Source organism: Rhinichthys klamathensis, unplaced genomic scaffold, assembly GCF_029890125.1.
Source record: "Rhinichthys klamathensis goyatoka isolate OS25496 unplaced genomic scaffold, OSU_Roscu_1.1 h1tg000370l_1, whole genome shotgun sequence".
Taxonomy (NCBI): domain Eukaryota; kingdom Metazoa; phylum Chordata; class Actinopteri; order Cypriniformes; family Leuciscidae; genus Rhinichthys; species Rhinichthys klamathensis.
In genome coordinates this window covers 419,952-480,646 of record NW_026606878.1, presented here as the reverse complement: position 1 = coordinate 480,646, position 60,695 = coordinate 419,952, and the positions used below count along the sequence as shown (strand labels likewise).

The 60,695-nt window shown below is 38.6% G+C and overlaps 2 protein-coding genes across 2 annotated transcripts; both read right to left on the bottom strand.

Annotated features, from left to right (window-relative positions):
- Nucleotides 1-4,454: 4,454 nt before the first annotated feature.
- On the bottom strand, nt 4,455-39,673 carry ahcyl2b (adenosylhomocysteinase like 2b). The gene is made up of 17 exons (XM_056233516.1): nt 39,310-39,673; nt 15,657-15,765; nt 15,253-15,396; nt 14,755-14,855; nt 13,500-13,602; nt 13,316-13,410; nt 13,125-13,231; nt 12,294-12,410; nt 11,822-11,885; nt 11,184-11,272; nt 10,755-10,825; nt 10,102-10,196; nt 9,873-9,971; nt 9,281-9,349; nt 8,986-9,064; nt 5,566-5,686; nt 4,455-4,837 (listed from the first exon to the last, which is right to left on the bottom strand). Exons 1-17 carry the CDS (start codon nt 39,613-39,615, stop codon nt 4,831-4,833), a joined length of 1,776 nt encoding a protein of 591 aa, XP_056089491.1. The 5' UTR covers nt 39,616-39,673; the 3' UTR covers nt 4,455-4,830.
- Nucleotides 39,674-40,888: 1,215 nt separating this feature from the next.
- tmem209 (transmembrane protein 209) lies at nt 40,889-45,878 on the bottom strand. The gene is made up of 15 exons (XM_056233517.1): nt 45,796-45,878; nt 45,297-45,466; nt 45,148-45,206; nt 44,898-45,029; nt 44,147-44,367; nt 43,857-44,055; nt 43,597-43,772; nt 43,426-43,497; nt 42,862-42,958; nt 42,647-42,772; nt 42,412-42,509; nt 42,161-42,275; nt 41,440-41,537; nt 41,277-41,350; nt 40,889-41,182 (listed from the first exon to the last, which is right to left on the bottom strand). The coding sequence occupies exons 2-15, from the start codon at nt 45,431-45,433 to the stop codon at nt 41,128-41,130; spliced, it is 1,659 nt and encodes a 552-aa protein (XP_056089492.1). The 5' UTR covers nt 45,434-45,466; nt 45,796-45,878; the 3' UTR covers nt 40,889-41,127.
- Nucleotides 45,879-60,695: the final 14,817 nt, after the last annotated feature.

The following is a 60,695-nucleotide window of genomic DNA, read 5'->3' as shown; positions in this document are numbered from 1 at the left end:
AGCAGTCTCCTCTTCACAGAAATTAACGGATGGAGTCTAGCTTACATTGGGAAGGAATTCAGAGTGTGCAATAATCAAATAATCCATTTAAGCATATCAAAAAAAGTTTTTTCAATAATAACGTCAGGAATTAGATCAAAGACTATGTGCAAAAGTATTTCCTGAATGGGTCATTCTTTACTGCTTTCAGCATTTGTGTAACCTTTTTAAACACCCCCTTACAAAATAGGGACTTTGTGCTCTTTGTGAATCAGTTCTGGTATTAAAAAACATCCATGAACAATCAAGTCAAACATGGATATGACACCAATACACTGCATTAAAAAAAAGGATTTTCTTAATATTTTTGTCTTCCAGTATAAAAATATCTAAACATTTTAAATCAAGATAGCATTTAGACTTGAGAAGCAAAATGACTAAATAAAAAGTCTTATTTTCTGATTAATGGATATTAACCCTCTGGGCTTCTTCGGTCAAAAATGACCGAAACAGTATACGTTTTGAAATGTTTAATTTTTTTGCTTCATCGGAGGGGGATGAAACTTGGTGACTTTTGTTGTATTACCTATGTGAACACACAAAAAAATCAAGGAGATGATTCGGATATGTTAAAGGGTCTTAAAAAAAATAGTCACACTTAGCTTCCTTTCGGTCAAAAATGACCGACATAGGAAATTAATGGGAAATACGAAAAAATAGGAAAACTCAGAGAAACTTTTGGTGGTACAAACTACAGATCAGCCACTGTGCAGAAAAAAAGTGTACAGCAATGAAGGGGTGACACTCTAAAACATCAAGAGTGCAAATAAGACACCTCCCCCCCCCCACACACACACCCACACACCCACACACACAAACACACACACACACACAGAGAAATGAATAGGAAAGACTGTAACAGCAAATGTTGAGAAAATGCTAAATAAAATCAAAAATTAAAATAAAGTACAAAAGATAGGCTACTCTTTCTCGCTCAAATGCACACACACACACGTCATCATGTCTAAAACAACAATATGAATCAAAAAGCCTTTCTATGTATTTATATAGGAGGCCTGCTACAGGCGGTTACGGACATTACACACATTTATAATTTTTTACTTATCTAAAAAAAAAAAAAAAAAAAAAAAAAAAAAAAAGTAGTCTTTTAGCATATCTAAATATATATCTAAATAAAAAAAAACGAATAAGAGAGAGAAATCATGTCTAAAACAGCAATAGGAATCAAAAAGCATTTCTATGTATTTACATAGGAAGCTATGGGCAGCCTACAGGCGGTTACGGACATTACACACTTTAAAACATTTTTAAAGCCACTGGATGGCGGTATTCTCACTTGAATTTTTTTTTGCCTGCTGCCAGCATTATATTTTAATGTGTCACGTTGAGTTTTTTGAAAAAAAAATTTTTATATAATAAAAAAAAAAAAAAAAAAAAAATCTAATGGAAAAAATAGCTCGTAAAAATTATATAAATAATGCAAAGTATCATAAAAATCTTTAAAAATTCTAAATAATAATAAGAAAATATTATTGAACAAAAATATATTTGAATGGTTTTCCTGGGGGGGGGAAAAAGTTACATTTTAAGGCTTCGGTCTTTTTTGACCGAAAGGAAGCCAAGTGTAACCCCTAAACAAAGAAGCCCAGAGGGTTAAGCGAGTTTATGATTAACAAATTGCGAGTGGGGTAAGAAAAATACTCAATTCGGGAAAACAAGATTATATTTCTTACCCTATGGCAGATATTTTGATTATTTTGTTCAAAAACTCACTTGATTTTGATAATTATAAGACTGATTATTCATACTGTTAACCAAGACAAAAATACTGAGTAAGATTAGGATATTGCTTAGCAGTGTAACGTGAAACAAAAAATACCGCAGTCGGTAGCTACCTGCAAAAAAAGTTTACACTGGTGATTTTTATTTTTGTTCCTCAGGATTACAGATTATTGCTCATCTACCATCACTTGCCATATTTAAACATTGTTGACAACTCATCATTAAAGACTTTCTTGTTTGTAGTGAAGATTTACAACAATATATAGATGTTTGAACGTCTTTATGTCAACGCTCGTTCTCCATAAGAGGTGCTGGTGTTGATCCCATGCGCTCCACGTGATTTTAAAACCATCCCGAAAAATCCTCTGCAAAACCCAGGCCTGGAACCACCGTCTCCTGCCACACTGCAGCAAAGACCCCGGTTTGTGCTTTGTGCACACGAGCCTCTTAAACATTGTAATGCGCGCGCGCGCACACACACACACACACACACACGTAACCTCAAAAAAAAAAGAAGATTTAAGACAATGGGTTGAACACATTTTAACAAGACGTACACTAACTGATGTGCTTTAGTACAGAGATTGTGTGTTAAGCAGATAAAGAACGTGATAGGATGATTATTGAAAAGATGGGGTGTATTGAAACATTTACAGATTTAATACGACGCTCTGAACACAAACTACCGAAGAGCAGCACATAACAACATATCAACAATCATTTAACCCGTCTTGTGTTTGTAGAGAAAGCAGAAGTTTGTGAGAAAACGTAACACTGTAATATGCCTTTAGGGTTTTGTAAAGTGTCACTGCAAAAATGATCTTATTCAGTATGTTTGTCTTACCAGTAAAAATATCTAAACATTCTTAAATCAAAATACATTTTATTGAGAAGCAAACCTATTGGCCAACGCTGGGCATGTGTGTGATGCGTGTGATGTAGGCCTACAACCCAGAACTCACTCAAGGACCACAGAGAAGGAAATTAATAGTTGAATAAAGTCGTTATTTTTGTTAGGTTTTTTTTAGCACAAAAAGTATTCTTGTCACTTGATAAACTTAAGATTGAGCCACTGTAGTCACTTGGACTATTTTAACAATGTCTTTAATAACTTTTCTGGGCTGGCAAGTTTCAATCCCTTAGAAGCCTATGGAGGAGTGATCCACCTCTCAGATTTAATAAAAAATATCTTAATTTGTGTTCCGAAGATGAACGAAAGTTTTACGAGTTGGAACAACATGAGGGTGAATAATTACTAACAGAATTTTCATTTTGGGGTGAACTAACCCTTTAAAACAGCGCAAATGTTTCACTGCATGTCTTTAGTAAATCCTGACAGTGGTTTTTCAACGCCAAAAGAGGGTTTGCGCTGGCACAAGCTGTTAGTAAATCCAGCTCTTAATATCTTAAGTCACTTTGCTTCTCAAGTAAATATATCTTGATTTCAGAATGTTTCAATATTTGTTGAAAATCCCATTATCAAAAATCCTGAGTAAGAAAATCATTTTTTGCAGTATGATATAAGCAGCCTAATTTTTGAAATGCCCCAGGAACAGTAACGTGATGTTTTATCATATAACAAGGACCATAAGTCGGACAAACATTACCAGCTAATTGACACCTAAACATGTGACAGTCCTGAGTAAAGGAAAGTGACACCACATTAAATAGGAAACAGGTAAAAAGTCATTTCGATTCCCTTTATGACAAACACGGATGGCAAAAAAGAGATAAATATCTGCCATAAAGATTTTCAGAAGTATAGTAAAATATAGGTCCCAATTTTATTAGATTTGAATATCCCAGTCACAAAGGCAGCTTTTGCTCTACAGGCCTGCAAACAGCAAAGCTTTCCTTCAATCCTCTGAAATGAGTACACAGTTGGTCTTGGCTTCATTTAACACACACACATCTCTCTCTCCCATTGAGGACCTGGAAAGAAACTCAGTACCGGATTAACTGTACATTTGGTATCTCATTGATATAGGCTCTACTTCACAGTATATAAAACAAGGGTTTCATTAAATTTCATATTACACTAGAGTATCGTATAACATTTAATTGCTTATTTTTATAATGATAGACAGAGGATGAGTTCATAGGAACAAAAGATGATGGCAGAAGGAAAAGATTAAAAAAAAAGTATAAATATCCTAATATACACTCCTGTGATTACACAGCCTGATGAGTTTCAGCAATGACATGGATAGATTTGTGAATGCGCACAGTTTGAGCATTTCCATCTCAAACATCAATACTGACATTCTTAAAAACTGGAACGAGCATGTTGCTTTTGGGAGCGAAATTTGAAATGTTAATGCCTCAGCCAATGAGCTTCCAGTCTATATGAACGGTGGGGATAAGCCCCGCCCCCAAATCTTTCACAATCCAGTTCAATTTCAACAGATTTTATTTAGAACCAAGAGAGCGCAAAACGTTAAAATCTGCTGTAAAAATTACGGTAATACAAGTTTAAAAAAAGAATAAACAACAAAAAAAGAATAGTGTGATCAGCTAAAATAAACGATTTCAAACCCGGCGCCTGACTGTATTCTGTCCCACCCCCCATTTTATATAAAGAAAAAAATCATGTAGAAAACAAGAGAACAGGGCACATGCAATTTTAAGCATGTCCATGACTAAATCATCAGGTATGATTGAACATTTTTTTTTTTTTCTCTTTTTTTTTTTTTTCTCTTTACCGGAACTTATAGTTAAACAATAAAAGTTCTCTAAATGGATTACGTACAACTAACACATGAAGCTAAGAAAAGATGAAACGGTGAAATCTCCATGAAAACGTCGCTAGGTTGCACCACTGGCAGTAGCAGCTCATAAAAGGTTAGCCATGTTATTCTAGCGTAAAATAAATAAATACTGCCTAGCGCTAATTAGCCACGCCCCCTTCACCCTCAACCAATCAGATCAGGACTTCTCCCTCGCCTTCAAAGGCAGGCTGTGACACACAGCTCTGTCTCGCCTTCGTCAGTATGAATTTATGGAGTCTTGGTAATTTCTTTAGTCTTCGTTTCCCATCTGTAAATGGATCTAGTACCTAAAAATAAAACATTACAAATGGTTAATAACAGACAGGTTGAGGAGTTTTTAAAGTGCCCCTATTATGCCATTTTAAAGGTTCCTAATTTTGTTTTGGAGTCTACATGCATCCAAGGTCGAAACACACTCTCATAATATACATTACAGCTTCAGCTCTTTTCTCAGTGTTTGAAACCACTCGATAAAGGATTGGGTCTCTCTAAACCCCTCCTTTCCGAGACCCTACTCGGCTCTGATTGGTCAGATGGCCCAGTCTGTTTTGATTGGTCTACTGCTTACAGCACATCTTGGAAACGAATCTCCCATCCTATATCTTAATTTCAGCTCCAGATCTTCCTCAGTACTTGATACACAGCGATACGAACAGTAACGATGGTGTCAGTTTTACTGTATCAATCTCATCCTTTTAAAGTGCATGTAAAGTGGATTTGCTTTCGTAGACGTAGTGGACGTTGTTCACCGGCAGCCAATGAGGAATATGCGTAGCTATGTAACAGGAAGTGAGACTGGAAATGCTGACGACTCGTTTCAGGCAGTTCAGAATTGGTTCTTTCTTTTAGGAGACAATAACTTAATTTGTCATGCACTTTGATCTTTAAATCTTTCCAGACCTTTTACATTCACAAACAGCTATATTACACACTGCATGAAAGGTAATATTTGAAAAAGCATAATAGGGGCATAATACATTTTAAAATCAAACTATTTTAACAAGCAGCCGCTGACCTGTAGTAGTTTGGCTTAAAGGGTCCGTTCTTGTTCAGGCCAAGGTATTTGGCCTGTTCGTCAGACAGTTCAGTCAAGTGTGCATCAAACGTAGGGAGATGAAGGCTGGCCACATACTCATCTGCAAAAACAGCAGTTTAGTATTTAAAATTGTGCATCAAGACACATCAATATAACTTGCACTTTATGCTCACTATTATGTTATTCATAATTTTTTTTTTTTTTTTTAATCACATTCAGAAAACAAAATGCTATTTAAACAGTTTTTTACTTCCAATGCAAAGATTGAGGCTACATCTACATTAATCTGGCCATTTTAGTCTTTCTTATGCCGGGCGTACACCAAAAGACTTTGAAAAGATTTAGAAAAGACTTTATAAGATTATCAGCTCACATCTAAAGACTTTGGGTTCACAGTTTTTAGTCTCAGACTAAAGATTTTACAAACACTGAATCTTGTAGTGACACTATTTACAGGACTACAACTAGATTATTTTAGCTTTTTATTCCCACCAAATTCCTCCCATCATGCTCAGCAGTGATTTAACAAAAATGGAGGAGAAGCAGCTATAGTTAGCTACTGTATCACATTATGTTGTATGATCCAAAATATGTCTGAAGGTAGGCCTACAGTGGTGGTGGTATATAAGATAAGATAGACCTGACATTCCCACAATGGGGAATTTCTCAGTGTTGCAGCAGCACAGTCGATATACACCCCTAGACACATATAGTAAATATGTTCACTTTCAGCCTTTAAATCATTTTTCACAAAAAAAAAAGACAAGTTTTTTTAAAAAGACAAACCTCAAAAAAAATATATATATATAATAATAATAATGTAAACAATGTATACAATAAATAAACAGTGCAGTGATGGCTGCTCAGTGCAGTGATGGTGTTCTGCGGAGAGTGGGAGTCACTGTCCAAATTATGTGATTATCATCATTAAATAATAATAATAAATTATCATTATTATTAAATTATATAAAGGCAACCATACGGTCATGTGAAAAAAAAATAGGACACCATGAAAGCCTGTCTATTTTTCAACATACGGACATAATAACAATTTTAACAATACTGAAGGACCCAGTAATTTAACTAAACTATTTAAAAATAAGGAAGGTCTTTTTAAGACTCTCTGTGAAATGTAATTTTAAAAGAATGCAATTTTTGAGGAGGAATAAATTAGGACACCCCCCATATATTTCCCCCACACTGCTTATGAGTGTGGAAAAGGATTTAAAAAGATGCATATTTCAAAGGACTTTTACATCAGCCATTCCACCATTTTACCTCAATGAATTAATTTCAACAAAGGGGGGTATCACTAGTTATTAGGGGTCCTAATTTTTTCCTCCATTAAAATAGGCATTTCTATGCATATTTTTTGTTTGATGAGTAAAAAAATGTTAATTTATATTGTTTAATTACAATAAATCACTTTCTTTTCCAGGAATGAAAAAAAAAATGTAATTAGACGTTGTTATGTGAACATTTCTTAATAAAGAGTTGACTATTTAATGGGATGAGAAGCTCGACAAGGCGCTCCTCTTTATCCACGGTACATTTTCGCCTACTTGGCGCTCGTTGTGTTTCCACGTCCGTCAACATTTCTTTGTTGTGACTGATGGCTTCCTGTTTCCGGTTTTCTGAGAACGATTTTATTGGTTGTTGATTGTTTTACGTCAGTAGGACTACGCTAGGACTTGCGATAATATCAAACATGTTTGATATGAAAGACTAGAGAAAGACTGGCATAAATCGGGTCGCCGACTGCAGATTATCACCTCACATTTAACGATCGAGATGACGGGAGCGCGCCGAGATTCCAGTAAGATTCCTAAATACTGCCGGTCTTTAGTCTGGGACTGTGAAAATCCTTTGGTGTACGCCCGGCATTAGTCTTAGAAAACTAATCTTTTTGAAGACGTGGAAACATTTGATAATGCCATTTCCGCATTGTAGTGTGGACAGTGAAAACCGGTATTTCAAAATGATGACGCATTTTTAGTCATGTGACATACTGTATTGACAGACATCTATGTTTATACTGCTATGTGCTATTCACTTTCAGTGTTGCTAAAGATAAATGTTTCTTCGTACGATCTTCATATTACATTCCTGCAAAGATGACAGAAAATGTACTCGCAATTGCTGTCCTGCGGCAAAACATGAGGGCAGTTGTGTTTAGACAAAACAGAGTGGTGGTTGAGTGCGACATGGACGCATGTGAGAGATTTTGCTAATAAAATAGTTGTGCCAAAGCGTGAGAACTTTAATATGCTTGGTCTCTCGGTCAGTGCAAAGTTTATTGGTTGAAATAAACAGTTATGGACATGTAGAAATTAAAGTTGAAGCTCCAATCTCCTCCCGAAAATCCAAATAAAAGTCTGTTGGTGCCTTGGTGACTACTTCGTTTAGAGAAGCTGTCAATCATGACGTCACATTCCCTTTTTATAGCATCAAATAACAAACTAAGATCAAACTTATTTTAAAAAAACGAACATTTAAACTTAAATCAGCGTGATAAAAACTACCTAAAATGACAGAAAGCATCTTTGGAAAAAATGTATTTGAATTGTAATTTGATTGTTTATTTTCCATCGTGTCCATTAGGGGTTTATGACCTATACTGGGACCAACCATCGGGGGGCGATCGAGACGCTTTGGCTTCACTTTTCAGGACTTGTGCTGCACGCTTGGTGTGGACAAGTAGCGCTGGGAAAATGCTAGTGTGGACAGAGCGTTTTGAAAAGAAAAGTTTTCAAATGTATCCGGATTAATGTAGTCGTAGCCTCAGAGAATCTAGGAAATCTCAGAAAAGCGAATTTAACTGAATGTAATATCTTTCCACCTCCTCTTAACCCTCATGTTGTGTTCAGGTCATTTTTGACCGGGACCACAAGTGTTATAGGGTTTTGAACACAACACAAGGGTTAAAGAAGCAGTTTGGAATTCAATCTTATATATTTGCGTTTCTGTGAGGATCAGCTGCAGGTTTGAATGAAGAGCAATAGAAAGGATGGGAAATGACAGAAGAGTGCAGTCTGCAGTGCCAAGTAGCAGCCGTTTGTGACAGCATGACCTATTTTCAGCTCTCTCCTGCTCCTCGGGGTCTACGCAGGATCCTACAATCGCTTAACACCGTGTGCCGCAGAAAACACTGAATCTTTCAACAGGCTGAAAACATCCGTGCACGGCACAGACCAAACCAATTACAGCGATTACAAACCTAGACAGCCATAATATTAACACAACCCTTGAGGATTTCACTCAATTAGTGGGTTTACTGCATGCGACACTTGTCTTAATGGAAGATAAGCAGCGCAGAACTCTCAAATAGTTTGATTCAGGTACAACCATTTAAAAGGGTTTAGAAATGGCATTTTTTCCATGCACATGTCTATTTCATACCCATTTTCTTAGGCAGCAGGTAGACGTCCTGTTTGTAGCGGCCTTCAGGAGCATTGTACAGCTCTATCAGAGCCAGAGCCTGGGGAAAAAGGAGCAAGAAATCAGTCACCATGACAACAGCAAGGCTGTGACACACACACACACACATTTTAAGTGCCTGGGGTTCATACTCTCACACAGCACACATGAGAAACCCATTCTCTGATTGAAATATGAGTCAAATTCTCTTTTCAGGCACATTATGCATTTAATAAAGTCATTTGTGTAAATTTTCACTCTTTTTCTCTCTCCTCACCTGGGTAGTAGCCGTGATGGACAGCACAAAGGTAGGAACCGTGGAGCAGCTCAGGTTTAGGAGGCGACCCTGGAAATATACATATATATTTGGACCATTTAAGACTTTAAAATGCTAACAAACTTTGTTTTCAGAAACATTTTAATCTTTTCTTTTATCTTATTTATAATGCCTGTGTAACGCACTCTGAATTACCACTGATAAAATAAATAAACTTGCCTACACAGGCATACTTCCCAGATATTTACCAACACTAAATGCGTAGATGCATTTATATGTAGAGACATTTACTACAATGAAAGTAGTTGCGGTTTTAAGACATTATGAAGATGTACTTAAAGTGCTCCTATTATGTTAAAGGTTCCTAAAGTCTCCTATGTATACATCTCACAGTCTCATACAATACAATTACATGCATCCAAGTTCAAAAACAGCATCAGCTCTTTTCTCAGTGTCTGAAACGGTTTGGTAAAGTCTCTCTAAACCCCTCCTTTCCGAGATCCTACTCTGCTTTATAACACACTACATGAAAGGCAAAACCTGAAAAAGAATAATAGGGGGACTTTATATAAAAAAAAATCCAATCTCAAACCTCCGCCAGCAACACTATTCTCTTTCCATCTGGCCAGATCACATGGTCCACCTGCGATCTCACCCGCTCCCAGGTCAATTCAGGAGTCCGCAGACTGGCCTGAAAAGTTGAAGGAAATGTGTTAAAGAATAAGGTGCACAAAACAAAAACACTTACTCAGTAACCATGTGCACCATCAGACATTATCAAATAAACATGTGAAATCTCTGAGTTAGAGCAGTTTTCTCACCACGTCTATCTCGGTATTGGAGTGGCCCATGTTGCAGACGATACAGCCGTTCTTCATGCGGTCCATGTACTCTCTTACAACCACATTTTTATTGCCTATGGACATTACACACAATAAGAATGAGATGAGTGTAAATGAGAAACTTATTTAGTTGATGAAGGGAGCTTTGGGAATGATATTGATCTGAAATGACTCAAAGCGCCACATAATCCTGGGAGTCTCTCGTTCTTCACCTGTCTTTCCTCCATAGAACAACTAAATGGACCAAGAATCAAGTTGAACCAAGTCAAATGCAATTATTAAAAGTAATTTCATCCACAAGTGCAACACGCTGCCTACAGATTAAACTTTGATTCAGGTTTGACTCTTGAATTGTCCTGTTCATCCTACAGTACATCTTACTTGAGAGGCTTGAATCCGGTCTATAATGTAAAATTAAAAAAATCTATTTTGGAACATGAAAGGAGAATCTGTAAAGTATGTCCACTTTTACATGCAATTACAAAGAATGCAAGGATGCAATAAGTAGACCATACTTTTAATTTTTAGGTAGCTTTTCATAATTTGTTTCCTTAAATAATCAGTCAAACAGAATAATAATCACCATGTAAACATTTCAAGTTTACAACAATCAAAATCGGATCTAAAAATACCTGTGCAGGTGATGACGATGTCGACTTGTCGGATGACTTCGGTGAGTTTTACCAGCCTGAAGCCGTCCATGCTGTGTAATGACAAATATAAATTAGAGACTGTAGTCTTTCTAAAGAGTAAAACAATAAAGACTAACCATGAGACTGAATGCTGAATAAGAACTTTGCTGTCATTCAACAGAAAACTGACCGGTGTCGCAACAGTGATGTTACAATGTTTAGGAAAGTACTGTACTACGATAATATCAAACAGGTGAGCAATAATGCTAAACATACAGTGCTGGAGAGCCATTCACCGCTCAAATACTGGTTCACAAGCATTAACACATTAATGCTGTCACATTAAGTAATGTCATACTTAAGTGTAATTCAATGGCATCTAGTAAAGGACACCACTGCTGATTCAGTGAAAAGTGACTTCAGACTCACCAGGCCTGTAGAGCACAGATGGGGTCAATCTCAGTGACGTAGACGATGGAGCCCATTGCTTTGAGAGCAGCACAGCAGCCTTTTCCCACCTTACACACAAAGACCAACAAACTAATTATTCAGAACAAAAAGGTTCAAAGAAAATATTTATAAAGCACACATGGACTCAATGTGATTGACACAAACAGGACATGATCAACATCTTTTGTTGCACCTGGAAAAACATCTGAATTAAGCAATCAGGTTGACTTTCCTATTAGAACACATTTAGAGGTATTGTCCTCTAGTGGCCATATCTGGTATCTGTTTAATAATGCAGTAATGCAGCAGTGCAGTGGAGGCGTGGCCACCAAAAATGATTGACAGAAGGAACTGAATAAGCAGACAGAACTGCAGAATGGTTTTAAAATGGTTAGGGCTTAAATAATTGGGCAAATCGCGTTTTCAATACAAAATTTTAAAATAATTTGATCGATTTTGCAGGGCTGGACATGTCAGATACAAGTCATTGGAATAAACAGATTTAAATTATTTTACATATAATGCCAAGAAAATCCTGAACTTCTGAATGCATCTCTCCAGAGGTTCTCATAGGAAACGATTATTAGCTGGAAACAATTGCTGTCTATTTATCTCACCTCTCCATATCCACAAATCACCACCTGCTTCCCTCCGAACATCACATCTGTGGTCCTCTTTAGACTTGAACACAAAACACAAACATGCTCAGTAAAACCATACAGCACTATAAACCACATAATTCAGAACTGATTCCAACAGAACTGATACCCCGCCCCTTTATTTTGTGTATTATTTAAAAGAGGAATATTGTGACTTGTTTGTTCCTGGAAGAAAACTCAAGACTACAATGTAGAAGTTTCAGGGAGTTCAGCAACAGTGTGCACTGATATAGAGAAGAACTCCCTTTGGAGGGACTTTGTGCTTTGGAACTTTGCAGACCTTTTCAGGCTCAACATCACACACACTAAAGTTAAGTTAAAAATGCAAAAAAAAGCATAATAGGACCTCTTTACCCATATTGACTGGGAAAACTATTTTGAGTTAGACTTGGTAACTGTTCCTAACCCTAAGCCTTAACAAGAGACATACCCATCCAAGATAGACTCCCGGCAGCAGTACAGGTTGTCAAATTTCTGCTTGGTCACTGAATCATTAACATTCATCGCAGGAACACACAACTTGCCCGCTTTTGACAGCTGGTATAGCCTGGGAAAAACAAATTAATATGAGAACAGCTTAGCAAGAAAACACAAAGAAATTCTGAAGGATCCATGATGGTAATATATAATAATTATATAATCAATATATAACACTACCGGTCAAAAGTCTGGAATAAATTATGATTTGTAATATTTTCATATTTAATATTTTCAGTAATATTAAGAAATATTATTACAACGTAAAATAAGTTTTTTTTATTTTTTTTATCTTAAAATATTTAGGATCAAAGAATCATGAAAAAAGTATTACGTTTTCACCCAGATATAAAGCATTTACCACTGATAATAATACAAACTATTATTAATAATTGATCACTAATAATAATCACAGGAAAAAAATTACATTTTAAAATATTAAAATAGAAAACTATAGCAATACTACAGTTTCTTTATTAATCAAATACATGCAGCTTCAGTGTGCTTAAGAGTCTTTTGGAATAAAGATAGTTTTAAATGTTTTTGATATCTTGCCTTTCTAAAATACTATACTTCAATCAACATTACATCTGCCAGTTCCACTATTTGCCACTAGATGGAGACATCGCTATTTGATATGGGAAAAACAGTCGAGGTCCCCACATTGTTCATTATATATTACATTTTAAATCTGAAGTTTTGACCTAATCTACACCAAATGTCAAAAATGTAAGACTATTTTAATGTATTTAACAAATCAAAGTCTTTTCACAAATGTAATCACCTGTGAACTCCAGTCACGCTCTCCTCTACGATGCCTTTGATCTTTTTGAACATGTTGGGATATTTCTTATAAATCCAGTGGGTCAAATCCCCTCCATCATCTAAAATCTACAAGGCATAAGCTGTTGAGACACTGAACAGTCATAATGTTTCATAGTCCAGTTGTAGGTATATAGTCCAGTTACCACTTACCATGTTGGGCTGCCAACCCTCCACGTTAACACAGCGATCGATACACCACCAGAAGTCATCCTCTGATTCGCCCTTCCAGGCAAACACTGAGAAACCTGCCAGACACGACACACAGGAGTTGATCAGGACAGAAAAGTATATAACAGAATAGGTAGGAAATAAGAATTAGAAAGAAAAGATTTACCTCCCTCGGCCAGAGCGGCTGCTACCTCGTTTTGAGTGGAGTAGATGTTACAGGCGGCCCACCTGCACTGAGCACCCAGAGCAGAGAGGGTCTCCATCAGCACCTGCAAACACACACACACGACAACGCATTATTGAAATTACTAGAGCCTTAGGATTTCTGTGATGTGGAAAACGCGGACGGAATCCAGTCACAAATTCTTTTTTACAGTATAACGTGGAATGTCAGATAGTCAGTCACACAGAAATGCAAAAGTCTTCACTTTTTACGTCGCCATAATACAATTTTAGTTTAACTTAAAGTAGTCATGACATGGATTTTTTTATTTTTATTATTTTAATATGTTTCTTGAGGTTCACTTATAATGCTGATAAAGTTTTTTCCACAGAAAACAAACAAAACAAATACATTTGTGGAAAAACGATATTTGTAGTCCTCCTCATGACCCTTTGTATGAAAAGGCATGGCTCCTTTAAGGCTTGTCGGTAAACAGACACTGTTATGATTGGCTAATGTCATTGCATAGGAAACCATATCAATGCCCACTCACTATTGCATGCGAGTAAATGTTTTGAAAACATCCATATATCAGCACCATTTACAGACAAAGCATTATGAAATCATTTGTGCCTAGTTTACAAACCCAAAATGCTATAAAAAAATAAAATAAAATTCCGACGCAATCCGGGACGCCAATAAAATAAAACATCCACTTTTTTCCGACACTGGGATCCTTCTGAAGTCTGTACAGAGACGGTGGCAAATAAGGTGGCAAAATGATTTCTCATGTCATGAAAGAAATATATTACTAATATAATATAATATAATTTAATTATATTAAAACTAATATAATTACCACCATTTTTTGATAACAAATTTGTATTAAGTTAAATATCCAGAAAAGAAAAAAAGAAAAAAAAATTGGGGGAAATAAAACAATTTGAAAAAAAAAAAATATAAAACAGAATAGGAAAACTATGAAATACAAATGTCAGTTTGCTGTCCAAAAAATTACCATTATTTTTGAAAACATTATCACAAATACAGTAACACCTCTTTAAATGTAATCATATAGACAATAAAAAGGTTCCTAAATTGGGCAAATAATGTCCCAAAAGGTGGTAGAGTTAGGATTAGGGTGTTGGAATTATGGTGTAATTAAATTTAATTCGTTTAAATTAAGAACAAATTAAGTCAACATGAGGTCTTCAAGTATTTGGTGTATTATCGTGTGTGTGTGTGTACAGACACTCACAGCAGTCTGTGCAGTGATGTGGGTACAACCCACAATTTTTGCTCCAGCCAATGGCTTCTCTCCCTGAGCTCTCTTCCTCAAAGCCATGAGAGCAGGCATCTCTACAGTACAAAAATACCCACAAAAGTCATTAACACATGCCTATAATATTAAAATAAACATGCTAACATTCTTGATTATATAGAAAGAGTTTTAAACCTCGAAGACAGGCTGTGTGTGAGTGCACAATGGAGTATTTGGCCATGTGGTTACAGGGGCTGAAGGGGGCGCCCTGCTGTGAACATATGGCCTCTCACCATCACAGGAAGAACATCAAAACATGCTTCGCTTGATCTCACACAAACACACACTTTGACTTCACACATAAACAAATACCAACGGCTTAATATGTTGACAGGCCTGCGGACAACGGCATTGCACAAGCAGCCGTCATGCTCGTAAAAACAGTTATAGCTTGTCGGCACATGTAAATATTAATGCGCACAGGGCCCCTCTCACCTTGCTCTGCGATCTCGATCTCCCTGCGTCCGAAGTCGGCTTGTTTGATGTTCTTTATGCAGAAGTCTCCATTGCCCTTGGAGTTCTTCTGCTGCTTGTCGCGGGGAGATGTCTCGTCATCGGAGCTGTCCGTGTACGAGGCGGCTGAAGAAGGGAATATGTAAAGGAATGTAGATTTTACGTCCCCTCAATAAACTCTACTCTGCGTTATCAATGTAATCCTTCTAAAGAGCCCTGCCTGAGAAGCCACACAGGAATGCCTTTGTTCACATGACTCACTACATTCGACCCTGAACGTGTGGTAAAAAAACTCATTTTACGTACAGTAGCCCACCTGACTGAGGTTTACCAGGGCATGGCCATGTGAGTCTATAGTGCGTTTTGGTCCTTGTACAATGTCATACCTGAGCTGTAACTGTCTGTAGAAGACTGTGAGATGGAGCGAGACAAAGACCTGCGGCTGATCTTGGTGGGACGTTTGTTGAACTCCTGCTTCTGGTCTGCGAACTGGATCTGTCATAACAAAAAAGGGTGGAGGTCAGGATAAGAGAGAGAAACAAGTTCAGGGTGAGATATCTAAAAGCTACTGAATTGTAAAAAAAAAAAAAAAAAAAAAAAAAAAAAAAAAATTATATATATATATCCCCCCAAATGAAATGATTAAAAATAATAATATCTCTAAAAATAATTACATACATACGAAAATGTTATGTTGAATTTTCTTCATTATACATAATTGACTTTTTGAATTTTCTGTGAATTTTCAACATCATTACAGTCTTCAGCCTCACATGATCCTTCAGAAATCATTCTAATATGCTGATTTGCTGCTCAAGAAACATTTCTGATTATTATCAAATGTTGTCCAAAACAGTTGTGCTGCTTAATATTTTTGTCCTTACTGTCACTTTTGAACAATTTAATGCATGCTTGCAAAATAAAATATTAAAATGTACTTTAGTTAAAGTTGTTGTTTTTGTTGTTAGTGCATACATGCTGAGGTTGGATTTCACCCCCCGATTGATCTTTGAACTGTTTTCTGAGCTGTAATACTCTGGATAATGCTTAACAGTGTGCCTATTACCACAGGAAGTGTCAAATTATTATGTAAACAATGGCCAGTCTGAACACAATGCTACAATTCACATATTAAGCGGAATACAGGGAATTAGCCTTTCCTTGCAAAGTGAGAATTAAATCATTTAAATCAAGATCCAGTCCTAATCTTTAACACAATTTGACCTGCCAGGTAGGTACTTCCTTTTGCCCCCCAGTTAGGCAGTGATAATTTCATTAGCATAACCTCGACAACTTCACCAGCATCCTTCATCAGTGTAGTCTGCCACCACTAAGCTACTCTCAATGAAAGTCTGGAAAGGCAGCAGAAACCATTGAGAGCTCATCGTAGACGTGTAGATAAACTGCACTACTATTAATGGCCCGGCAGCTGTTGCCTGCAGAGAGGAGAGCGCTGCATGAACCGTGAGAGGATTACGGCGTGGTCCAGTCATCTCATGTTGACTTTATTATCTGACTCAACAGCAAGCCTCAAATCCCCCCGCTCCATCAAGAGATTTTTAAAAGCACGAATATTACATAACCCTGTGCCATATCGGTGTTCAATCAACCATGTACTGAGTGATCGCAGTGATTAATCTTCAGGCTTTAGGTTGAAGCTATAGGAAGTACTGTTTTCAGGATGGATGGATGGCTTTTAGACCATGATTAAAACACAGTTATGCAGACGAGTGTAAGGCTTTGACTCACAAACCTTGATTCACACAAACACATCGTTGTGCCCGAAAGCACTTTAACGCGATTGTCACTCGCAGGGGTCCTGCAACAATAGCCCTACAGAGAAACAAACACCCACAGACTCCGTGAAGTTCAATTTGGCACCCGTTTATCTCATCGCTTGGCACAAAGGGCCAAAGGACCAAACTGGAAGGACTCTCACAAATCACATACTCGTAGGAAAAACATGATGCTAATCTGATAAGAGAAAGCTAAGGATGCTCGGATTCAGTGAGAAATATGTGGCAAAACCACATTTCCAGGATACACGCATCCTAAACCACACCTCTGTTCCAAAGCTAGATGAGCATCAGATCTGACTTGGAACATTCTACAAAAGACAGCAATTCTGCAAAGAGACTCGACTCACAATTATTACAAATACAGTTTGATTTAGCTAAACTAACAGTGTGATATTCTAATAAGCAAAAAAAAAAAACATTGCACACACAAACATTGGGCAAAATAACACCATAAGCTCTGCTATTGAAGATACTGAGGCCATTTTCAGACATGTAGATTGTTTGCTCTGTTCCAAAACAAGGACTAAAATTGTTAGAATGTTGTATTTTCTTCTTGGTTCGGTCGCTTCAAAGCATACCTGAACGAAACAAATATAGCTTTCATTCCCACTCTAAATTATAAAATTCATGTAGCCTATATATTTTAGAATTAGAGTGGGAATGACTGCTTTGTCAGGGTAGCATTCTTGCAAATGCACTAGCTTCAAATACATTTTAAGATGAAAAGGTGCTCTACAGTAAGAGCTCACCCAGAGAATCACACACTGCTGCTTTTTACGCAACACATTTTCCATTATGAATTATGATACTGCTTTGTTCGTTGAGTCAGAATGTTTTCTCACCACAACTGAACCGCTCCGAGTTCCTTTTCAATTGGGCCAAGACCAGCTCGTTCAAGCGATCTCGGACCGATTATTTTGGTACAGATGGGAGCTTGATTGCAGTGTTCATATATGCCTAAACCAGGTCTCTAAACCTACACATGGAGGGCCATCTTCCACCAAAATGTAATTCTAGCCCCAACTAAACACACCCGAATCAGCTAATCAAGGTCTTCGGGATCATTAGAAACTTCCAGGCAGGTGTGTTGGAGCTAAATCAGCCGGGAAGTGGCCCTCCAGTAGCAGGATTGGACACCCCTGGCCTAAACAAACCCAACTAAGAGAGAAAATGCACCATGTTCTGCAACAAACGAGCCAGGTGTGAAAGCGGCTTGAACTTGCATTTGCACTGGAAATTCTAACAAGGTTCAACGATGCTGAGAAGAGATTGGTTTGGAGCCCCCGCCACTTTCAAAAGAAGGCAAACACTGCCCCCCTGCTAATCCATGCTGAGCACACAGATGGCTCGGGACTATTTTCATTCCAGAAGGTTAAGCTTACAGCTCCCAGGAAAGCATGAAGACCTCCCCTCTTACCTTTCTAACTGAGGGCTCAAAGATCTCACCATCCTTCTTTTTCTTCAGCATGACAGCGAGGGAAGCGAAGAGCAACAAGAAGAAACTGAGTGCTAAAAGGGAAGGGACTGGCACAGAGGAAGTGGACTTTTATACCAGCTTTACGCGTGGCCAGTCTAAACTGATTCCATGGCCTGTGCAGCACAATGCGAGACTGTTTCCCTTCGGGGGGTTTTGTGCATCTCTCTTTTAATTGTTATTTGTTTAGAGGCTGGAACGATTCTGGTCAGAGTTGGCAAAATGTGCATGTGTGTGTGTTTGTGGAGACTTTTAGGGGTGGTGGTTTAGGAGGTGATTAATGCGTCTAATGCTCAAGATAATGAAACATGCCAAGGACACATACACTCACACACCACCACCACTGGCCTTGACAAAGGGCTCTTTGTGTTTTCCTGGTCACAAAATATATGACCAGGAGGAAACTGTTCGGATGTATTAGAGGGACAATTACTCTGGCATGTTCTTGAGTTCTTTAACCTCAACTTTATGGCTAACATCAGCGTCATGGTCGAAAGTTTAACTCGTTGATTATCCACTCTCGGCCTCTAACAAGTAAAATATGCCAAGACTTTACACTTTAAAGCAGACAAATTGCTGATAGATGTTTTATGATGATCCATTCATGGAAACGGAGGCAAGAGAAGGCTTAGATGAGCTGAAGGTCGTTCTGTAATCTGGTGTGTTCGACCATACACTAAATACATTATTGCCCATCGCAGCAACGCCCAGACTGTCATTTTGCTTTTTTATAGAAATAAAAACCTTTTAGTTCAGTTGGACAACAAACGCTTAAATTATAAACTGAAACCATCTGCTCTGCATCTTTCAGTCACAAGAAAATGTCCTCACCATGACACTTGCCTCACTCTTCCTTTGTGAACTAAAGTATTAGAAGTGTGGTTTGAAAACATCTTCCCAGTATGACTTCATAACTTTCCCACAGACCTGGATCACACATTGCTTTATCTAGGGAGTTTAGAAAGTCAAATATTTGAGAACAATTATCAGTCTTTTGTGGGTTGGTGCACACTGGCAATGAAAAAAGTTGCACAACAGAATGGACTAAATACACTTAAAGCCTTAATCGAGCTTAAACAGTAGTGTTTGACACTACCAAGGTCATGGGTTCGATTCCCAGGGAAAGGAAGAGGTGATCAAATGTGTACCTTGAATGCAATTTAATAGTAGTACACAATGTAATTTATGGTGTTCAAATTAACAAAATACATCAGTCAATACATCATTAATCCTACTTCCAAAAACACATTTTTATCTTACCCTGATTTAATATGCTAAGCCTATTATAAGCGTTTATATTTTAGACCCAGTGGGATGGCTTTCGCAAGAAATTGCGCACATATGTCACTTGCACATGCATGTCTTGTCATTTATGTAAATAGAGAAAAGTTGCTCCGGCCAGTTTTACGCACGTATGGTGAGGGAGTGGCATAGGTTAGTTGTCACAATGAGCCAGAAACGTAGACATGGAGCCGCTAATTCTCAAACCTTTGGAGACTCACCCACTTTAAAAACAAAAACACTGTCTCATCGCGTACTGTTCCACAAAGCTGGCGAACGATCTCAGCTTCAGCGCGGATAAGGAGCTCCCTGGTCTCTGCTACATTCCAGTTTGCGGACATTTTTTCGTTCTTTCTTTGTTTACGACGAACACAAACTTTCTTCTAAGAGCAACATAGTCGCACGATAACAACGTCATTGCGATGGCACGTGCGTCATCACTACGACACACCCCTTACGGCATTGGTCCTGGCTTTTGTTCACACAGGGCACGTTCCGGGACTGATCCCGGCAATGTTACTAGGTCCCCATCCCAGCATCGATCCCGGCATCAATCCCGGGACGTGTTTGCGTTCACACAGAAGCAATTTCTTTTTATGGCAATTTCAACGCGCTGTGTGAAAGGGGCTATAGTGTATCTTTAAGTCGCTTTGGATGAAAGAGCATAACAAATGCATAAATGTAAATGTCCATACTGTACATTATTTTAAGTCCAGAAACATACTACAGGTAAGCAAATACAGATGCAAATGCATGGTCAATGTATTGAAAATGTGCGGTCCTGTTGTACAAACTTAAGTATTTGTGGCATTAAACCAAATGTTAAAAAATTCAAGCAGCTTGCTATAAACATGTCAATGTTAACTAACCTAAAAAGATTAGTAATGTAGTTGACCTGAAAGAAAAGGTATCCATAGAAGATGCTTTGGTTTATGTTTATGCTTGGTGCAGTGCCTCATGTCACAACTTGCATTGCATTATACTGCCGTCTTAGCAGACACAGTTCTGCTTAAGACGTTGCAAGTGTACAAATAAACGTACTGGGTGCAGAGAAGGATCTGTGCTTTTGCATTAGGCTTGTTCCTAATATGACACTGTCTGTGGTCTAAGTTCAGTGTAAGGGCAGCTAGATTATTTAGAGAACAAATGAAAAAAAATAAAAAGTCCTTGGGTAAGGCTTTCGTGAATATCTAAGAAAAAGCAAAAGCTAAATTTATGACATAGGAAAAGGTCGTTATCCCCCCCGAAAAAGAGACTAGGATAATCATATCCTGAAACAAAGCATTGTCCTCTTTTAAAATGATGCTGAATATTTTGCCCAAAAAAAAAGGTATTTTAATCTTTCAGAGGTAATATGAATGGGTTTATGTATTAAACAGGAGGCAAAAAGCTCCATTTCTGAGAATGACACAAAGGTTGTGTGTTACCGGAGGAGAGATTCAGGCCACATGAGCAGCACTTCCATGAAAAAAAGATCACTTACGTAAGAAAGAGAAAGAACTAGAGGAAAAAGAGAGACATTCGCATCACGTTAACGGTACATTTCAGTGACACTGCTGAGAGCTGATGATTAAAGATCAGAGTGGGGGGAAACGGTCATGTTTCCTGTGAATGGATGTCCAAGAGTTCACAGTCCAGCTCTAGCATGGTTGTTCACGGTGAGAGCTTCCGCAGTGAACGTAAACACAGCCGAGCCGTGCTGCAGGGTGCTGATGACTTCATCGCTCATTTATTGAAATGCTGAATTACTTGAAGATAATCATTAGGCTGTGGCTTTGTTCTAAACCCCAGTAAGTTGCCTGCCGAGATTACATTAAGCATCCATCAGAAGAAAATATAAACATTACTAAAAAGACTTTAGACTAAAGCCCATGAGGGAGACACATTCCCGTGTGTTTTAATCCATCTCCTTTTCCGACACTTCTGTCCTGATTTCTTTGAAGGGAAGGTCTACGGACGGGTAAATGTAAGCTTGCACAATTTACATATGAATGCGACCGGAGATGGCGGAAAAAACATAAGGAGAGCATCTTACCTGGCCGGTAAGACTTTTAAATGCTCTTTTATATTCACAAGGCTGCATTTATTTTGATAAAAAATATAGTATAAAAAACATTGTGAATTATTTCAACTTAAAAGAAATGTTTTCTTTTTTAATATAATTTTAAAATGTAACTGATTCCTGTGATGCAAAGCAGAATTTTCAGCATCATTACTCCAGTCTTCAGTGTCACACGGTCTTTCAGAAATCATTCTAATATTATGATTTGCTGCTCAAGAATAATTTCTTATCAATACTGACAGTTGTGCTGCTTAGTATTTTTGTGAAAACCATGAAAAAATATGTATTTGATGAATACAAATTCCAAAAGAACAGCATTTAATTGTAATGGAAATATTTTAAATAAATTACATTATAAATGACTACTGTTATGTTTGATCAATTTATTTAACGCACCCTTGATGAATAAAACTTATTAAATTCTTTCAAATAAATAAATAAATACATACATATATATACACTTACTGACCCCAAATCGACTGACTCTGTGGCACTATATAAATTAAAATGTACTATGCTTCACAAAGTAAAAAATCTACAGCATGTCGCAGATACCAAACACTAACGGTCTCCCCAACATCTGCTTTATCTTACTGCTCTATACATTATAGATGTGTGCTAATTTTAAAGCAAATAAAAACTGAATAAAGAATGCAAAGCGACATGCAGTCATGGCTTAAATGTTCGGTTCCAGTCCTTGAATAAGTGTGGACGCAGAAAAGGAGCCAAAATAGAAGCCGGCTCATCCATGACCCTGCAGTGACTCGTTTAGATTCCAGTCTCAATGATGAAAGTCATGGCTGGTGTGCCAGGGGAATTGTTTATTTAGACTGTTGTGGTACAAGTTGGTAATTGCACTGGCATAATGGTGGCACTTGGCACTGAAAAGAATAATTTCGCAATGCTTTCATTTACTTAGTAACATAGACGGTATTGTTACAGGCACAACTATTGAGAGGAGAATAAGACTTGAGTTTAGGCCTACATTAGTGTAGTAGATCTCCTAGACTTTGAACACAGAACTCTCTGCAGGGTAGAGGTTAAAAAAAACCTATAGCCAAGCTGAGTTCAGAGACAATAAACAAGGACACTTGTAATGGAAATTTCATGAGATATGATAGTCTAGAATTCACTCCAGGACAAAAGGTTGCACATGCACACACATTCTTACATAATCGCAGTACGGAACAAGGACGTTTATCACCAGGGATGTCAGAACCGATGGACTTGTTCTGTGCAGAATGCATTCCAACAGGAGAGAAGAAACCAGTATTGCTGCTGAGTGGAGGAGAATTTACAGGATAAGATAGGCTAAACATTTCCAAGACAACTGAGGAACCATGCAAAACCATAACACATGAACCATACAAAAACTGTAGTGCTCTCTGACTAGGCCAAACGGCAGAAAAATGTAACATACTTGTAGACAACCAGACATACTTTGCTCCTGAGCACACAATAATGGTGTCACTTGAGTGTCAAAAATCGAAAATTGATTGAAAGCTTTTCCTGCAGAAGAGAGCAATGAGTTATAGCTCTCTGGAGGGGGGAAAATCATTTTTTCTCACCCCCTGAGCTTTTCATTACAGGGCGACAGCAACGTCAGCCTGTGGTCCGGAACATCTCTGGAGAATCATTAAATTTGTTCTCTGTGGAAAGATGTGCGTACAGAAATTCACACGTAATTTTTGTCGAGTGCTGCAGCCTGAAGAATATAACTCATTACAACAAAAATAGAACATAATTTAACATGCATGAACTGAAAAATGTAAAAATGTACATTTTAAAACATAATAACATAACATAACATGCATGGACTGAAAGATGTGTACCTGAATGCATTTTAAATTGCTTTTCAAAAAAAGCGTCTGCCAAATGCATAAATGTAATAAAAAGTCTGTTGCTGAATTTTATATCAGCAACATTTATTTTGGCAACATTATATACTCCAGCATCTCTGATTTAGATGAGTAGCAAAAATTGCATTTCAGTTTGGTAAAAAACTTAAAAAATAAAATAAAAAAATTCAAAAAGTAATTTCTTCATTCATTTTAGTACAAACATATGCCGATAAATATGTGTTGTTAACTAACATTTGTTGGTGGCATGCCATGCACTACTGCATCAATAACTAAGATCTTACGAACTTAAGTCACGTGTTCTTTGCATATGCATCAATTGTTTAAAGCTTAATACCTTTGCTGTGGCAAACACGGATCTGCGACTGTGCTTTCTCACTTCATACAGTCCTCCTCCTCACATGTTCACTCCTAAGCCACAAACTTTACAAGCCATTTAAGTGACTCCCATAGCAACCACACTTTACAGTCATAACAGACAGGGTTTGGAGTATGAAGGATATCGTGGGTAATGTGATACAACACAGCAGGCCGCTCTGACTAATGACGCCACCAGAAATGAGAGAGCCTGATGCAACAGACACCAAGGATCATCTCAGGGCACTTAACCTGAGAAGAGCTTTTGCGATGACCATTCACATGACTCAAATAGTAAATCAGACAAATTAGCTCCAGGCAAAAGTCTAAATTGATAAGTACGGCCACTTGGGAAGGTTCTTCCAACTAAATGTTTTATTGTAAAGAGGACCTACCGTATTTTCCACACTATAAGGCGCACCGGATTATAAGGCAGATTATATTATAACCTTTAATGAATGACCTATTTTAGAACATTTTTCATATATAGGGCGCACCGGATTATAAGGCGCATAAGATACTGCAGTCAAACGTTTGACTGGGTTTGCGTTATGCATCCACTAGATGTGCTAAAGGGAATGTCAACAAAACAGTCAGATAAAGTCAAACTTTATTAAAGTCGGCATGAAACGGAGGTTGAGATTGTCATTTTTTCCTTGTTGTGACGTATATCCGAAACGGCTTCTGAAATTAGAAAAAATGTAGGGCGGGGCTTGATTTCGTCCTTCGGGAATTTATTGGATCGTTGGAGGTTGGGCGTTGCAAACAAAATGGAGGCAGATTTGAATGTATCTTCTCTGAGAGGCGGTGCACCGATAGCCGCACCCTCATCGGCTCTGGCCGCACCCTTTCGCCATTGCACGTGACCGAAAGAGAAGAGAGGTCGTTTCGAGGGGGGAGGGAAGGGTAATGTATTTGATTAAAGATTATAAGGGTACATGAATTTAAAAAAAATAATGAAGTGCACAGATAAATCATTTATAATAAACACTACAATATTACATATAAAAAGAAGATTTGTCAAATTTGATTTCATGCCGACTTTAAGCGTTCTGACAACTTCGTTCACTCCCATGGTAACGTTGTTCAAACGTTAAAGGAGAACTCCGGTCAATTTTAACATTGAGCTAATTTTTTTGTAGATTTGGAGTGCTGTCAGTACAGATAACAACGACAAAAACCGGTGTTGCCTACACCGTGTTATCCTCTTTTTAAAATTTGCACCCTGCATGTTGACTTAAACGGGGCAAGTTTTAAACCTGCTTTTAGCCTCTTAACAACCTTAATGTGTCATTACAAGTGCACAGCCATGTGAGTGAACACGGTGAATCTGACTCCAGTAAATGTGAAAGATATGAATAAAAATGATGTTTATTCAGCCAGCTCACATACCCGTATTTTCTTCCTCTTTTCGGTCGAAGTCCACAGTAGTCGATTGTCGAGTGCGCGCACACGATCATTGGTAACTAAGCAACAGTGGAGACTCAGACTGTCAGCTGTCAGCCGATGACAGTGCTGTGTGGCGTTCTGAGAATATCAGCTCAAATGGATAGTTCATCCGAATCAGATGTTGAACACACGGAGGAGTTTTGATCACGCGCGCGAACTCGATATTAATAAAATATTATGCATTGTTTACATGTTCAACTTTTTTTAGTGTGTAATGTTACTGTTTGAGCATGAAAAAGGTCTGTAAAATAACAAAGCACAAAGTCACTCCAACGAGAGTCAGTCCTTCCAGAAAAACACGGAGTTTTTTTGTGATTGTTGCGGGCAAACATCCTTGATTACGCGGCCCATTTTCTTTAAAAATGCGATAGAATATGCGGGATATTTATGCAATTTTTTTGCGATGAAATTGCGGGAACTTGCAGAACTTGCGGGAACTTGCAGAACTTGCGGGAACTTGCAAAACTTGCGGGAACTTGCAGGAACTTGCAGAACTTGCGGGAACTTGCGGGAACTTCCAGAACTTGCGGGAACTTGCAGGAACTTGCAGAACTTGCAGAACTTGCAGAACTTGCGGGAACTTGCAGAACTTGCGGGAACTTGCAGAACTTGCAGAACTTGCGGGAACTTGCAGAACTTGCGGGAACTTGCAGAACTTGCGGGAACTTGCAGAACTTGCAGAACTTGCGGGAACTTGCAGAACTTGCAGAACTTGCAGAACTTGCGGGAACTTGCAGAACTTGCGGGAACTTGCAGAAATTGCGGGAACTTGCAGAAATTGCGGGAACTTGCAGAAATTGCGGGAACTTGCAGAAATTGCGGGAACTTGCAGAAATTGCGGGAAACATTTTTCAACTTTCTGCTAAGATATATGTGACTTTTTTGCGACGAAAATGCGGGGATTATGAAATCATGCAAGCCCCGCATATTTTGCGCGGAAATCAGCAATTTATGCGGCGAAATTGCGGAGTATTTGAAAAAATGCGACCCCCGCATAAATATGCGGACTTTGGCTGATTTTGCATTGAATTCAGCGATCGCATAATCGCGTTTTTCTGGAGGGACTGGAGAGTTATTCTCTATATCAGTGCGCACTGTTTCTGAACTGCACTGTCCAGGAACAAAAATGTCACAATATTCTTTATTTAAATAATTCCCGCCCAAGACATATACACGTCTTGGGGCCTGGTTAAGTTAGGACCGGTTCACACAGAGCTCGTTTTTGCTGTTAAAAACTCGAGATGCAGGTCAGTGGAACGAAAAAAAGAGCAGGTCTAGAATTGTGTTTTTTAAAGTTGAACTTTTAAGTGCCATGTTTATAGAATGCCGTGTCATGCACTAGACTCTGAGGTGCAAGCCCAACGATTAAAGACGTCCATCTAGCGTGTGTTTAAATTGAAAAACAGTGGGAAAGTAGCGCTTTAGAATGGAAAAATGCGTTCTGTGTTAACGGCCCCATAGTTAGTAGTGTGTTGAAACTCAGTTATGGTAAGGGGCGGGACATTTCCCAAACACACTCTAAGGACTTGACCAATCACAACACACTGGTCCAGCTGACCAATCAGAGCACATTGTGCTTTTTTTTAGAAAGAGGGGCTTCATGGAGACAGGAACTAAACAGGGCAGCATTTCTCAAAATCATCGTGAGCCAAGTTGATTGTAGAGAACGTTGGTGCAGATGGTTCTACGATCTATTTAAGCTTAAGATGCTTTTGAGAAATGCAGCCTGGGACAGACTGGGAAGAGAGGTGCTGCAACAATGTAAAACGTGAAAAACAAGGTGTTTTTGGTTTGTTTTTACATTCGAGCATGAAGACCTATTCTAGTAGAAGGCACAATAGGTCCGCTTTAATTTAATGGCATTGGCTTAACAGAAGGTACACAGAGACTATCCATAATTCGAGAACACATTTCAAAGAGATGATCCAACACTAGCAATCGTGTGGCAAAGAAGACTGGAAGGTGTGACAGGTAATTTGCTTCCTGCTCGGATGACGAACCACATTGTGGGACATGTGCGCTCAAGTGTTCGGCATCCAACACGTAATGTACCTGAAAGATTTGATTACCATTTCTTGAAATTCAGCCCTTCCTTTTTTTCTTCGTATCCTTCAGCCACAAAATAATAGGATTGTATTCTTACAAGGGCAATATATCAATGGGCTTGGCAAGGAGTTTGACCTTTTCTTACAATGAAGTGTTGAAAAGCACTCAAGCAGTGTAAACCATCTAAACTTTATGTGGATTTTTAGCCTCTCAGAGGTCAGCCTTAGTGAGAGCGTCTGTTCGAACTTTGCCAGTATTGGTAAACAAAAGTCAATCTAAAGGATTGCAATGGAAATTCACAGAGTTACTTCTCTATAGGAATACCTCTTCATAAAGTTGTTTCTTGCACTCTACCTCCTGTAAAGTTAATGGCTAATACACAAACGCATGGTTTCATCACATCAAAACAATGAAGAGGGGTCTAATAAATGTCTCTATACTCTTGTTCTGTGAATGCATAAAAGCAATCCACCTACGCAAGGAGCTCAGCTGCAAAAGTTTAGGGGGTGGTCAGATACCCCATGGCCAAATTCAGATGCTTTCTGGAGGAGCCATTCGATACCACGTCCTGCTATTAACAAAGATTTCTGAGACAAGTGCCTCTGGATATGGAGATTCAACTGTACTAGAGGAGGAAAAATAGGAAGTGCAGAAATGTCAATACCAGCCTACATGTTGTTCTCATGCCCTCTACTATATAGCAGGTTCTTTTAAAGTCCCAGAGTGAAAGTTGTGGTTGTAATTGTGAACCCAAAAATGTGGCTGCAGTGAACACACCCTCACAGACATGCTAGGGTAATAAAAACCCTATAATGTGTGGACCAAAAACAGTCGTTTTTTTTTAACAGAACATTTTCTCAACTCCTTTAAAATATATATATTTTGGAACTGGAAAACAGATATTATATATATATATATATATATATATATATATATATATATATATATATATATATATATATATATATATATATATATATATATATATAAGTTTTTTGTTATAAGAGACAATAAAACCAACTTTGTGCATCAAAACCACTCCTTTCCTGGTAAAAAAAATTCCCTCGGATTTCCGACAGCTGAATGTAACATTTTTGACAAGCCAAACATGTATGTCTCTGATTAAATGTAATTTAAGCCCTGAAATAAACTTAATGAACTTCCAGAAAATACATATAATGAACTACAAAAAAGCATTTCGAAAGTCTCCAGCACATTTAAAAATCTAACATAGTTCACCCCTCACGCATGTTATTACTGTCGGTTGGAATATTAAAACTAAAACCATGGGCATAACACACTCATGGGCATCAATCACTTCACTGGATAAATAATTACCTTAGGATCCATCTGTTTTCAAATCCACATCATTTGAATATCACGACATCGATGTCTGTAAAAACATAATGTGCACAATACACGGTAGTATTTACGAAAAGCAGAGGTCCAGCAAATCACGCATTTCCTGGGAAACCCACACTACTGGATGTTTTGATAACGTCATCGCTTTCCAAGAAGAGGAAGAAAATGGAGGCCTGGACGGCTTCATTTATGTATATATATATATATATATATATATATATATATATATATATATATATATATATATATATATATATATATATATATATATATATAGATTTTATATAACAATTTATGAACATTCCCTAATGTATATGCTATGGTATTACAAACTGATGTGTAAATTAGACTGTCTACAGGAACACCAAAGTAGATCATGAAAGGAGATCATATCAAAAGCACAGGTTGTCCACTTGAAGGGCTCGTATTCAGGCACAGCCGACATAGATGATCCTTTGGACTTTAATTGAAGCAGTCGCTCTCTCTGAGTGTTCTCCCACCAGTATGAACCTGTTCCCGCAAGCCTACTCTAGAAATTTCCCTGTTTCGCGGGCAGTGATGAGCGGCAATGATTGTCTAGAGGTCCTTGGATAAAAGGCTTCTATTTATGTGCCAGATGGTGTTCTTCTGACTAGGCACAAACAGAGAGAGTGAGTGCGATGTTCTCTCCGTTCTTTTCGTATTTGGGTTAAACGCAGACTGTCAACATGTTCTTTCACAGTGTGCTTATTTTGAAAAGATGAGGCAAAAGAAGAAAATAGAAAATCATCCTGCATAATATTCTGAAATGACAAAAAACTAACAAAACAAAAAAGAAAATTCACTGCTGTGGGCTCAGAGGCAAGGAAAGGGGCAGATCTAAAATTAAGTTTTATTTACCAAGTAATTGTTGCATCGAATAAATCTAAACGTCTCTGAGCACCTGTTATTTACTGCAAGAAAATCATGTTACCTCCAAGGCTCTATAAGAGTCCTTCAAAACATCTGGAAACTGGATGTCTAGATTCAGCTGGTAATTTATAAAAAATAAAAATAAAAGTCTGTTACTCCGATGCAAATTCAACATTTGCATGTATTCTGATAAAATAGTTTAAAAGCAACATAATTCTCTATACTGTAGTATAAAAGTTTTCGAGAATGCTAACTTTCTCCAGCCATTGTAGACCTGCTTGCTACAAGCTGAGTAATGGGTTTGCAATGGTATATACATTATCTTTTATCACTGAATTTAATAATGTTGCAGCAGTGGTCTGATAATGTATAACATGATATTTAACCATACACACACACCGTTATCTTATTGTCATCTGTTATGCATTGATAAAGAGCAAGACAAAGAAACAAGCAATTTACTGATGAGATAACATCTGCCTGTCTTTACTGTTGTTCACCAACAACCATGAATTCAATAAATGAAGGTCCCCTAGCAAACAACACCACCCATCTGACTTCACTCTGACCAATAAACAGAAACAGTTTGAGTTTGGTGAACACGAACACAGATGCACAAAGCCATTCTGAGCTTGTTAGATATTCCACTTATCCTGTTAAACTTATCTTAAATCGAGTGCATCATTAACTACAGCAGTTGCAGGAAAAACAATGTTTCAAGACTTACTTGCCATGCATTATTAAGCAAATTATTATAAGGAATCTATTCCGTCAACACTGTGATATAAGATGCAAGAAACCCTTATATGTGATCCTGGATCACAAAACCAGTCACAAGTAGCACGGGTATATTTGTGGCAAAAGTATGGGTCAAAATTATCGATTTTTCTTTTATGCCAAAAATCATTAGGATATTTTTTGTAAACTTCCTACAGTAAATAATATATAAAACATTTGTTTTTGTGAGTGAATGCAGCACAAACGCGAACATAAATGGACAACTTTAAAGGCGATTTTCTTAATGTTTCGATTTGCACCCTCAGATTCCATATTTTCAAATGGTTGCATCTCGGCCAAATATTCTCCTATCCTAACAAACCATACATCAATGGAAATTTTATTTATTAAAGGAGCTGTATGTAAGATTGTGGCCAAAACTAGTACTGCAATCACTTTCAAATTACTGTAGAGTGGTGTATCCCCTCCCCCTCCTCCCTGACTCGAGGTTGCCAGATCGGCTGCAGGATCCAGCAGGAACGTGATGAGCTGCAGCTGTGGTAACTGAGCAGAGCTGGCAACCCGGATGCCGCAACACTACTGACTTCGTGATTGGTAGATAGGTGGAGGGTGGAGCATCAGACCAAAACACAAGATGACAACATCAACATCAGTTGAGGGCTGCAACTGCACTTTTTAAATGACAATATCCTGGCCGGACTACTGTTGTCAGTGATATAAGTATTTGAAATGAACATGATTTCTTAATGTCTAGTGACATTTCAGGGCCATTTTATGATTAATTGAAATACATTTCTTACATACAGCTCCTTTAAGCTTTCAGATGATGTATAGATCTCAAATAAATAAAAAATTACCCATGTGACTGGTTTTGTGGTCCAGGGTCACATATGGCAATTGCTTTTATCAAAAGAGAGACAATGTTATAGCTAGGGCCGAATTTCACAGAGAAACTTTTTCCATGAGGAAATGGAATAATAGGCATAACACATGATAATGGAGATAAAACTGTACAAGAAAAAAGGGAACGTACAAAGGCTAAACTTATGATCAGGAGGATACATTTTGGGTCCATTTTAAATCACATCCTCTAGTAATTTTGGGATGAAACAAGTAATAATTGTAGCTTAATGGTGACTAGTAGCCAATGCTACAGCCTCTAATATATTCAGCTAAAGCTCTCAGCGTATCAGGGCCTCCGCCTCGCTAATTTTGGCTTGAGAGCAGATGGTGGCGGCCTTTTTAGGATCATCAATGTGTCTGGAGCTTAATCATTCCTGCTGCTCCACGTTAGGAACAAACAGCAGTTCAGCATAGAGAGCGAGAAAAGAAACTGAGGAAATTACTCAAAACAGTTACCGATTCATAATTCATAAGACAGCAAGACAAGCCAAATATAGCAACACCAAAAGAAAACAAAAAAAAAACACTAAAAAGCACAGACATATGCAACAGGCGTGCTTAGATTCGGCATAATTTCATTCAGATATATCCACGGTATTATCTAATCTCATCCTCTAAGAAGAGGAAGAAAGCATCTAATCTGCAGTGATGCAGAAGAGGAAGAACCTCATACAGTTTTATGTTGGTCAATGGAGCTACTGGGGCCCAAGATGAGCGTGAAAGCGCAACAAGACCCTCGAGCAGAAAAACTCGGAAAGCGATGCCCTGCTGCACTGATTTATCAACTCTGGCACACGAGTAGTACATGCAACAATTATGGGTCTTGATTAACTGCAACTGCTAGCATTTAACATGCAGAACAAATGGGCCTGATGCAGTTATTGGCATGAGGAGAACCAAATGTCATGGTTTAGCATTAAGCTTGTTACCTGTATGCTGAGTCTGGAAATCTCATTGCAGTTTTTCCCCATGATGCACTGCACCTCTGACACATTTCCTAGGGAATAGGGAGGGGGCATGGGAAAGGATGACATTGTGTGCTTTGACGTTCATTGAAAGCAAATCAACAATGAACTACTCAATCGACCCACAAATTCAGCTCAGAGGTAATGTCAGCTCTGGGTCATTGGCTGATTGATGACACACACTCTTCTGGTAATGAAACTCTCTGCTCAAAACACTGTGCAATCAGACTGACCGCAACGTCCAGAACTTTCTGTTCAGAGATGTTTGGTAACAAATGTGCAACCTCCTTAAAGAGTAACAAGCCACAGCAACAAAGCATTTTCAACCCAGTACAAGATCAGAGGCATTAACTGGCCTTCACTGCTTTGATCTGGAGAGGTGGTTGTGGTCTGAAAGAAAAACGATGGACAATTTAGGAATACATACCCACTACAAAGAAAGTCTAGGGTATGCTGAAATTGTAGGATTGTGTGGACAGACTGCTGCAAATAGATACTTCACTCAACCAAACATGTAATTAAGAACACTACGCTTTTAGAATATTAAGAGAGGGAACCATTTGTCTGTGCTAAAGTTGTCAAAGACTTTGCAATCCATAACGTTTTCAGCTGCATATCAGCATTCAAATAAACTCTGACCTGCACAGCGAAAGACATTTGACCAACAGAGGATGCAAACGTCACTGATTGATCTCTTGGCCAATTTCAAGAATGCACAAAAATGTCAAACTTGCATGGGTCCAAAAAACTTTTGCATAATCTAGAGCAGGGGTTCTCAACTCTGGCCCTTGAAGTCCACTTTCCAGCACAGTTTCTAGTTCCTCCTCTTTCTAGTAATCCTGAAGACCTTGATTAGCTTGTTCGGGTGTGTTTGATTAGGGTTGGAGCTAAACTCTGCAGGAAAGTGGAACTTGAGGGCCAGAGTTGAGAACCCCTGCTCTAGTGAATGAATGGACAAAAAAAAAAAAACTGACGTCAGAACAGCACAGATGGTGATGGTTAACTTGACAGGTTATCTTCTGAAAAATGCAACACAATGATTTTAGGCAAGCCAGACCACTAAAATCAGGGTAACTTGTAAAAATCATGCCAAGCATTTCAACAGCTGTGGTCTGAGGTTTGTATAATTTTTTGAGCTGGTAGAAAGGAAAAGGAAGAGAGATGAGGGTGGCCTTTCTTACCCTTTTGTGAGAGTCTTTTGTGATGCAGCAGTTTTTGAACACAATGAAGGTTCTTTGTGGGGGGCTGGTGCAGGGGTCTAGGGTGCATTCCTTAGCCGTGGATCCTGCATGTGTGTCCATTCCATGGTCAACTAATTGAAAAACCTGAGGCCCTTTGCAAAGCAGGCCAATATGGGCACCATCAGAAATCATCTACTTAACTTCCAGCAGTATAAATCAATCGAATCGTCTCGTCACTTGTGAACTGAAAGCCAATTTGGTCAATGGAGAAGCTTTTGTTCATTCATTCACATTCCTGGCTAACCCCTGACTGGTGGCTTAATGTTTCACTTGCACAATTGATGCAAATTCACTCCTTAGTTCAACAACGTCGCAAATCTGAATTCATTCAGTGAGCAAATGTATAAACCAATGGGATTAAAATGTTCTTACAGGATTTTATTTCACAATCTCTCTAAAGTAAAGCTTACCGTATACTGTTGAGCAAATAGCAAGAATAAATAACCAACTGCTGTACGCAGCTTGGACCTGGTGTTCCTGCTTCATACACCCAGGCGTACAATCAGACAACAGCTGGCTGCCTCCAACAGATTTGCTTCCATGATGCCTATTTTGACTTTTCTAGCTCTGCTGTTCTAAAGCTTACTTGTGAAAAAGCATGACATCAAGTCACAGATTTGACTCCATCGGCTTATCAAGCCAGAAACTGTTTTCTCTTATGCAGGTTTGCTGGGAAATGAAAGCAACATATGGCAGCACATCTCCAAATGTACAATCTGAGAAAGTAAAACAAAATGTTTTTTACCCAGGGCGTGACAGTTTCACTTGCATTTGTGAATAAAAATATGTGTGTGCAAATTGTAAAATGTTTTTAGGAGCACGTGTGAATTTTAAAAAGTCCCTGCGGGTCCTGGAAATGTGCTTAATTTATGAAATGAAGGTCATTCAAAGTTTTAAATATCTTAAATGGTACAACAAATGTCTGAATTGTCATTTTAAGAGGTCTTAAATGTGGGGATGTAAAAACAGAAATCGTGAATCATGTCATTATTAAACTTCAAAAGGCAGGTATTTAATTAAATGTGAGCACTGCATGTTCCAAGTCAAAACACAACGCTGTTGCGCGTTCGAAAGACCCGGGGTTTCAGAGCAGTTCACAATCAATGAATACTGAGCATTTACGCCAATAAATTGCTTATTATCTACTGTTGATGAATTATGACAATGTTTAATTTATGCTGTTTATATTGTAACATTGTGACGTATGTGAAACGGCTTTTTGAACAAGAAATGTAGGACGGGACTTGTACATTGGGAATTGATTGGATGGTTGTGGTTTGCCAATGGTGGATCTCATGTGCGTGACAGGATGACCCGCCGTCACGCCAGTTAACGCGTCATCAGAGAAGAGAAGGTGCTGCAAGAGGGAAGTTATTTTAAATGAAAAATTACGAGGAACATGAATTAAAAAAAATAATAATGATGTGCATAGATTTTGAATAACACTTTTATAATAAATATGGCAATATTCTACAAAAAATAGGAACTGTCAATTTTGATTTCATGGTGACTATAGCACATTCAATATATGGATTTTACTAGTATTGACAAAATCTGTTTATGCACACACAGTTTAAAGTAGACTAGAACTGCACGATATATCGTTTTAGCATCAATGTCGTGATGTGCGCAAAACACTATTTTATCTATTTTCATTGTTATTTGTGTTTCAACTCTGGAACACATGTAAAGCCCTGATATGCACAAAAAAGAACAGGAGAGACAGAGAAGGTAAGAGCGGGAGAGAGAAGTCTGTCACACATCCTCCTGAAAGAAGCAGCAGTGAGCTGGCACAGTTGTGTTTGTTTGGCTGGCTCGCTCTCACCGTTGCCTCCGCAATACACAGCGTCATTAAGGCACTTGAGAAGACTCTGGGTGATTTCAGGTGAACGAATCCTGCTGCGGTGTGGTTAGGGCAGCCTGAGGGAAAAAACTCTCAGCTGTGCCCTTTAAAGTGTTAGCTGGTCCCGGTTGAAGTGCACCATTAGGGTTGCTGCCAAGGACACCAAGTCATGGATGAGTGTTTGAGAGCAAGAGAAGATGATTCAGTGAGTGCACTGTTATCAGTATTCAGCACAAAACATGCAGTTCAATGTATACATCCCTCGTTCAAAGCTTCAGCCTCCATGACCACCACGTAAACGCCACTTACCTGAGAGCACGTCTAGTTCTGTTTAATCACAAGTGTAGTGCTTTTTCTTAAGCTCTTAAAAGACAATAAGTAGCATAAACAGAATATGGTGACACAGGCCTTCCTGGAGGCCTGTTATCATTCCCACATGAATCCAAGTTACGGAGTGCAGATAAACAGAAGCAGGTTCAACGTGTAGGTCAGTCTCCCAGGTTCCATTCCACCATTAATCAGTCTCCAAACTTCACACCATAGTGAGAAATATTTTCCTGTCAACTGCTCATGTGAGCGATGATGAGGAACTTGGTACAGAGCAAACTGGAACGGAGACATGGACCAAATCACAGTATGCACAGCATGTCTCCTTGACCCTGATTTCAAAGCAAAATATTCCAAACCCTTCTGAAAGAAAAATGGAGGAGTAAACAAAGTTTGTTCGAGTGGTGTCTGCATGTCGATCTGACCTTCGATCTGATTTCACAAATATCAGCAAGATTAGATATCACCAATGTAGTTTTGGAGTCTCCAGCAATAGGTTTGCATGCATCCAAGGTCAAAAATCACTTTAATTTTGTCATAATATACACTGCACATCACCTCATTTCTCAAAAAGTCTGAAAATGATTTGTTTGAAGATTCAGTCTCTTTAACCCTTTCTTTCCACGAGCCCAGTCTGTTGTGAAACGAAACGCTATAGTGTACATGTTTTAAATTAATATTACTCAGAACTTAACTGTTACAAGGATACCTAAAAATAAAGAGTAACCCTTATATTTAGGGTTATTAGCTTTATTTCAATGAACAAAAACTATTTGAATAGTTTTGGTTAACAATAGCAATACTGCTTATAGCTGAAGAAAGTAGCAGCTGGCCTCCACAAGCCCCATCTTGACCGGTAGGCTATATATGATTTACACATGAGGCCTACTTTCTGTGAAAATCACAGGTCAATTGGGAAATAGCCTACATTTATATTGCTCTAAAAACAACTTTTCCTGATCTCATCAGTCTGAATCTTATCACAAACCTTATTTAAGCTACACCATTGCATATTATTAACTGTAACTAATCCTATTCTATAAATAAATCACCTATATATAACTTACTGGAACATTCCCCCAGTTTGTACCACACGTAAAAGTCACGTACAGGGCTTCCCCCATAAGCCTGTTAGGTCTAAGCATCCTGGGAACCATAGCTTAGTGACATAACGTCACAACAGTGCAAGGTATGCACAAAGCTCAAGCCTGATGCCAGAGTAACACCAGCTATTAGCACCCCGTTTCCCCTCAACACCCTCAAATCCAGTCGTGTGAATTTTCACTGAGATCACAACAATCCTGAGTCAAACTACAGGCCATTTGCACCTACATGATGTGGTGATAGACAGGCATGGATTAGAGAGACAAGTCACTGCCCTCCCCCTCCTCTCGCCACTTTACACAAGCCACAGCGGTGTGATGTGGCACATTTATGGGGGAACAGCAAGCATGCTTTATGGGTGGTTAAATTGACTAGATGTTTTTTTCTTAGAAACAGGGCAGATAAAGTCAGTGCATTGGCATCACGCCAGCACATTTAGGATAAATGAGAGGCATAAGAGTCTCTCTTCAGATTATCTAAACGCGCTATGGTTTATCATCTGTCACTGTCCACAGAAAAGGTCCAGAGTTATAGGCTACTTCTAATAACAGTTCAGCCAACAGTGTGCACTTTATATACACTGTCTGGGCAAAAACAAAAAGTCGCTGTTTGGATTTAAATAGACAAATATAAGAGTCTATAACTAGCCTACAACATTATTGCAGTGATTATTATGTTTCTTTTGGAGTGTGTAGCTTTTCATATCTTAAACAACCACGAAGGAAGACATATGGCCATATTCCAGGATGACAATGTTACGATTCATCAGGCTCAAACTGTGAAAGAATGGTTTTCACACAGGAATTGGCTCCTATGAGTCTACACCTTAAATTCATTGAAAGATTTTAGGATTTTTTTTTTTTTTTTTGAAAAAAATGGGATGAATGTATGAATATATAATGAATATATAAGACCACATCCCGATTTTGCCATTACTATGTCATGTTATGGCTATTTCTGAATCAAATCCTTGGCTAATAATTTCTTTATCAAAATCTTTATCCTTGAACTGTACACCATCTTCTGTTTGCCATTGCCAGCTAAGATGAGATAATAAAGATATTCTTTTATTGATAAGAAATTCATTAAGAGAACAGTCTGCTTTAAGTCCTTCCAAGGAACGGTCAAGGCAGATAAGAGTAAAATCTAAGAGAACCGGCAAATTCCCCTAATAACAATCTATCCCTGGCAACTCAAAGCTTCCGATAGAAAGAGGCGGCACAGTCTTGGCAGGGTGTCATTCCCACTGACACATAATAGAAGACTGACATTTCTGAAGTTATATCACACTTTAAAAAAAAATGCAATTACAGAGAACCAAAAGTAGCCCATGTTTGAAGAGAGAGAAAGTCTGACCTTGCTTTTGAACATGAAACAGAAATTGCATTTCTTTATTTCAGAAAGTCAAATGGCAGGGCATGATGACATGTCAATGAGGACACATGGACAAAGCAACCTAATCATAACAGAAAACTCAAACATCAACCATTTTAATGGCCTTGCTTCAGTATTCTTCAACAAAAGCCACAAAACTGACTTACATACACTCAAACAATACCTTTCTCTTCTTTGAAAGTGAAAAGCAAAACTAGATATTAATGTCTACATGCCAACCATCGACAGAGAAAGCACTGGCTAATGTAGCAAAAGAGAAAGAAAGTCTATCATTATAACCAACAGCAAAATCAATTCATAGCTAATCACAACCTACAAATACAAGATAAATCTGTAGGTTTCTCACAGTGTTTTTATCCAAAGAAAATGACCATGGCACAAATGGGACTACAGTATACTTTAATAAAGAAACTTGGGTAACACTTCAAAATCACTCATAACAATCATCATTTAATTAAACATGGCTTCAATCGTGTACAATCAAACAATACCTTTAAAGCGCAATGAAAAATTAAATGGCTACATGCATGTTGAGATGCACATCAACTACTTATCTAAAAAGCATTAGCCAATGTTTGCGAATGACCTAATTTTTAAAGTTATTATAAAAGTGTTGTACACCGTATGTTTGGGAACTGAATGTTTTGCCCCGGATAAAACGCATGCACTGCAGCGCCACGACACGCGCACTGCGGGTCTTTCAATCATTAGAAACAATCACTCACGCGCTCAAAATCAACGTGATCAGATCAAAAACCAAGGGAAAGTACTCAGTAGATCTGTCACCGATCATCCTCTGACAGCTGGGAGGTAAATTGATGTGAATTTACAGCTGTTACGGTGCTAGTATAGGTCTGATAGGCCAGAATTATCGCCGCACAATGACACACGGCAGCGGATGAACGGTACAAAACGAGCTCCATCACAGTTCACGTTAACTTACCTTTTTCATTCGCGGTGCCTCGGCCACGGTGCCATCGCAGTTGACAAACGCCTCGCCGCCGTTCTGTTGCTGGTCCGGCCGCTTCATCGCGGACGCCTGCGGCATCTTCACGGGGTTCGGAGCGGCGGTCACCGGGCTCGGATCCCCCGCCGCGGCCGCTGCTGCTGGTGACGAAGTTGAGTTATTTTCACTCTTCTTCTCCTCTGCCTTGGGTGTCAGTGGAGATATGGCGGGGAGAGAGTCTTTACCGGCCACGTCTTTTAATTCGACCTCGGCCATTTTCACTGCCACAGCCTGGACTGACATCGCTGCGAACCGCACGGTGCTTCTTTTTCCAATACAGAGAGAAGCGACACACGAACGGATACGCACGGTGGGATGACGCTCGGCGCTAAGCACCATGGGACATGCAGTTTACGTTACCATAGCGTCTACTACGCATAATGTTAAGCATGGTTAATAATAGTGAACGAACGACAGTGGTAGTAATAATAACGATTTTTTTCCAGGAGATAGACTTCTTAAAACTTCGTAACAGAAATCTTTCAAAAACGACATTATATAATCATCTTATAATAAAATAACAATATTATTATACTTTTAAGACTTATACCTTTTTACCATTAAAAAATATATTTTATTATAGGTTTTTATTATTATACTATCTATAAGATTTATAAGTTATCAAACTCTGGCAAACATTACTTTGCATTTACAAAAGTTGCCTACTGTAGTAGTAGTACTACATCATATGGTAATACCATGGTACTAAAATAATTACTATGTTAATGTACCATGGTATTTACATGGTAATTATTAAGTACCATGGGATTACCATATGATCTACTAATTCAAAGTATAGCATGGTTGTACCAGGTTTGGAACAGTTTGACCACTGTTGGGAGGCTCATTAAAATACTTTTTATATTCTCTCACACCTTATGCATGAACATTATAAAGCAATTTCATATTGGCATTCTAGGAAACTCCAGTTATAGAACTGGTGAAGCTGCAAATACTATAAAAATAGCACATACTTGTGTTCCTATCATTTATAATCACCCGTAGGAGTGCAGCACTACCATCCAGTGGTTAACCGAAGGAATAGAGTTCAAGGCTATGGAGTGATAAATATAAGAACATTGCTGGGCATTTATTAAATTGAAAACCAAAGACAAAAGTGGAAGCTCATTTCATTTCATGTTTCACTTCAGACACGATAGAAAAAACAAACACTTGTTTATGTAATTTGGCACTAAAGATCAGGATCACCTATCCACCAAGCTCTTCTGTACATTGTCAAAGTAATAGTGAGAAGAAATAAGAAAAGCCCTTCATTGAGAGCAAGTTAATGAACATCATTACACCAAAAGTAAATTTGTCTTGTTGTTGTTCATGGTTGTATGGTTGTAACAGGTGTTCATTCATACAGAAAAGAAAGGGTGAAGAAAAACCAATAACTACTTTTAAAAATCATATAACTCTTGCAGTGGCCAACCACTCTGACTAGCCTGGAAGAATTTACATTCATGTAGAACTACATTGTCTTTCTTGTATGATGAACAAAAAATACAAAAAAATATTTTTACAAAATTCAGTGGAACAAGGGTCTATTTTGACTCCAAATATCTCAGCGTCGAATTTTAAAACATTTTCTTCAGCTAAAACGACTTTCTGTGCTTAATCTGTATTTGCATCAAGTTTGCATGTACAATGCATCTCAAAAACATTCAACATCACAAGAATGTAAAGGTAAAAAAGTCTATCACATCTCAAGGCTTGTGCAGTGTTTTCCTCCAAGCGGCAAACATGACCATATCAGTCCCCAAAGATCCAGAGTACATTCACTCCTGAAAGACCGAGATTCACTCTCCTGTTGCAAAAAAAGTGTGGAAAAGGTTTCATCCATTTCGCACTTCAATGTAACAACAAGCAGATCAGACATAATATGATGGATCTAAACTCACCCCAGCATGCCAGACTCCTTGGTTTTGATAATGTAGAGGAACATGAGGATGGTATGGAACAAGTTATTTCTGCCCTGTGAGAGGGGGAGGGGGGAAGAAATTATAAGTCACAAGAACAGAAGAGTTCCTTCACTGTAAATATGGTTGGAGAGTATCAACTCACCTTGGGCAAGCTGTAGACGTGTCCCTGGTAGACGAGCTGAAAATGAGGAGGGTTTGTGCTACTTTGATGGATGCAGAACAGGTTCTCATTGGACACGTCTGTTAGAAATTCACACAAAAAACGTCATATTTGACATTGTTGCAGCACCTCTTCCCAGTCTGTCAGTACAGCTCTGGAGTGCGTTTCCCGAAAGCATCGTTATCCAACTATGATCGCAATTTCCATTGAACTCTATTGATAACGACGGAACTTGCGACCATAGTTGGCTTTGGGCACCCCTGTTTAGTTTCTGTCTCTGTGAAGCCCCTCCTTCTGAAAAGTGCAATGTGCTCAGATTGGTCGGTTGGACCAAAGTGTTGTGATCGAGTGTGTTTGGGAAATGTCCCACCTCTTACCATAACCGCGAGTTTACCTACTAACTTAACTCAACAAGGCCTCGCACCATATTTTGTGCATGCCTTGGGCAGGATTTATTTAATATATAATATAATATTTAATATATTGTGACTGTTTGTTCCTGGAAGAAAGGCGTTTCAGGGAGTTCAGTGCACACTGATATAGAGAAGAACCCCCTTTGGAGGGACATTGTGCTTTGGAACTTGCAGACCTTTTCATGTTCAAACAGCAACATTACACACTAAAGCAAGTTGAACAAGTACAATAAAACATTAACTCTTTAAAAATGCTGTATAAAACTCAATGCAACAATGTCTCAGCATACCTGGTTTATCTGGTGTCTGTATAAAATGCTGGGACGTAAAGGTTTTTCCGTCAGGATACTTAGGATGTGGCGGGAGCCGTGAGTCCAGGTATGTACACAGCACATGCATCAGGATCTGATGAGCACAGAAGTGTTTGTGTAAAGTGTAGAGCGAAAATAAATGCACTGCATCATTACAAATATTATTGATCTCCTCTAAACTGTAATACATTGGTAATGCAACAATGCTGCAAATGTTTGGAAGAACACACAGCAGAGTCTGTCGGAAGGTCCGTGTCCCATTTGCGGTTTTTCAGATCTCCTCCTCCGTTCCAGCGGAAAGAGCTCATGCAGCCACTGTGGGCTAGTTCTGCAAGACAAGAGCAGTGATACAAATGAACACACAGGGGCATCATCCTGGTTCATGATATTGGACTATGTCAAGTCGAAATATTTATAATGTTTAAGCGCAATTGATAATATCAGTGAATTGTGTATTCTGCTCACCCTTGATTCTCTCCACAAGATACTCCTGGTTTGGTGTGACGTCCAGATACTGTACGATGGCATTGAGGGTGGGAATTGCAGAGGCTTTGACCACGGCAGCTTGTTTGAGACTGCTGATGCTGGCCTCTTCGTGAAACAAGGAAAACAGAAGTGAGACATAATGAAGTAAGCTCAAACTTTTACAATTCAATATCTTTGGAAGAAAAGATGATTACCTCCGATCTGTAGCTCAGGGCAGCCTATCCTCCTGAGCTGACTGTTGACAGAGTCCATCTCTCTGACCAGATGAACTAGAATGGTGTCATTTATCCACTGCAATAAGTCGATAGAGAAAAAGAGTGACAATTTATGGTTGAAAATTTTGGACAATTGATGATGGACGGATGGATGGATGGAAATTTGGACAATTTATGATGGACGGATTGCTGGATTTATTTTGACAATTTAGGATGGATGGAAATTTTGGACAATTTATGACGGATGGATATCTTGGACAATTTAGGATGAACGGATGGATGGAAATTTGGACAATTTAGGATGGACTGATTGATGGAAATTTTGGACAATTTAGGATGGACGGATTGATGGAAATTTTGGCCAATTCAGAATGGACGGATGGAAATTTTAGACAATTTAGGATGGATGAATGGAAATTTTGGGACAATTTCGAATGGATGGACGACAATTTTTGGACAATTTAGGATGGATAGATGGCAATTTTGGACAATTTAGGATGGATGGATGAAAATTTTTGGACAATTTAGGATGGATGGACTCACATTTCTCAGCTTAGCAGTCCAGCTGTCAATATTTTCCGTCACCACACGACTTGTTGTGATTCTTGCCCAGACCTGTAATAAATCTCTTCATTTTAAAACACTAAAGAAATTGTTTTTGAAATGAATATAAACAAAGATGCTTTGAAATTTTGCTATTCCTTTCATTCTCACCTCTTCAGCAGCTTGTTTGGAGCCCAGCTCTGTGTCGTCTTTATTGGCAGATGGTGCCTGTGAACGGCAGGCCGGCTGGTATTGAAACTTCCTCAGGCTCTGTGCGTAATCCCCCACTGAACGACTGTAGTTCCAGAACGATGGACTGTGTCTTGGAGATGTTGACTCTGGACTTCCTAAATAAGAAAATATTGCAATGCCGAAGTCTTAGCACAGCCACAGTTTGATTCAACACCTTTATGTGCATGCAGGCCTCTTACCCAATTGACTGCGGTGGCTTTTCTCCTCCTCCGTACGCAAAAACTTCTCCAAAGTCTTTAGGTCATCGATGTAGTCCTCCTTACCTCCGGGTGAATTAAAGACGGATGGGGATGTGCGGTAACGAGCACGGAGACTGGTGCCTTCTGCCGGCCCGAGGTTGCTTGGGTACGGAGAAGAACTCGGACTATAGTTCAGCACCTACAGACATAAAAAGGGAAATGCAGTGGGTGCGTGAACAGAATAAAATATTGACAACACAGTTTTAATGAAGCATTTCAGAATACTCAACCTTGCCAAATGCCATGGAGGGCGAAAAGGGTCCTCCTGCTGAAGAAGGGCTGCTCAGAGGTGGACTGAACCCAGACACACAGCTGGGGGAAAACTTGGGGCTGGTGCTTGAGGGTCGAGCAGGACTAAAGCTGAGTACATTCTGTCCCTGCAGGGGCGATGACTGGACTGATACAGGAGCTTCTTTTTTCTCTTGTTTCTGAGGTGGAGAGGCTTGAATCCCTATTAAAATCATTTTTATTATGCATTTGAACATTGTATTTCTTATTTGAATGATACTGTTATAGACCTACTGTACTTGAAAAACTTAAAGGACTGTTATTGTCATTTGTATCTCATTATTTGTAATTTCCATGTGCTCTAATAGTCTGTAATCAAAATAACTTCCCCCTCCCTTATGCGGCGACATCTCTTCTTTGGTGACGTGTTTACTGGCGTGAGGGCGGGACAACCTGTCACTCACATGAGATCGACCAATAGCAAACCACAACCATCCAATCAATTACCGATGAACAAAATCAAGTCCCGTCCAACATTTATTCTTCTTCGAGAAGCCGTTTCACTCGGTCACGTGTCACGATAGGAAAGAAAAGACTATTGCAACTTCCGTTCCATCTCGACTTTAAATCAATTCATTATAAACGTATGCAAGAATTAACTATATCTGTTGTCTTTGCATTGATATGAGAAATAAGCATTATGCATGATTGTTTTTACCCAAAACACGTTCTTACAGATGCCAAATAACTCACCTGAGCCCCGGAGTCCAAGAAGTTGATGCTGTTCTGGACTAACGGCGATTGTGGTTGGGGCCATAGTGTACTTGAAATACTTCCAAAAGTCAAAAAGCGCATTGAGACTGAACAAGGAAGCCATGGCAAGTTCTGTCCAAGAAAACCATAGTTAGATTAAATGAAATATACTTAATGATGGTCCATCACATGAGGATGATCATATGGGTGTCTGTGACACCCTTTGAGATATTATTATATGCTTACTTACCAATATACCAGATGGGCCAGTAAGTTATGTTATAGTATCTGCTAAGAAGCTTTCCAGACCTAAAAGACAAGGTGACTTGGTTACATGTGGTTCAGAAGACTTATCAGATTAGGGGCTATAATTCTTAACATGTATGACTATGAACTCACATCTCTGTATAGATCATCCCAGCCAGAGACATATTTAGCACAGCCCATGCCAGGACAACCTGCCTTGCCTGTTCCTCCCTCCTAAGCTTTATGGTCTTGTCGATGAGGGAGATCATGCCTTCCTTTGATGGGGTCATATCTGCACTAGATCCTCCACTACACCATAAGTTCTTGTAATAAAACAGAAAACATAAACAGACTATAACAAAAGGCACATCATGAATATCAAGGCATCTGAACGACTGAAATAAGATTGGACTGTTTTGTGTCTGAAGGCAAATAAAACTATACAATTGTGAATGTAACACCATGATCCATGTAAACGAGCTGTAATGTTGAGTTACATTATGAGCCTTTTAGGCAATGTGCACTTGTAAAATACTTCCCTAGCAAACTCTACACTGGAGAACTCAGGCGACAATAAACAAAACACGAAAGAATATATAGGTTTCATGGGTAAACTGCATCTAAACTCTGTTTAAATGTGTCTGATACATACTTCCTCTCAATCAGTCCTGCATGAACGCGGTAAAGTAGAAAGAGTGAAAACAGCAGCAAATAAATTACTTTTGAATAACATTTCAAAATAAAAGTCTCTTAACGTGAGAAAATGGACTCGGGAGAAAATTGACTGGCTGTTGCAGCTCCAAACCTAGACAGTAAAAGAAACCAGTTTGTAAATTCCAGGATTTTATATGGACAGCAGATAAACCAGATATTCTCAGAACGGTTTGAATATATTATCTTTAATATATTATCTACATGAGGATTTTCTTAAATTTCGTGTTAATTGATATGCTGATTGAAAAACATTATATAATTATATAATTTATATAAATTATAAAAAAAATCATATGCTGTTCTAAATAATAAAAATGTATTCGTATCTATTTTAATTATTTACTATATGGTATAAATTCAGATGTTAAAGGCATAGTTCACCCAAAATGAAAATTTTGTCATAATTTTACTTACCCTCATGTTGTTCCCGTATAAGTTTCTTTCTTCTGTTGAACACAAAATAAGATATTTTAAATAATGTTAGTAACCAGACAATTGACTGAACCCACTGACTTCCATGGTATTTTTTTCCTACTATGGAAGTCAATGGGTGCCGTCAACTGTCTGGTTACCAACATTTAAAATATCTTCTTTTGTGTTCAACAGAAGAAAGAAACTCATACAAGTTTGGAACAATTTGAGGGTAAGTAATTAGCCTGCACATTTTTGGATGAATTACCCTTTAAAAGCAAATCTGCCTGATATGCAACAAACTCCCTGCAAATCCGGTTTTAAACACCAGAGGTCAGCAAGACACTGTGCAAACCATCATGCCCTTATGAAAATGGGTACAACTTTCAGTCTTGCTTCACAACACAGCTGTGATAAAGATGGAGACCATTAGGCTTTACCTGGAGTAAAGGAGAGCTGACATCTCTCATTTTATCATTTGTGCGTTTTTCTTAAAGCACATTTTAATAATCTAAATAACTTTTTCCATTCTAAAGAAACTTTTGTGCAAAGGAAAGGTTCTATGGATGTTAAAGCTCTTTCATGGAACCATAGATGCCAATAAAAAAACAATTTGTTACAGCACAGTTAGGAGTGTGTGTGTGTGTGTGTGTGAGAGAGAGAGAGAGAGAGAGAGAGAGAGAGAGAGAGAGAGAGAGAGAGAGAGAGAGAGAGAGAGAGAGAGAGCGCGATGACATCATACACGTCTGAGTTCTTGCCTCCGTAATTGGCCCGTTTCCTCCACCAGCGTGGAACACACAAGTGGAGCCAGACACATGCTCATAGGGATTTTCCAGAAAGACGAGGGGCCCAGTTTTAGGGATGCTGAGGAGCTAGGGCTGAAAACGACTGTAAATGTCACAAATGAATGAAGGGCCTCAACCCAAAATGCAATCTGATCCAGTGCGCCCCTGGGCAGAGCCGTTTGATCTGTTTCACATTCCACCTCCAACAACCAAGACAACAAACGTTACACCATCTCCATGTTCTGACATTATCAGAACTATTTTCACATTATGTTAAGAGCTGCTCTGTTTTGTTTGCATGTGTGTGTGTGTTTTGAAGGTCTTGCTGGCGCTTCCTGACATGATGAGCCAATTGATCAGCAGCCAAATGCTAATTTCTCAACAGAAGCTAATGCTTTTAAAATGGGCCTTTTTAAGTTCATATATAGTAGGCTACACCCTTAAAATATTTGGCATAATAATCTGAAGCCTTTCAAGGGACGTCTTTTGCAATCACTATAATGATTTCCCTGATGGATCACCGAGGTTTCAATGATCATTTGTCTTTATAGAGCTGTCACCAGTGTTATTTTAGTTTTTATTTTATTTCTGTTAGGTTAGGGTTAATAGAATAAGTTGACATGTAGTTGCTTAGTAGAATGTCTGTTGGGGAGCATCAGAATAAAGCAGTCTACTCTAATGACTGCTAGTTGTAGTTGCAAAGTTACTTAGAATAAGCTTTCTAACTATAATAACCATGGCTGGCTGCATCACTGCCTAATTGAAAGGCATCTGTGTGCTTTTTCCTCAAGATTAGTCTCGCATGCCATCACTGCGATGAATCCAGTCACCGGAGGTCTAACCATTGCTTCCATGACTTGTGCCAAAAGAGTCGTGTGTAACACAGAGCTGTTAATGTTTCACGTTGATTTGACTGCAGCACTGTCCTGAATCAATGTGCAATCGCAGCACACCACATTACCTCACTGTAGCAACATTTGCCAGTGTCTTTATCTGCATCTGTGGGTTTGTTCAGCAGATGGACACTGTATTGGCCAGTGATGTCATTCAGCTTACCATGGGAAAGAGCAGAATAAGCTTTGCAAATTTGCTCATAAATTCTAAACACTCTTGTTCTTTGCTACTAACTTGCCCTTTAACCATATCCCAGAATTCCATGCAGGGCATCCTGGCTGTGAAACTGATGATGTGGTGAATACAATTCCATTGTGGAATATGCAGTCAAAATTAGATTCTAATCTAAATGAGCATACCATTAACCCTTATCGTACGAAAAGTTGTCTGACTGACAAATTCTGAATGGGACTGAATGCTGACATGTCTAAAATATAATGCAAACATGCATATTGTGTTGTTAACCCAAATATCTGTGGCAGGGTTGTCAGCTAAATAATGAACGTGTTTATACATTAAACTTCTTGATCTGATTCACTCAGTTCTTTTTTTAATATGCTGAATCATCATTGCTCAAACTTAATTGATATAACGAGGCACATAGAACTTGCCAACCTATACGTGTAAATGATTTCTAATAAGCAAGTCAGATCTGCCTGTTAATAAGTGTTGGGAGTAACGAATTACAAGTAACGTGCAATATGTAATCAGATTACGTTTATTATTATCATGTAACGAGTGAAGTAACGCATTACTTTTAAATTTAAATTTACACGTTCCTTTTTTTAAAAAGTAATGCATGTATACTTTCAGTTTAATTTGTTTAAATATTTTTAAAACTACTGAAATAAAATGATATCTCTTCTTCATAACAAATATAATAAAACACATTACCCTCAACTTAAAAAAAAAAGGGGAAAAAAAGAGTTGTACAGGAAATTGTTTTAGTAAATACAGGACTTGGGATCCAAATGCAGTATAAAGTTTATATAAACAAAATAACAGAAGTAAATCCAAGCAAAGAAACAAGATAATCCAGACAACAGAAGCTAAGGGGCCGTTTACACGACTTCATTTTCAACTAAAAACTGAAAACCTTTTATGTGTTTAACCACTCATTTACATGCAAATGGCGTTTTGGGGGCCTGAAAATGCAAACTTTTGAAAACAGGTTTCAAAGAGCACGTTTAAAAAAAAACAACAACACTGTTATCATATCCGTGTCAACAAAAACGCAAATTTGTGAAAATGGTGACGTCATGCATATTAAGTGTTCAGCCTATAGGTGCGTTTCTTTACAAAGTGGCATCATCACTATAGAAAGTGATGAATATATCTGTTGAGGAAGCAATTATATATTTCCAGATATGGAACTTGTGTCCGGAACCGGCTGGAGAATTTTGATCCCAGGAGAGGTCACCACAGTCCTGGGAAGAGCCGTCTCAAGATCAGGGAAATCTCTCTTCTTTGCTATTCTTCCCTCTCTTCTTCTCATATACAGTATGAGTAGGTCAGTGCAGGCCAGTTTTCACAGACTTACAAGTAACAATTGAAGAACATCTCTGCTGCTCCTCGCAGAATCAGTCGCTGCTGGGAAGGGTCAAGAACCTCCTCTGACTTGACCCTGTGGAGAAGGTCAAAAGAGATTTTCCAAGGGGCATCAGTTATTATTAGACTATCTGTGAAGATAAACTCAAGCGATCTATGTGGGAATTAATTATTTGAGTCTTAGGAAACAGTCATTCTCATCAGTTCCCCATTTATGCTGATTTTCTTCAGCAATCAGAGAGTGGTGCTGTAATATGAATATGTTGTGGAGGAATAACACATGCAGAATAACTCATAGCTCTATGCCAAAACTGCAGTATTTTTTCACTGAATCATGGGAAAATCAGATCTGCCCATGCTGGAATGGGAATTCTATTCTTGGAGAGTAGGATGGGCACTGTGGAACCCAATTTGAACGTAACATTATTTTTCTGTTTTTATGAGTTTTTGAAGTGAGACTTTTGGATGTTTTTGCTGGTTATGGCACACACTCAGAGACCTTGTTCCAAACAGAGTTATTATAGTTAACTAAAAGACAAGATTTCTTGTTTTCATTTATTATGTTGGTTTGATACAAAGCCAAAATACTGATCTACTAATTAAGCTTCTTTTTCTTCTTCTGATGAGACAAAATTTAGTCAGTAGCCTATCAGTTTTAAATCTACATCCACCAAACTCGGGTCAGACCTTCAGAATGGTCTGACTCGAGTTAGCTTATACCTTTTCTAATGGACTTAAGGTTTTCGTTTAAACAAACGATCAAAATCACGAAGAATCCCATTGACTTTCATTGAGAGGGTCAACACTTTTGTCCTAAAACTTGCTAGAAGCATACAAAATCATGAGAGCAATGTGCTAATTCATGCTAGCAATGTGGTAAAACAGGCTAAATCATGCTAACAACATGTTAAAACATACAATGTGTTAAAACATGCTAGCAACATAACAATTGGTAAGACATGTTAGTAACATAATTCATGCTAGCAACACAATAAAAAATGCTTGTAACATGTTAATTCATGCTAGCAATGTAATAAAACATGCTACAAACATGTTAGCAAAAGGCAAAATAATGCTAAAACTTGTTAGCAACATGATAATATGCTAGGACGCTTATACAACATTCAGAAAAGGCTTTGTCAAGCCAACATAAAAGTTTCTCCCAACAAACTTACTTTCTAGTTTGTTTTAACTTGGAGGCTGGACTAGTGCACGTGTCCATTTTTTAATCTTCACCATGGAAAAACATGAATCCGCAGCCATTTACATATAAAGATCAATCCCCTGTGAAGATCACATGCAGGCTGAGGATATGGTCATCAGCTTCTCATCTTGATCTTGGTCTTGTAATGCCATTTCCTGCAGATAACGCTGGAATGTTTAAATAGAATGAGAGATTATGTAATCGTCATGACAAACCCAAATACAGAGATATGAATTGGAATGTGGGCAGGTAATATAAATAAACAAAAGGTGATTGCGAATGTTCTCAATCCATAAGAAAGACAAATCAAATTTCCCAATTTATCTGCAAAATAGAGCCCAAAAATATATTTTTTGTATATATATATACTGTATATAAATACTATTGTAAATATTTTAACTTTATTGAATATGTTTGAGTGGGGAAAGTTTTAATTGTTCTGTGTTTTGTGTTCTTTCTTTGTATAACAAAAATGAATACAAATAATTGTCCAAAGAGTTGATTTAAAGAAGCTTTTCCCACTATAGTGTATAAATAACCTTTTGTGTAATGGAAAGTTTCTATGGACTCTAAAGGTTCTTCATATAACCATCAATGCTAATAAAACGCCTTTATTTGTAAGAGTACAGTCAGTGTCAATGTGGAGATGTTCAAAAGTAACACTGTCTTCTTCCTTATTTGGATGAAACAGCACATAAGTCAGAATTCGCTCTGCTATGCCTTCATGTAAAATGCTCTTTTGAATCCGGGAGTGGTGACAGGCCTCTTGGTTTGGGGCGGCATGCCGTCAGCAAAGTCCAAGGATTCTGCAGTAGAATTCAATAAAGCAATAAGCCAATCAGGAGAATTAAAGCTAAAGCTCTAGCGGGCTCACAGAGGGCCCTTTATGTGGAGGAAGACTGGAGGACCTCCTCACCATCACACACAGCGCTGGGCTGAGAAACATGTACACTCTGTATCAAACTCTGCTGTTTTGCATTGACTAGCTTGATATCTGTGACTAATCAGAGGTTTGCTTTGATCTGAGCGCAGTTTAGAAAACAACTGGTGATTTTTGTCTTGCATGGTGTTTGAATGTCAGTCTCTTCCTGGTCATTTCCTTTTTGTCCTTCAGTCAAGTGCTGTTTATTGTGAGACTAAATTCCAAAGTGGTGTTTATAACCAATCAGCTTGCTCGCTACAATGGGACCACACCCACAAAGAAGTCTGTGACTAATCAAATCTTTCCAGCTGTACTGTATCCTTCATGTTAGACACGAGTGGGGCCTCTGCAGAAAGTGAACTTTACATGAGTGCAAACAGACACTCTTAGTTCGTTTTAAATTGGTTTGGTCTGGATGGAGATTGAATGCTTATTATGTTGTCTAAAAGACATAATGGCCCGGGTGCAAATGCAATGGCAAGGCTTATTAAGCCAGGATTAGGCCTTAGTTCAATTAGGACATTTAAGTAGCTTTTATAAATGTGCCTTATAAGAAAACATTACTGGTGTGCATCTTGAGACAAAACAAAAGCACTGACATATTTTAAGATATTTTAAGATATGTCAGTGCAAGTTATACTTTCAGTTAAGACAACTCAAACATGCATTTTAGTCTGGGACTATAGGCTTAAGCCAAACTGTTAAAATACACACACACAAGTGCGATCTAGTTCACATTGTAGAGTTTCCTCATAACACGTGTGAGTTTCTACTGATCTTCCTCAGTTTGGAGATTCAGGATGTGATCTCATTCTCCAGAAATCCAGCCTATGTGACTCTTTGCTTATGACTGAAGCCAGGCTTCCCTTTATACTGTATGGACACCCCACCCTGTTGTTCTCTCTCTCTCTCTCTCTCTCTCTCTCTCTCTCTCTCTCTCTCTCTCTCTCTCTCTCTCTCTCTCTCTCTCTCTCTCTCTCTCTCTCTCTCTCTCATAAAGGTGAAACCAATAGAGGCGTGTAATGTCCATACTCAAGATGGACTACCGTAAATATTGCTTTCATTGTTCACCTAAAACAAATGATTTTATTCATACACCATAGGTTACAATATTTTCTATCACATTTAGAATAAACGCCTATAAAATGTATTTATATTATGGTTATATTTTTATTTTGCAAATCAAAAATAAATAATGTTAAATAAAAGATACCCAGCAAACAAAAACATGTTCTAAGAATGTTTTGCAAACGTTCCCATTAAGTTATGAAAATGTTGTTTTGAAATGTTTTTTTTTTAATGTTTTGAAATGTTTTTTTCTTAGTTATATGAACGTTATAGGGGGAACATTCCATTTTATCATTCTGTAAAAATGATGGGACGAACGTCCAACTAAAACGTTTCCATGAACGATGTCTCGATTGTGCATTTGAAAGAATCGGTTAAATAAAATTAAAATAAAGAATACTTACAGTTGCATAAAAATGCATTCAATCCATGTTTTGCACAGCTACATGTCATGTCATGTTTGAGATATTCTTAGGAAGCCTGGTCTACACCTGAATGAAGGGTGAGTTTTATGTAAAAGATTAATAACTTAACCCGATACACAATCAATCAGTAACTGTAATGCATTACTAATTAATTAATTACTGTAATTTAATTACTTTTCCCTTGAAATCTTAAAGTAAGGGATTACTTTTATTTTTTTCTGTAATTTAATACAGTTACTTATATAATAATTACTCATATAATTGCATTAAGAGCATATAGAATACTATACTATAGAAGACTATAACTTTTATATAACTTTTTTTTAACGAAATTTGCCAACTGCTGATGCAATAAGACCATAATAAAGTAAGAACTACATTACATTTAACCTGTCTCAGACAGGAGACAAACAGTCTGTCTCTCTCTGTGGTCTACTGCAGCAGAACCGGCATGCAGCAGGAATCTTTGGATCAAGGTAATTTCATGCTTCTACACATTTTCCCAGGCAGCTGAGCATTCCTTTACCTTTGTGCCATTGTGAAGTGTGATGTGGGTTGACATGTTGTCATAAGACACAGACATACATGAACACACACACACACACACTCAATTTTAACGAACCCTTATACCAAAAAAGGTTCTATATAAGGAGAAATGTCTGATATGGCAATGGCAAAATACTTTGATGTTTAATGGGTTTTTTGTTTATTTGTGATAAAGTATGTTTACGAGCTACGAACGAGAATTCATTAAAAAAAAAGAAAAAAAGAAATCAAAATTAATTAATTAAAACTAAATCCATTAAATGATCCCGCATGATGGAACCCAAGAGTGACAGTTTAATCTTTTAACTGAACAAGTTTTTCCCCCCGCATTAGATCTGCATTTGTTGAGACAGGTTTCTTATCGAATCTGATCTCTGTTGTGGTTTAAAGCATTTTAAAAAAAAAGTGATAAATTACTCTTACTCTGATACTGTCATGGTGTGGGTTCTGTCATGATTCCTGTCTGTGTTCCCCTGTTTGGTAGTTCCCCGTTATGTTTAACTAGTCTCCGTTTTAGATTATTGGCCACACCCCCTTGTTAAGCTTGTTTGCCTGTTTATTTCAGCCCTGTGTCTAGTTCAGTCTTTGTGAGTTCTTGATGTTGTAATGTTGATGTTGTTGGTTGTTCTGTTCATGAGTCCTGTTCCCTATAGTCTGAGTCTTTGTCTAGTTTGAGTTGATTTAATAAATACTGCTGCACTTGGATCCTGCTTCAGAATCTGCTTCAGCCGCATCGTAACAGATACTGAGTCAGTATGATAATTAATGTCAAGCATCCCTCTCTCTGCCTATATGTCTTGAATAATGCTACTGAATAGCATCTCTAATAAATTCACAATATGGATGCTTTTGGGTTTGAATGAAATTCCATTCCAAGACCCACTGCTTGGCCAAAACAATTTGTTACTCATTCAGTTACCATGTTAGTTCTTGACATTCCTGATGAATGTTTCATTTATCAACTGCATCCATTTGAGCTAGATGTATATTAAATGTTACTTATTTTGTCTATATTTCTCCTTATTGTACAATTTGCAGTTTGTGTACAACTATGTTGTCCGATGTTTTCAACTTCAAAGTTTAATGGAATGTGATTAAAAAGCCACACAGAGTTTTAAGATACTCCCTTAAATAAAAAGTTTATTTTCCAAGAAACTTTTACATCTATAGAAACTTTTCATTGCACAAAAGTTTTTTTATAGTGGAAAAAGGTTCTTCAGATTATTAAAATATTCTGCCTACTAAGGAAAAAAAAGGGTGATTCTTTTAAGAACCGTTTTCTGAATGTTTTTTTTTTTTGGGGGGGGGGGGGGGGGGGACCCAAAATGATTGTACACTGCAAAAACCCATTTTTGGAACTTTTATTTTTAAGAGTGTATATTGTTTTCATGAATGGACTATGCCAGACAACAGTTATCATGCATCTGTGCACCATTATGTCTCTTTTCAGAGATACGGGAGGTTCTGCTCCATTTACAGTTTTTTACAATCACTTTGCTACTATTTTCAGAACCTTGATGTCATTTTTCAAAACTCTAGACACAAAACTCAAAACGATAATCACTTGTAACACAGGCTGTCTAATGTTCAAAACATTGCATTGTGCATTCACATCTTTAAAGAAATCTTGCACTTGCACAATCATTGGTTCAAAAAACAAATTAACTGTGAAATACCATTGAAACATAACTATAGATCACCCACACACAAGCAACCGATAGTTTCACTGTGTCATTGTTCGTACAATCATTAAATATTGTAGAGCAAAATAGGTGATACAGGTTTCATTATGGTACTACATGTACAGTAAATACATCTCTGTAAAAGTACTGCAGTAGTAGAGAGAATATTACAGACACAGTGGAATCATTGTGAACAAAGTTTGTAATATATTGATGCAAAACACTACAGTACAATCACAACATGGTTTTTTGAATCAAAGCAAAAATAATTAGCTATGAAATAGAAAAGAAAAGACAGTACTGTAAAACATCAAATGCAGTGTTCCTCAACTTGCTGTAAGAAACTAAACAGGAGTGATTACTGTACTTCTACACTGTCATCAACTCTGTGTTGTGGATTTGGCCACAGGTTCTCATCTACATCACAATGGATGTTGGAAAATGACATCTTGGAAAAAACCTTTGGCATGGCGAGTCCAGGCCTGACACTGCTCTGCTGTGATTGGCAGAATTGGACACGCAGTTACAAGGGCCTGCATCTATACAGTACTGTACTGTCAATACTGTACATAGTCTGAAAAGGTGGTACAGTATTTGGCACCATAGACACAGTGTCTGATGAAGCATTACAGTATGATAAAATATTAGGCTACATCCATGGATATTGTAGTCTAATTGGTTCATGCCATGCTAATTGGTGACAATGAATCTCATTATATCTTGAAACTTTCATGATTTACTGTAAACATGGAAGATTGTGTGTCTGTTTCCATACAACTATGCATTAAGAGTAATGCAACAGTTACTTATCATTTTGAGCAGTTGTATCAATTGATAGTTAGATCATTGTAAGGAAATGAATAGACACTCATTTGAAATGTAATGTGTGAATTGCCTTTTGAAATAGTAGTACTTTGATGTTAAGTTGTGTCATAATATGACGAACAGGTGATCTTTGTTGAATGAACAAATGATCTAAGTTTTATGTGTATTGTATCCAAGCAATTGAGAAAAGGGTTAGAGTTTTGAAAAATGTGCTTTTTGATCATTGGTTGTGAGTTTTGTGTCTAGAGTTGTGAAAAATGACATCAAGGTTCTGAAAATAGTAACAAAGTGATTGTAAAAAACTGTAAAACACACATTTAACCATATAAACATAAACACAAAAGACACCTTTATTTGCTATTCATCAGAAAAATGAGGGTGTTACTCAAGTCACCATTTCAAAACTGACTTTCACCTTCATCATGTAATAAAGAGGTCTCAGAAAGCTCATGCGGATCTATGTGCAGAGTGTTTAATGAAACAGCAGGCAGAAAACAGTATAGGAATACAGGCAGGGTCAGTAAACAGGGCAGGCATGGGAGTCGGAGGTCTCGGCTAGACAGCCAGACCCGTTGTCCAGGGCGGAGGGTGGGAAATGGACGACGATGACGGTCGGCCTGGATCTTTTGCTGACGGATAGCCCGATGAAGGTGTACATGTGTGGCGTCCCAGACCTGTTCGCTGCACTGAAGCCAATGATCCACAGCCGGAAGTTCAGAAGGCACACCAGACCAAGGAAAGAGAGGTGGTTGGAACCCCAGTACACACTCGAAGGGAGTTAAGCCAGTTGACTGCTTGCGGAGGGAATTTTGGGTGTATTCAGCCCATGGGAGGAAGTGGCTCCAGTCATTCTGGTTCTGTGAGCAGTAGGTTCTGTGGAAACGGCTTATTGAGGCGCTCCACCTGGCCATTGGCCTGCGGGTGATAGCCCTAAGTGAGACTCACATTAATGTATAGTAACTCACAGAAGGCTCTCCACACCTGGGAGGTAAACTGAGGTCCCCGATCCGAAACAATGTCTTCAGGCAGGCCAAAAAAACAAAACACATTTTGAAACAGTACCTTTGCAGTCTCAAGGGCTGAGGGTAGCTTTTTGAGAGGCACTAGATGACAGGCTTTCGAAAATCTACAGACAATAACAAGTATTGTGGTGTTCCCCTGAGATGGAGGGAGATCAGTGAAGAAGTCCACACCCAAATGAGACCAGGGACGATGGGGAATGGGTAACGGATGAAGTAAGCCTGCTGGACGCAGACAAGAGGTCTTTAATTGAGCACATATGGCACAGTTCTTTACAAAGGTTGTCACATCAGATGCAAGGGAGGGCCACCAAAACTTGTTTCTCACCAGCTGGATAGTGCGACTCTCTCCTGGATGACCGGAGCTAAGCGAAGTTTGTACCCACTGCACGACTCTGTTTCAAAGAACTTGAGGAACATAAATATGTCCTTCTGGGCAAGTAGTGGGGTCAGCCTCCTGTGCTTGAGAAATTTCATTAAAGATGTTCCAACAAACTAGTGCTACCACAAGGGATGGGGCTAGGATGCTAGTAGGGGTTTCAGAGCAAGAGCCACCAGAATACATGTGAGAGAGCGCATCCGCCTTGACATTCTTGGACCCGGGGCGGTAGGTTACTGAGAAGTGAAATCTAGAGAAGAAGAGTGCCCACCTTGCCTGACGAGGGTTCAGTCTTTAAGCACCTTGAATGTACTCCAGGTTATTATGGTTGGCGAGTACTACAAATAGATGTTGGGCTCCCTCCAACCAGTGCCGCCATTCCTCAAATGGCCAACAGTTCACAATTTCCTACATCATAATTTCTCTCGGCTGTGGACAGCTTTCTGGAAAAGAAGGCACAAGGAAACAACTTAGCTGGGGAACCATGGCGCTGAGAGAGAACTGGTCCCACTCCAATGTCTGATGCATCTACCTCTACCACAAAAGGAAGAGCTGGGTCTGGGTGTTTCAAAATAGGGGTGCTAGTAAGACTAACCTTAAGCTCTTGGAAAGCTTGAGCTGCTGCAGAGGTCCAATGGAGGGCGCGGGGAGAACCCCGCAGCAGAAAAGTGAGTGGAGCAGCTACACTACTGAAGTTGCGAATGAACCGTCTATAAAAGTTTGCAATCCCCAAAAAACGTTGAAGTTCCTTGATTGACTGAGGCTCGGGCCAATCTGCTTGGGTTTTGGAGGTGTCCATGCAAGCCTCCCCAGGACTCAAAACGTAACCCAAAATGTGACTGAGGGTACGTGAAACACATTTCTCTGCCTTGACAAAAAGATGATTATCAGCCAGTCGCTGCAGCACTTGTTTAACATGTACCACATGAGTCTCTAAAGATGGGGAATAAATCAGAATGTCATCAGTGTATACAACAATGAACTTATTAACATGTCCTTGAAAGTCTCATTCATGAAGGACTGGAATACTGCAGGTGCATTATAAAGCTCAAAAGGCATGACCAGATACTCATAATGGCCTGTGTTGGTGATTAAGGCAGTCTTCCATTTGTCCCCCTCACGAACACGAATGAGAATGTAAGCACTGCGCAAGTCTAACTTGGTGAATACCTGAGGGTACCATCTTTTTTTCCCACAAAGAAAAAACCTGCGGCTGCAGGGGATGTTGAAGGTCTGATGAAACCCTGAAGTAGTGCTTCCTCCACATACTCCTCAGTAGTATCAATGTATCAGTATCAGTATCAATGGACACATTTTTAACCAAAGATACATCAATAAAAATTTCCAGCAGACCCAGAATCAATGAGAGCAGAAACCACCATTTGACTCCCCTTGTAACTGATAATAGCAGAAATGGTAAGACAACAGTTAGAATCTGAAATCACCGGGGAGCGACTGGCAGTTGAGGCTTCGGGGCGTTCCACGCAGGCGGAGAGAAAGTGACCAGCTTTACCACAGTAAATGCATAATCCCATCCCAATCCGACGCTGACCTTCAGCGGGAGTCAGACGAGTGCGTCCTAGTTGCATGGGGTCATGAGCTGAGAGATCGCTTCCACTGTGAGTGCGGGGCTCCGACGGCATGGAAATAGGGCTTCGGGTTCATATCGGATTGTCAATGCAAATGGAAAGTTGAATGAATTGTTCCAGGGACAATTGTTCATTGCGACTGGCAAGCTTGCTCTGAAGAGAGTGCGATAACCCGCACTGATAGAGATTTTTAAGCGGAGCGACAGGCCAGCCACTCTGTGCGGCCAGAGTTCTAAATGCAAGAGCATAATCAGCTGCAATGTCAGTACCTTGTTTATTGGAAAAGAGACGATCCTCCACACTAATTCCTCCCGCTGGATGTTCAAAAACGTCACAGAAACGAGAGGTAAACACATCCAAAGAGCCGTGAATGGCGGTATCGTGCTGCCAAATCGCCGTGGCCCAATCAAGGGCCTTGCCATTCAACAGATTAATCACAAATGCTACTTTAGACTCTTCAGTGGGGAAAGTCTGGGGCAGCTGAGCAAAATATAGAGAACACTGAAGCAAAAAACCTTTACATCGACCCGGGGTGCCGTCGAACTTCTCAGGAAGTGAAAGATGGGGATTTCCAGCCACAGAAAGAGGCATTTGTGGGCTTGAGGGAATGGGAGGAGCGGGTGCAGCAGCACCGGTTGAAGTCGCCGCTGAAGTGGCTGACTGTTGGCGAAGAAAGCCTAAAACCTCATCCATGGCAACCGATAAACGGGCGAGCTGTTGGTAGTGCTCACTTAACATTGCTGCCTGAGATGCTAGCGTGACGTGCACCCGAGGCTCCGCTGGATGCAATGGTGGTGAAGTCTTCTGTAATGATGAAGATTCAGAAAGCTCATGCGGATCCATGTGCAGTGTTTAATGAAACAGCAGGCAGAAAACAGTATAGGAATACAGGGTCAGTAAACAGGGCAGGCAGTCCAGACAAGGCAAACAAATCCAAAACAAAAAGCAAATGGAAAAAGCACAAGAGAGTCCAAGTGCAATACACAGAGAAATCCAATACAAAGTAAAATGCTCAGAGTTGTGTCCAAAAGGAAGAACAAGACTTCACAAGGCAAATGTGTGCGAGCTGGGCTATTTATAGCCAGACTACTAATGAACATGATGCAGCTCAGGTGTGTTTGTGACCCGGAAGTCAATACTCAGGTGACGGCTCCCTCCTGTGGTGCACTGGTGGTATTACATATGGAGGTACCAGTATGACACATCACCTGTCACAGACTGTTATGATTAAATACTTAATGAATACATGTGTTGGTTTGTGGGTTGGCAGCTTATCATTTAACTGTGGTTTCATCTCTCAGGGCTGTAACACATGGTCAATTCGTCAGTTATTTCTCACCCACCAACATCTGCTGTACGGAGAAAGACAGACATACGGGTGCAGGAAAGTTATTATCTGGGTGACCAGACATTTCAGCATGTTTTTATAGCACAAGCTAAAATTTGCCCATTTAAGCTCTTTTCTTTTCTTTTCTTTTCTTTTCTTTTCTTTTCTTATTGGTATTACACTGTTATGTAACCCAACAAGCACAACCTGTCAC

Excerpts from the sequence above, each read along its gene's own strand:
- ahcyl2b (XM_056233516.1), bottom strand. The coding sequence starts at position 39,615 with ATGTCAGTCCAGGCTGTGGCAGTGAAAATGGCCGAGGTCGAATTAAAA. Across the intron at positions 13,411-13,499 it reads AGCCGCTCTGGCCGAGGGAG|GTTTCTCAGTGTTTGCCTGG; the intron begins GTAAATCTTTTC and ends CGTGTCTGGCAG. Across the intron at positions 10,826-11,183 it reads ATCTGTGCTCTACAGGCCTG|CATGGACGGCTTCAGGCTGG; the intron begins GTGAGTCTGAAG and ends GTCATTACACAG.
- tmem209 (XM_056233517.1), bottom strand. The coding sequence starts at position 45,433 with ATGACCCCATCAAAGGAAGGCATGATCTCCCTCATCGACAAGACCATA. Across the intron at positions 45,207-45,296 it reads GGGATGATCTATACAGAGAT|GTCTGGAAAGCTTCTTAGCA; the intron begins GTGAGTTCATAG and ends CTTGTCTTTTAG. Across the intron at positions 42,276-42,411 it reads ACCTTCCGACAGACTCTGCT|ATCCTGATGCATGTGCTGTG; the intron begins GTGTGTTCTTCC and ends TGTGCTCATCAG.